Source organism: Peromyscus leucopus, chromosome 15 (genome assembly GCF_004664715.2).
Source record: "Peromyscus leucopus breed LL Stock chromosome 15, UCI_PerLeu_2.1, whole genome shotgun sequence".
NCBI classification, from domain to species: domain Eukaryota; kingdom Metazoa; phylum Chordata; class Mammalia; order Rodentia; family Cricetidae; genus Peromyscus; species Peromyscus leucopus.
The window spans coordinates 17,489,436-17,561,524 of NC_051076.1; the positions used below are offsets into that span (position 1 = coordinate 17,489,436).

General features: G+C 41.5%; 2 protein-coding genes across 3 annotated transcripts in view; one reads left to right on the plus strand and one right to left on the minus strand.

The window, feature by feature from the left end:
* Positions 1–15,672: 15,672 nt before the first annotated feature.
* On the plus strand, positions 15,673–58,342 carry Wdr26 (WD repeat domain 26). Its single transcript, XM_028861094.2, is given in 16 exon segments — positions 15,673–16,569; positions 18,348–18,447; positions 18,548–18,572; positions 18,575–18,603; positions 23,980–24,116; positions 26,342–26,439; positions 27,377–27,533; positions 33,343–33,481; positions 41,320–41,460; positions 44,190–44,309; positions 46,731–46,836; positions 46,839–46,875; positions 47,312–47,390; positions 48,732–48,861; positions 52,630–52,815; positions 56,387–58,342. Coding segments are annotated over 16 exon segments (1,872 nt in total). The 5' UTR covers positions 15,673–16,207; the 3' UTR covers positions 56,413–58,342.
* Positions 58,343–69,310: 10,968 nt separating this feature from the next.
* Positions 69,311–72,089, minus strand: part of Cnih4 (cornichon family AMPA receptor auxiliary protein 4) — a 24,528-nt gene continuing 21,749 nt past the window's right edge. For both annotated transcript variants that reach the window (XM_028861085.2, XM_028861087.2), the window contains 2 exons: positions 72,001–72,089; positions 69,311–69,946 (listed from right to left, as the gene is read on the minus strand). The exon at positions 72,001–72,089 is cut by the window's right edge and continues 52 nt beyond it. In XM_028861085.2, coding sequence (XP_028716918.1) covers positions 69,919–69,946; positions 72,001–72,089 — 117 coding nt within the window. In that variant the 3' untranslated portion in view covers positions 69,311–69,918. The remainder of the gene's footprint in view (positions 69,947–72,000) is intronic.

Genomic DNA, 72,089 nt, shown 5'->3' on the forward strand with positions numbered 1-72,089 from the left:
GCCAGAAGACTCCATCTGGCAGATACCTGCAAGGTGCCCGTGGTGGACTGGGACTGGCCCCCCAGCCTACCAGGGAGGACAGACCTTGATAAGGCAAGAGAATTGCTTCCAAAGTGTACCAAACCTTCTTCCAAGATGACTCTGAGAACAAACTCCACGGAAAGGTAGGAATCAGCATGTGAGGAAAATCCCAACAGAGGTACTAATTTGGAAAGCATGGAGCCCCAGGAGAGCTGATAAGGCTGGAGTGAGCGACAGCGGGACCACAAAAGAAAGGTGTGAGCCAACTTACAAGTCTCTGGGCATTGAACTGTGACCTTATGAATGAAGAACCATCCAAGGAGTTCCAAGTGCCATGATGGTTTTATACCTTATTACTGTGATTTTGGTAGTGGTAAAGGCAACAAATCAGACAAAAAGCACAAAGCATTTAGGATGCTGTTGTCTAATCCAGATGAGCAAAATATGTAAAGAATGCAAAATATTAACGGCAATGATGACGGAAAAGAAGAGTTGGATTTGAAAGCTGAGGAGGTAAAGCAGTGGAGATCAGTGAGAGTGAAGGAGAAGATGCAGTTACAGGGACTTCCAGTGTCTGCTTGGTGTTGGTAGAGAACTGTGATGTTTCCTTTAAAGCAAAAGGCTGCGAAGCTCTGAGTCTGTCCTGTTTGTGATGTGGTAGGATCTGTGCTCTGGCTTCCCAGATCAGGTGGACACTGGCCTAAGTGGCCAGCTGTGTGCCCAGCACAAGGCCTGTTTATCTGCTCACAGAGTAAGTTTGCCCAGCGGTCCCTCTGGCTTGCTGGTGACTTCTCTGCTGAGGACACACATGCGGTTTCAGCTCACAGCCATTCCTGGAGGAACACGCTGGTCCATCACCACAGAAGCATGACTATTGGTCTAAATATAGACATGCTTGTAGCCTCAGAGAAACAAAAGACCAGAAGTCAGGCTTCCAGTTACTTCAAGGAAATTCTAAGGTGATAGACTTGATAAATCAATGAATGTTATACTTCTCCCACCTGACAATTTGATCTGAAGATTAAGCTAGGACTACCTCAACTATGTTTCATTCCTCTCAACTTTAGTGGCTAAAGTCATTCTTAGCCCTTCCTACAGCCTCAGCCCATTGCAAGATATTCCTGGCCATCCTCATGGGACACATCACAGGTGCTAAGTACAGCAGGCTGTCTGGGCTGACACGCTGCAGGGATCCTCGAGTTTTCCTAACTCTCCTTCTGGCTTTCATCTGCAGCTACCATCTGTAAGGTCATCTAATTTGAACACCATGGGCACTGGGACCTGCCACCTTGGGTTTGCATCCTGGTGTTGCCATTTGTGAGTTATGGGATTTGAGGGCAGGTCATTAGCCTTTCTAAGATGCAGATTCTGCCCTCATCTGAAAAATGAAGACGACGAGGAGGAGGAGGAGCAGTGGTGGTGGAGGACAGATGACTCAGTGGTCAAGAGTCCTTGCTGCTTTTGCAGATCTGAGCTCAGTTCCCAGGAGCCATGCAGGCAGCTCACAGAGGCCTGTAACTTGAGCCCCAGGAAATCCAACAGCCTCTTCTGGACACCCCAACACATGTGGCATACACTCACACAGACACATACATATTTTTTAAAGAACAGTGTTAACTGGTCTATCTTATGGAGGTAACTGTGATGATTAAAAGTATTAATATTTATAAAGTAGCTAAAAAACACCTGGCACATAGCAAGCACTCAATAAACATAAGCTACTATGCCACTGCCATGGTACCTGATGGCCCTGGGATGCCTCTGGCGGGTCCTGTCATAGGTACCAAAGCTCTAGGAGTTCATCTTGGAGGAAGAGCCAATGCCCTCTTCCTTCTGTAATATGACACCAAGGGATAACAAAGCACCACAGCTTATACCCTATGTGTTCTGATTACCAATGGAACAGCTGACCTCTCACCTGTTGCACCCCCTGATCCTTCTCATGACATCTACTTCCAGAAGACCGGAGAAAGACACAAGTCCACTCACACTGGGCTAGAAGATGAGCAAGAGTGACAGGCATCGTGCAGGCCTCCCTTTCCTAGAGCTCTGCTACAGGGTCAGGTGGGTTCAGCCTGGCTCCAGCTCCATCCCTCAGGATGCACTTGGCCCCGAGGACTTCCTTCATCCTCAGCAGACTCAACCTGTCGAAGGGTGGAGTGGATGCTGAGGCTTTGAAAAGAACCAGGCTCCAGCGGCACCAAGGTTGGCGGTGGAGAACAATGACAAACTACATCCCAGACGGAAGAAGAGCACCGACGCAGGCCTTCAACGTACCCTGGATGATGAAATCTCGGTCCACACCCAGCACTAAGACGGGGGGGGGGGGGGACAGAAACGGAAAATCCAAGTGTGAAAGCACTTAACCAGTTCCTAGGAAGAACTCTAATAAGAAATGTGAGGTTCCTATATCAAAAGCTGTAAAACACTATTAAAGAAAAGAGTAGAGACAGGACGGGCTGTCGTCGAGAGGGCTCGCTTGGGAGGTGAACATGCTTGCCTTGGAACCCACGGAAAGGTGGGAGAGGAGAATCAATTCATTCAAGCTGTCCTCTGACCTCCATATGCACACCTTGGCATGCATATGGGCCTCCCCTACACAAACAATAATAAATAAAAGGTAAAGATTATGTTAAGAAAACAGATATCCATGGGGGCATACACCTGAAATCCCACCTGGGAACCTAGCTATGTAGTAATACTCAGCCGAGAAACAAGAAAAAAGAAAAACGAGAGGGAAGGAGAACTATGAAAGCAAAGAACTGCTCCATGTACTTCTGGGGGGAGGGCACTGAGACAGGGTTTCTCTGTGTGGCCCTGGCTGTCCTGGAACTGGCTCTGTAGACCAGGCTGGCCTCGAACTCAGAGATCTGCCTGCGCAAAGAAAGAAAAAAAAAGAAAAAAAAAAAAAAAAGAAAAAAGAAAGAAAGAAAGGAGACCACAGAGATGAGAGAAAGACAAGATAAGAAAAAAGAAACCTGAGAGAAAGAGAGAAAGAAAGAGAGAAAGAGAGAAAGAAAGAGAGAAAGAGAGAGAAAAAGAGAGAAAGAAAGAAAGAGAGAGAGAGAAAGAAAGAGAGAAAGAAAGAAAGAAAGAAAGAAAGAAAGAAAAAAAAAGAAAGAAAGAAAGAAAAAAAAGAAAGAAAAAAAAAAAAAAAAAAAAAAAAGAAAGAAACCTGTTTACCCCAAGTTGATCTACAGGTTTACTGCAACTGCAACAAAATCTAAGCATGTTTTTGTGATAATTAACAAAATGATTTTATATGAAACATAAAAGGCCAAGAATAGCTAAGACAATCTTAAAGGAAAACTGGGGCAAGCCCCCACTACCAGATGCAAGACAATCATAGGCACCGAGTCAGGACGGCACGGCACAGAGGCAGACTTCTGTCAGTGGCTGCAGAGCACACCCGGGAAATAAAGAAGCCTGTAGAAACCTGCTCAAGCACGTGCTGTCCTCTTGTTTATCAGAGTGACTGCATTGAAAGGCATATGGGGAAGAGATTTTTTCCCCTTTAAAAAAATATGGGCCGGGCAGTGGTGGCTCACACCTTTAATCCCAGCACTCAGGAGGCAGAGGCAGGCGGATCTCTGTGAGTTCGAGGCCGGCCTGGGCTACCAAGTGAGCTCCGGGAAAGGTGCAAAGCTACACAGAGAAACCCTGTCTCGAAAAACCAAAAAAAAAAAAAAAAAAAAAAAAAAAAAGCGGGGCATTCATATGGAAGAGCAATAGAAATGAGGTTCCTACCTTAGACCTCCCAGAAAGTTAGTCCACAAAGGCTGCAGAAACAAAAGGACCAAACATTGAACCTAGAGGATAATGTAGTAGACAATCTTCACATTCCTGAGGACATAGGATGTTTTCTAAAGTAGAACATAAAAAGCACAAACCGCCATGGCAGTGGTGGTGGATGTCTTCAATCCCAGGACTCAGGAGGCAGCAGTAGTCAGATCTCTGTGAGTTCAAGGCCAGCCTGGTCTACAGAGTGAGTTCCAGGATAGCAGGGTTCACACAGAGAAACCCTGTCTCAAAAAACCAAAAGGGGAAGGGGAAAGAATTCATCAAGGGCCCATTAAAAGTGAGAGCAAATCATGTTGTAGGAGAAGAAATCTACAAAAGGACTCAAATCCAGAATACACAAAGAATTCTATAAATCAGGGCTGAGGATGTAGTTCAGTCTCATCTAGCATGCAGTAAGTTCTGGGTTCGTCGATCCCAGCACCACACAAACTCAGAAGTGGTGACTCACACCTGTAATTCCAGCACCATACTCCTAGTATTCAAGACGCGACTGAGGCACGAGGATCAGAAATTCAGTCAGCCTCAGCTACACTGGAAATTCAAGACCAGCATGGGCTACAGAAGACCTTGCTTTAAACAAAAGTCATCACACAAACCAGGGGCTGGAGAGATAGCTCATCGGTTAAGAGCATGCACTGCTCTTCTAGATGACCTGGGTTCGATTCCCAGGACTGACATGGCAGTTGTCTATAACTTCAGTTCTAGGGGATCCAACACCTCTGCTGCCTTTTGTGGAAACCAAACACATAAGCACAAGCACTTACATTCATGAAGACAAGCATTCAAACACATAAAATAAAAATAACATTTTTAAAAATTCCATAAATGAATGAAATCAGTAAGGCAACAGTCTTCAAAGGGAAGGAGTAAGGACTGGGCATAGTGGCACTTGGAAGGCAGGGGCAGGCGGGTCTCTGTGAGTTCATGGCCTAGACTACCGACTGAGCTCCAAGCTAGCCAGGGCTACGGAGTAAGATCCTGTTTTTTAAAAAAGTAAATACAAAATAAAAATAGGAAAAGGAAAAAAAAAAAGGTGGGGGTGGGCAGTAAAAAAAGAATGTGTTAACAGCAAAACAGCATATGTGTATATGTGTATGTAGTCAATGCCAGTCCTAAGAGAAATGCCCACTAAAACTACAACTATTTACTACTAGCATCTGGATAATGTTCTATTTCACAGTCTGGGTGATAGTTGCATACATATTCACTTGAAAAAAAAGCCAAGTTGTACACTTAAGGATTTATATACTCCTCTATATATGGTACTTTAATTAAAATCATTACTAAAAAAGACAGAGACTTACTACTTTAAAGAAATGTGATGTGTGGGCCTTGTTTGGATCTTGATTCATACAAGCCAACTGTTTAAAAGAATTATGGCCATTGGGGGAATTCTGAACACTAACTGCACATTTGACGATAATTAAGGGGCTATTAACTATTTAGGTGTCATAATGGTACTATGGCAATGGTTTCTTTTTTTGTTTATGGCAGTACTGGGAATTGAAGCCACAGCTTCCAGCATTCCACAAAATCAGGCTACTCAGGAGGCTGAAGCAGAAGGATCTCAAGTTCAAGGCTTGACTGGGCTACAGACTGAATTCAAGGCCAGCCTGTGCACACTGGAGAGACCCTGTCTCAAAATAAAAAGTAAGCCGGGCGTTGGTGGCGTACGCCTTTAATCCCAGCACTTGGGAGGCAGAGCCAGGCGGATCTCTGTGAGTTCGAGGCCAGCCTGGGCTACCAAGTGAGTCCCAGGAAAGGCACAAAGCTACACAGAGAAACCCTGTCTTGAAAAACCAAAAAAAAAAAAAAATAAAAAAATAAAAAAAAAATAAAAAGTAAAGCATGCTGAGGAATAGATTTTAGTGGTAGAATAGTCCCCTGACATGTGCAAGACTCTTTAACCCCGCACTGGGGAAGCAGAAGCAGGTGTAGCTATGTGACTCTGTGAGTTTGAGGTTAGCCCGGTCTACATAACAAGCTGTAGACCAGCCAGGGCTACACAGGGTTATCCTGTCTCAAAAGGGAAAACAAACAAAACAACACCACCAAAAAACATCCCAGGTGGTGGCGCACGCCTTTAATCCCAACACTCGGGAGGCAGAGCCAGGCGGATCTCTGTGAGTTCGAGGCCACCCTGGTCTACAGAGTGAGATTCCAGGACAGCCAGGGTTACACCGAGAAACCCTGTCTTGAAAAACAGAAAAAAAGAAAGAAAAGAAAAGAAAGAGTATTTTTGGGACTGGAGAGACTGTTCAGTAGTTAAGAGCACTAGCTGTTCTTATAGAGGACCAGGATTTGGCTCCCAGCAACCACAAGGAAGCTCACAACTGTCTATAACTTCAGTTATTTGGGATCCGACACTGTCTTCTGGCCTATGTGGCACCACACACACCACACACACACACACACACACACACACACACATACATACATGCGCGCACGCGCATGCACACACATAATTTCAGGCAAACACTCATACACATAAATTAATATATATATATATATATATATATATTTTTTTTTTTTTTTTGAGACAGAGTTTTCCATGTAATAGTCCTAGCTGTCCTGGAACTGGAACTGGCTTTGTAGACCAGGCTGGCCTCGAACTCACAGAGATCCATCTGCCTGTCTCCCAAGTGCTGGGATTAAAGGCCTGTGCCACCACTACCTGGCATAAAATATTCTTTAAAGGCCTCTTTACCACCACCCATTTTCAAAATCTCTGAAAGAGAAGAAAACCTAAGCCAAGCTGCATGCTGACCTGTGCAACAGAGGGCACAGTGCCTATTCTTAGAGAGTGCATCCAGACAAGACAGAACAGCCACTTACCCTGGGCTGCTTACAATTTGTCTGTTTTTGTGAGCCCGGCACAGCTAGACAGTCGCCTGAAAACAACCTCAGTTGAGAAAATGCCCCCGTCAGACTGGACTGTAGGCAAGCTTATTCGGTGCGTTTTCTTGTTTGACGATTGATGTGAAGGGCCCAGCCTTCGATGGCAGCGCCACCCCCGGCAAGTGGTCCTGAGATATAGGAAAGCCAACTGAGCAAGCCAGGAGGGAGCAAGTCAGTCAACAGTGTTCCTCTGTGGCCTCTGCTTCAGTGCCTGCCTCCAGGTTCCTGCCTCGAGTTCCCACTCAGCCTTCCCTTAATAATGGACTGTGAGCTCTAAGAAGAAATCAATCCTCTCTTTCCCAAGTTGTTCTTGGTCATGGTCTTTATCATAGCAATAGAACACCAAACTAAGACAGCTGCCTTCTTTGGGGTATGCACCGTTCTAAGAGCTCTGAGCAGGCTGGCCGCCCTCCCTGAAGGGCAGCTCCCACAGCTTCTGGAGCTGACCTAGCCTACACATTCCCACTATACATCAAGCTTATGCCAAGTAGCTTCATCTCAGGCAAGTGTCTGTGGCCTCCTCTGCAAGCTGACCTGGCCAAAGGTGCTAACATAACAAATATGAACCAGGAGGTGGGGTTGGGGGTGGCACACACTTTAATCCCAGCACTGTGGAGGCAGAGGCAGATGGATCTCTGAGGTCAAGGCCAGACTAATCTACAGAGTTGGGCTCTAGGGCTTCTCAGACTACACTGAGAAACTCTTATCTCAAAAAAAAAAAAAAAAAAAAAAAACCAAAGAAGCAAACAAACAACAAAAAACCCAAAAGAAAGCAAAAAGGAAAAAGAAAGCAAGTATGCTGGGGGTGGGGGTTGGGGTGGCACATGCCTTTAATCCCAGCACTTGGGAGGCAGAGGCAGGTGGATCTCTGAGTTCGAGGCCAGCCTGGTCTACAGAGTGAGATCCAGGACAGGCACCAAAATGACACAGAGGAACCCTGTTTCAAAAAACAAACAAACAAAAACAAGTATGAATTCCTCAATGAATCTAGTCTGGCTCTTTGCAACTCCAAAATCCTAGGCCCAAACAACTTGGTCTAGAGACAGATGCAAACACAAAATTGACTTGGTGGGGCCTCTTGATTTAGAGTTTCTTGGGAAGACTTCAGCTGTGAGAGCTTTCCTACTTATAGGTGGGTAATTCCTTCCTGCTCTCCTTTGCCACTTTCTGGAGTAGTGTCTGGATTTGGTTGAGTCTACAGGTTACACCTGGCCTCGTGTATCATCTACCAGGCAGATTATTTGCATTCCAACTGGATTCCTTGGAGAAGTGAACTGCATCTTCAAAAAGGCATTTCAGGCATCCTGTGGCAGCTTTAGAAGTAAGGAAATCCTCGTAGTATCCCTCAGTGGTCCCTTATTTACTACTAATCAGTCTGGTGAAATGGTATGGGCATCAAAGGGCAAAGTCCAAGGCTTCACATACACAGACAACAGCCAGGCACAGACATTAATTTACAGGACTTGCTTCATGTTTTCTTTTAACCTTGAAGGGATTAAACAATGACTTCCATTCATAGTCTACCAACAGCTATCTCTGAAAAGTAGCATATTGTAAGGTTGAGTACCCAGCTCTGTCATACACAAACTGTGTGACCTCAAATTTTCTGGGCTTCAGTTTATCACCTGTAAAATGGCACCAATTGTATTTCATAAGGCTGATGGGAAAAGCAAAATAGGATGATACATGTAAGCCGTGTAGAACAATGCCTGGCCAATAGTGTTGGCTTTTAGTCTTATTTAGTGATTATGAAAGCTCTGTTATGGACATCTCTTATCATAGAAAAGAAAGGCTAAAATGGAAGCAAGGGCTGGAAGGATGGCTCAGGTGATAAAGAACTTGCTGCCAAGCCTGAGGACCTGAGTTCCATCCCCAGTACTTACATGGTACGAGAGATCCAACTCCCTGAGGTTGTCTCTGACAGCTCCATCGCATACAAAATAAACAAAATACAATACTAAAAAACAGCAGAACCAGCAGCCACCAGGAAACAAGAACAGTATTGTTCTAATTCTGCCTAAACCCTACCAACAAATTTATATCTATGCCATAGTATTTGACAATAACCTAGCATCAGGAGCAGACATTATGAGATAAGGAATCTAAGGGATATCAGGAAACTGGGCATTCTCACCTTTCAGAAATGCATATAGAAAGTCTATGTTCAGAAGAAGCAATTCCCATCACTGTTACATAGAATCTGCAAGCCCTAGTCTGACCTAGCCATGGGTTTCTTACACTAGCCTCAAGAAGTACTCAGCTATGGTTTGTTATGTTGTCAATCACTGGCATTATGGCCTCTCTCATTAAAAAAAAAAAAAAAAAGACCCAGGAAGATTAAGATAGGTTAGCACACGTAAGCCACTCAGAACTGTCTCATGTAGTGGACTCACACTCACTATGCAGCTGAGGATGACTCTGAACCTCTCATCTGCCTCCAGCTCCCAAATGCTAGGATTATAGACATATGTCACCACAAATGGCTTGATGGCCTCTCATTCAACAAACTGTTTTTTAAATTCAGGCTATTTTTTTTTTTCTTTTTCAGTTTTTCAAGACAAGGTTTCTCAGTGCAGTTTTGGTGCCTGGTGCCATCCTGGATCTTGCTCTGTAGACCAAGCTGGTCTCGAACTCGGAGAGATCTGCCTGCCTTTGCCAAACAAATGCTGGGATTAAAGGCGTGCGCCACTGCCACCCGGCAAATTTAGGCTATTCTATTTCACATTTGCCTATATGTTTAATGTTACTAAAGAGCACACTTATTATTAAAGAGCACAGTTTTAATATTTTATTTGGTGCTGGAGATTGAACTCAAGGCCTTCTACATGCTCTATCATTGACCTACAGCTCCAGCAACCATTTTACACTTTTAAAAGATTTATTTCATGTGTACGAATGCTTGGCTGCATGTATGTATGCGAATGCTTGGCTGCATGTATGTATGCCTGGTACCCTCAGAGGTCAGAGAAGGGGTCAGACCCCCAGGAAGTGTAGGTACAGATGGTTGTGAGCTATCACATGGACGCTGGAAATAGAACCAGGTTCCTTTGTAAGAAAAAGTGCTCTAAAGTGCTGAGCCATCTCCCCAGCCCCTATAACAATTTTAAAATAAGAATAATGAACTAGAAAATCCAGATATCCTTTTAATAAATTTTTTAAGGCAAGTCTCACTAGGTAGTCTTGAGTAGTCTAGAATGATGTAGACCAAGCTTGTCTCTGACTCACAGAGATTCTCCTGCCTCTGCGTCCTGACTGCTGGGATTAAAGGAATTCGCCACATACCCCATCCAATTTTTTAAAACTTTATAAATAATTACTTCTTTAAAATTTTTTTAAATATCTACTAGTCTAGTATCTCCATACAGACTGTGTATACATATTTTTAATAGCTATAATTTATTTAAGTCATAATTGTCCCATAATTATTTATGAGTTATGACAATGCCAGAGAGATGAAGAATACATTTGAACTGTGAATAAGGAAGACTGCCCAGAGGGTCTTTTATCTAAGAATCTATGCAGGGACTCCCAGGGCTCTTAATTATTTATCTACTTTTCAAAGTTAATAAATAGAAATGCCTTTCTACTCTTTATCCCCAAGACGAATTTAGCCACGTGTGATGGTGTGTGTGTGTATGTGTGTGTGTGTGTGTGTGTGTGTGTGTGTGTGTGACTGTCAAGTGCCTGTGTGATGGAGTGTGTGTCTATGACAGTGTGTATGTGGAAGACAGCAGCCTGAGAATTAGGAGAGTCAGGTTATGTAGAGGAAAGTCTTAAAAACAAATACAGAATACACACAGCACTGCTTTATCTGTCATGTTTTTATTAGGATCAACTTCTCATATTTTGATTATTTTTTAGTATTCTTTTAAAAACACTCGTTGTTGGTTTTGGGTTGTTTTTTCCAAACAGGGCTTCTCTATGTAGCCCTGGCTGTCCTGGAACGTGCTCTGTAGACCCACCTGCCTCTCTCTCCCAAAATGCTGGGAACACTAATGTTTTAAAAGCATAACATTATTACAAAAAGAGCAAATTTATCTATCATCTTCATAGCCCAAATAAACCCTGTTGACATTTCAAAATATATTGACAGTTAGCAAATTTGAACAGTAAGGAAAGTTTTACTAAGTCCTCCACAAAAAGTCACTGTCTACACAATTCTGTTCTAGCAGGAATGTAGTTATATATACTTACTCATTTCCCAAGAAGAATCCTATTATAAAGTGTTTGTAACGTTCCTTCTTTATGTAACACGGTATCTGGCTTCTGTGTTCTCACCAGCCCAGGTGATTTCCTTTTCCACAGATACTATACTTCAGTGAGTGTCCCTGCACGGGTTAGTGTCACAGTTTAAAAATGTGGTGCTACCTCAAGGCTGGTGAAGCAATTATAAAACTACTTCAAGCAATCCCTCTTAGCTGTGTGGTGGGAGAAAAGTAAGTTGCTCGTGTAGTTCACTTCCTTCAGAAAATTTCCCCAGATGCTATTATTTACACCAAATGGGTCTCTCAACAGCTGGAGACAACTACTGAGGAAAAGGCTACTTTTCTCTGGGACAAAGGTGGATGCATGCTCACCTTTGAATTCAAAGGCCTCTGTCTTCCCGGTGAGATTCACCTGGTGTCCTCACCCTGTCTACTGCCCACTGCAAGGATGGATGTTTATAGAGAGGAGGAAATAAGCAAGTGCTGCATGGGAGATCTGCATGGGAGGATGGATAAAACTGCTGAGTGACTGGGCCTCCCTCCTCTCACCGAGGCCGACAGATTGTCTGCATTTGGCTGCATACGACCAAGGCTGCATGGCAGAGTTGAGGTAGAAAAGCGGCTCAAGTCCTCAGCTCAATATTAAAGCGACTTGACATCTTTGTACTGAATGCCCTCAAATCCTTAAATGATGGAAGGTTTAAATTTATCTTGAAACACATGGAAGCTCACAACTGCCTGTAACTCTAGTTCCAGTGGATCTGACACCTTTATACAGACATACATGCAGGCAAAAACACCAATGCACGTGAAATAAAAGTCAATTTTAAAAAGTGACACCGTGTCTGAGGGACAGTGAAGTCAAATGGCTGTACAGAGTCAGGAAACTGACCAAGTCCTCTGACTCCAGGACATTCCCATATTCAGTCCTGATTCTGCCCAACTTACCTCGTTAAGTTCAGCTTACCACTGTACAACCTCAAATAAAGAAAAGGTAGTAGGAGCTGGTGTACTGGCGCATGCTTGGAATCCCTGCACTCGGGAAGGTAAGGCAGATGGACAGGAGTTCTAGGCTACACTGAGCTTCTGTATGGTAAACAATACTCTACTCCCAACTCCTAAATTTAAATCTTGACAGAAACATAATTACCAGTTTAACCAACATCTGTGAAAATTTACTTTTGTGTTTTATTATAAACACCTACATATTCAAAACATCTCCACTTCCAAAAATGTGGTATTTTTTTTAGTTTTAAGGATTAGAAATGCTGCCTTGGAATATACCAGTCACTTGTCATTACTGTTTCCTGAATTGCTTTCTAATCAATCAGGACTGATACAGATGAGTTTACTGTTGTCAATGTTTTCTTTCACAGTTTTTGGTTTTTCGAAACAGGGTTCTGGCTGTCTTGAAACTCAATCTGTAGACCAAGCTGATCTCAAACTCCCATAGATCCTCCCGTCTCTGCCTCCCAAGTGCACCACCACCCACTGGCGATTTTCAAACTCTTTAAAGAGAATTTTTTTTTTTAGGTTTACTTATTTTTCCTTTAAATGTGTTTGAATGTTTTACCTGCATGCATGTATGTACATCACGTGCATGCCTGTTGGAACCCTGGAACTAGGGTTACAGATGGTTCAGGTGCTGAGACTCCAACTTGGATCTTCTGCAAGAGCAACAAGTGTTCTGCCGTGCCAGCTCATCTCTCCAGCCCTCAAAGCCTTCTGAGAAGAGAAGAAATGCATTTACTTTATAAAACCCAGACGTGTATTTGTCATTGAAACAAAAGCCTCACAAAATAAGCACCCTATCTTCAGGTGACTTACTTGAATATTTATGCTTGTATAATTTTCTACTTTACTTTAAAAAAAAAAACACTAATTATGGCTCAGCACATTGATTTCACAAATGGGTTATGACCCATGGTTTGAAAAGCACTACATTAAGATGAGTACACACACATTCTGCCCTCGAGGCATTCATGTATTTGCTGGCAGTCTCTTATGTACACAGTCCCTAGACAACCCGAAGACTTGGAAAGGCCTTAGTGTCAATTACTTCAATAACCTCCAAGTAGCAGATTCTGCAGCATCCCCGACAGGGTGACACACCCCAAAGCCTTTGCTTTCCGGGGGCAGGGGGCAAAGCTGAGTGACAGAATACAGCTTAGCACAAATGAAGTCCTTGCTTCCCTACCACTGCCAAACAAACAGGACTGGAAGTTACCTTTCATGTGGTACCTACCATATTTACAGTCCCATACAATAGTGCAGAAGTTAATCAAGTACCTAAATACAGACACAATTTTTTCCCCGGAGACACAATTTGTACTTAATACTAGGACCCAGCTTTTGTAGGAGGAAGGAAGAAGAAAGCCAGGAGACAAGAGGTCTCAAAAAGGTCCCTTAGTGACCTCAAGGAGTGTCAGTGAATGAGATTATATGCAGTCTTCAGTATTGGGGAGAAACCAGGAAATTATACTCACAGTAAAGGCTGGCAGGCTAGAAGCCAGGAAACGCTCCCTAAGGAGGTTCAAAAGGAGCTGTGTCTTGACAGAGAAACTCCATACAATCGGACTGGCAGGGCAGAGGGGAGGTCTTCAGAAGAAACAAGCCCACCACACTCAGTGGCAGTAACAAAGGGTTCACAGATGGCAAGTGGTAAAACCTTTCCATAGACATGCACAGTGTACAATGTGTAGCACATAATTTGTGAGTTAACTAAAAATAAAATAAAAACAAGACGCTTTTGAGAAGAGAGCTAGCCAAAAAGAAAGACTGAGAGAAGACCAGATCCGCCTGTGGAAATCAAGACAATTATAGATCTTTATACCCTGTGGGTAACAGGACATTACTAAAGGTTTCTGAATGTGGAGAATAGTATTTCAAAATTATTAATGGGCAAGTGGCACTGAAACCTGTCTCTAAAAAGACCTCGAGTTCAGACAACAGGTTCCCATCCTCTGTTTTACTATAAATAATACAAATGTATACATGTATATGGACTTTAGCAATTCAAAATGTTTTAGGAGCAGCCTTGGTTGCCTGCCCCTAAGGAAGAAAAGCTGAGGTATACATACTGAGCTTGGGTGGCAATGAAATCCTATTTATTGTTCCTTCCATCCTTCTCCTTTTGTTATTGAGTGTGAGCCTGGCCTGTAGTTAAACGGTTCTTTTCTTTATAAAAGCTATAGACTTTATTCAAAGTAAGCTGCAGACCTGATTCATCCTCAAGGCTGCTGGGGACTTACCAGATGACTATAAACTATTTTGCAAAGAGTAAATTTTGCCTAAACAATAACAACCTTTATGTTAATGAGATTTCTAAAGTAGCTATACAGGGATCTGTGGAGGCATTAACTATCTAGTAATTCTGGCTCTGCTGGATATACTGTCTGTGCCCTGTAACCTCAGCTAGAACCAAGGTCTGCCTCAGGTGAATACAAGCACGGTATGTGAGTCACCTTGCAATTACAGCTGACACCTGAAAGCATGAGAAACTCCGCCCTGGTCTTTCTGTCTCTCTTCCCCGTCTCAGGATGAACAGAGATCAAGATTCTTGACAAATCATAGGATAATTTTTATTGCACTTCTAAATTGAAAAGGACTACCTCCAAAGGCCTCAAAATTACTGAGTTGTGAGTATCGTAAATTTTAGGGACATAAGATGTATTGCTTGAGGCTGGTTTTTATTTCTCCTCCCAAAGGGAAGTCACCAAGGACTTCCTAAACTTCAGAGAAAACATCTGTACATACCAGATCTACAGGCTACCAACCATACACATGTAACTGATGAGGGGGTCCTGTGGACCATTCACCACTGAGTAACATTCAGCCCAGTTCTCTGCTGCTGTTATTTCTCCATCCAAGAAAGCCGCGAAACCACACTGAGACAGTGAAACCCCGGTCACTTGAAAATGTCAAGCCAGGCTCTGCATCGACGCCTGACTCCCCCTCTGTGTGAGAGGAAGCAGGAACCAGGACCAAGGCATCTGAGCGAACACTTAAAAGGAACACAAAACAAAAACAGCCAAACTCCACAGCCAAGTGCCTCCGTTCCTCTGCCCAGACTTCTTGCCCCACCAGACAGGCAGTGACAGCCGACTTCGCCTTCTCAGGGTGGAGCACGGTCTCCTCTGCTGTCACCTCCCCTGTCCTTTGGTGACTCGGGTACGACAACTGTGGGTAGTGCTTGGCTGTGGAAGTTCAAGTGTTTCCACCCTAAAAAACGAGGCAGTGGTTAATCCCGGGTGCAGAGAGCCTCACGCCAGTGGACGGGGGCCTAGCACACCCTTGTGCCTGACGTCGCAGCTGCAAAACCAGGCCGCCGGCCGGCCACACCCTGGCCCGTGCCAGTGCGTCCGCGGGCCCCTCCACGCCAGCTGGTCGCTGCTTTCTGGGTCACTCCGGGTGCACGGCGAGGACGCGAACTCGACCTCCCACCCCGCGGGGCCCCGGAGGCTTGGCAGCGAACTTCCTGCGGGGCCGAGCTCGCTCGCCAGGCCCCGGGCACCGGGGCGGCCCTCGCACAGCCGGGCCAGGTCGTGCTGGGTCACACCCGACCCGGGGCCGGACCCCCCGCCCCCGGCACGCCCTCGCCGGCACCCCACACGGCCTTACCCGGGCTGCCGGACGCACACGTGCTGGGTGACAGCCCCCTATAGGTTCCATACCTGCTGCCGGAAGTGAGCGAGGAGGGCAGTATAGGCATTTCCTGTGACGCCAGCGCCCGGACTCCATTAGGCAGCAGCTGGGGGAAGAATCAACACACCAGGGAGCGGAGCGGTGCGGACCGAGCACCGAGGCGGCCGCTGCCTCCGCCGCCGCCGCCTCCGCCGCCGCCGCCGGGCCTCCCGCTTCGAGCCCGCGCCCCCGCCAGTGCCCGCGAGCCCCGGGCCGCGCCGCGAGCGCCTCCGGAGGGGGGGGGAAGGGCCCGGTCCTCCTTCTCCCCCTCCTCCCGCCCCACCGACCCCCGCCGCGCCCCGCCGGCCTCCCACCACGGCCTCTCTCGGCGAGGAAACTCTGGCCTCCGCTTCCTCCTCCTCCGACTCGGACGCCGGCGGAGCCTCCCCGCCCCCGCGGAAGAAGCCCCGAGCCTCGGCGGCGGAGGGAGCAGGAGAGCCCGGGGCCTCGGCCGGCCGAGCAGGCCTCCCCCCCCCGCCCTCGCCTCGCCCTCGCCGGCCGCCGCCTCCTCCTCCGTGGTGGTGGTGGTGGGACTGCCTCCGGCCGCCCCCGCCGCCCCCCAGCGGAGCAGCGGCCACAGCCTGGTCAGCGGCGGCAGCATGCAGGCCAACGGGGCGGGAGGAGGCGGCGGCGGGGGCGGCGGGGGCCAGGGCCAGACCCCGGAGCTCGCCTGCCTGTCGGCGCAGAACGGGGAGTCGTCCCCCTCGGCGGCGTCCGCGGGGGACCTGGCCCACGCCAACGGGCTCCTGCCTGCCGCCCCCTCCGCCGCTGGCAACAATAGCAACAGCCTGAGTGTCAATAACGGGGTTCCCGGCGGGGCCGCCGCGGCCTCCGCCACCGCCGCCGCCGCCCTGGCCACCCCCGAGCTGGGCAGCAGCCTCAAGAAGAAGAAGCGGCTCTCGCAGTCGGATGAGGATGTCATTAGGCTCATAGGACAGCACCTCAATGGCCTGGGGCTCAAGTAAGTGTCCGTCCTCTCCAACTGGGGAGGGCCAGGCCGGGGCCGAGCCGCCGGGAGGGTTGTGGGGGGACCCCCGGGGCCCCGTGCGCAGGAGGCCGCGGACCGACAGCCCCGGGAGGAGCGGAAGGGAGCTCGAGGGGAACGGATCGGCCTGGTGTCGTGAAAGCAGCCGAACCGTCTGGGCTGGGGAGGGGTAGTGGAAGCCCAGAGTGACCCCTCCCCACGCACCTCCAGAGCGGGATTGTCAGTCGGAGAAGGCGGCCACCGAGGGTGTTGATGCTGGGGGAGGGGAGGGGTGGATCAGAGCGGTGGAAATAATGAACCTTGGAGGATTTGTTTTTCAAGTGTGTCTCAGAGGCATCTTTGTGGGACACCTCCCCACCCCCACCCCTGACCGACAACAGCCCAGGCAAACCACCAATCAGGAAGGACAGTCGCCTACAAGTGTTTATGGGAACTAAGGGGCTGGGATGATTTGGAAAGAGGCTGTCGAGTAAAGCTGGTGGGAATAATGAAGAAAAAGACAGGGAGTTGAAGTCCGGCAGAGGCTGTGTGTGTACTGAAGGCCTAGCACTAGTGAAATCCCCACTTCAAAGCCAAGAAGGCTGCCTCTGAAAAAGTGATACCTGGTCTGGTGAATCTTTCTTTTTCAAATACAGGTTCAGTGGCCTTTAACTTAGGGTGAAGGTAGACAGAGGGATTAATCAAAACTCACTGTTTTGTACCCACACAAAAGAAGAACTAAGGGAGTTGAAGTAGGGTTGGTGGGAGTGCCCTGGAGAGCCAGAAGGAGCTGATGGGAGTCAACACGCCACAGTTTCCTAGCTTCAGAGGGAAATTTCAAATAAACTCTCAGGCTGAAGTGTCGGGGTGTTGTTGTTGTTGTTGTTGTTGTTGGTGGTGGTGGTGGTGGTGGTGGTGGGTGTGCGTGCACTCGCATGTACTTGTTGGGAATTGGGGAGAACAGCCTTTAGTCAGAGTGACAGAAGTATTTTGATTCTCAAGCTGAGCATTGCAGTGTTGAGCTGGAAAATGAGGAGCACTAAAGAAACACAGAGTAAAGCCATCAGCACAAATAGATGACTGCTGAATGAAGGCTTGGATAACAGTCTCTGGTAAATGAAACCACATTCGATGAGTTAAGCACCCAAAGAAAACTCTAGAAAGATTTCACTTTATTCCCTAAAGGAAAAGGGTAAGCGTGAAAATAAATTGTGTGAATGCTAAGAGGACGCATTATTGAGGGAAGCGGCAAGCTGACAGCAGCGTGCGGAAGTAGCTCGTGCCTGTTTGGAATCTACACCGTAGTAAATTGGCTATTTTTAGTATGAAGAGAAAGGAAGTGGGTTTTGATGCTGGATTTGTTTTAATTTTAAAGATTGACCTAGCAGAATTTCCATATAAGCAAAATATCTGGAAGGAAAGCTCTACCTAACACAGTCCATCTGTCATCTTGTAGTTTAGTTTATCTTTGAAAATGCTGGGCCATAGATAGTTTCTAGATCCTAGTTTTGTTTGACCGTTTGGTTAGAGCACATTTTAGAAATTGTATACACTCCTTTAAACTACTGAAACATTAAATGGCAGAAGTAGGAAGAACTGAATTAATGGTTTCAAGAAAGATTTTTAACTTTAAATGTAGGTGACATTTTAAATCGTTTATTTAACCAAGTGCTCTAAAGGTTTTTTTCCCTCACGAAGTTGTAGACACTAGTTCATTAGGAAGAGCCCATCCCTAAAGTTGGTCAGGTCTTTTTTACATTGTGTCTCTCCTGCAGCCAGACTGTTGACCTCCTCATGCAAGAGTCAGGATGTCGTTTAGAACATCCTTCTGCTACCAAATTCCGAAATCATGTCATGGAAGGAGACTGGGATAAGGTAAAGTAGGGCATACAGAGCTGTATGACTGCTACTAAAATTATGTATGTGATGGACATTTTGTGACATTTTTGTTTTTCTTTTATATCAATTTTTGCAGGCAGAAAATGACCTGAATGAACTAAAGCTTTAGTGCATTCTCCTCATGCTATTGTGGTAAGAGGCGCACTTGAAATCTCTCAAACGTTGTTGGGAATAATTGTGGTAAATACACTTTTGTTCTTAGTTTCACATTTATGCTTATTTTAGGTTATTGATAACTATAGCATCTGATCTTAAGAGGCTTAAAAGTAAATTTTATGTAATTTATAAATAAGGATGAGTTGTTTATGGTTGTAAGCTATGAACTTTAAGTTTTTTTATGTCATACTTAGTAAGTGTGTCATTTGAAACTAATTTAATCTCTATAAAAATGTAAACATCTTCCTGCTTTTAGTGCTGTTAATAGGAGCCTTGTATTGTTAGGGTCAAGGATAAATTATACTTTTATATTATTCAAAATACTGAATGTGTTTGTTGAAGAGAAAATGTTTGGGTATGTGTATAATGTTTAGCCTGAAGAAGCTGGTACATTATTTTTTTGATCATTTTAATTACATAGTCAAGCCAAATTATTAGTTGGTGTGCCTACCATTTTCTTTCATTCAAGTTATAAAAGTGTCAAAGTTTGTATGTGTCACTTTGAGGGGTTTAGGTGCAGATTTGACCATTGGACCCTGCTTACTATTTTTATTTTCTTGTCAAAATCTGTTTAGTAGTTCACCCTGTTAACCTCCTTCATTAACCTTGATGGGTTTTGTTTTGTTTTTTTTATGCGGATGGGTTTTAATTCTTTAGGAAGTGATACATTGTTTTGTTTTGAGCACTAGTGATTAGAAAGCATGAAGAATCGGCTGCTGGCTTATAGACTTCCAGCTGATTCATTTATTGTCAAAGGCAGTTTCCTGTCGTTGGGGGAGGGAAAGAAGGAGACTAGGAAGTGGAATAGGGAAGCCAGCTGTTTGTTAAATATTAGTAAGTGACCATTAGCATTTTGGTGTGTTTATTTTTTTTTTAAATTGGGTCAAACATTAACCTTTTTTACCTTTGTCTGTAAACTTAATAGAGCCATGTTTTTTTTTTTTCTTTTAAAAAACCTTACTACAAAATCGTTTCAAAATTCTCTACAAAAATATAATCTTAGAAAGTAGGCTTCAGGAAATTAAAAGTCTAAAGAAGTATGACAAACTGTGTAGTTAAATTCATGGTTCTGTTCTTTCAATAAATACCCAAAGCATTAAAAAATTTAAATGAGTACAAAGTCAAATGATTTAACTTAAGAAACAAACAATTCCATAGAATAATTTAAAATAAAAATGAGCTAAAGTAAGCATCCATATTTGAAGGGATTAAATTTTTTTTCAGGAAATAGAAAGTGTCCTCAATTGGTATGTCTGGGGTTTAAAACCTAAGTGTATTTTAATTGAGCAGTTACACATTTTTGGCTCAGTCTGAATGAGCTAAAAGAGAATAAAATGGCCAAAATAAGAATTGGGGTTTATTGGTGGCTATGAAGAAACTTATTTGTGGAGTATTCTGATGTAATTTCTTAGAGTATGTTTTCATTTTTTTAAGTTTATCCAAATTATATGTATACTCTAATAGCCAAAAATTTAATGGATTCACTTCTTTTAAAATTTTATTCGTAATAATTTTGAGACTTCTGCTTGGATTTAGATTGACTCATTAGAAACTTCAGTAGAAGCAACATGTAAATTGAAGAAAGATAGTTCTAGATAATAAGGAGGAATCCTTTCTTTTTACAGCCTGTTGAGTCTGTAGAACATTCTAGGATCTAATAAAAGATGAAGATTAGATCTCTGGCTGAGCCTCACACCATCAAACTGTTTAGGTATTTATACAAAGAAAGGGGTTCCACTTCTGTCTCCATAAGCATTGATGAATCAGTTACTTTAAAAGATTGAGTTCAGCAGTTTTTCAAGCCACTCTTCACCTTTCTAATATCATTTATTCCTTCCCAACTTCCTAGCTAGAAGTTGAAATTTGTAATAATGTCTTAGAAGACAACTGTATGGGTTTTTAGCATAATTACTTCCTTTCCACCCAGACACTTGATGACAGTACAGTCTCAAACTGCACCTGATTTCCATTGGCGGGAATGAAAGCCAGGGCCTTCTCCGGCTTAGCTAGTGCTCTGCCACTGAGCTGCATCACTAGCCTTGAGACTGGACTTTATTTTTAAAATCTGAATGTTTTAATTGATCTAGTTTACTTCCCTCACTTTCTCCCTGTCCCCCACGCTTTAAAATGGTTTCCAGTCTAATGATACTCAGAATAGCAGATGTTGTGGGCTTTTTGGATGCTGAAGTCATGAATCAACATTTTTCAGTTTGAGTTGATAATGCCATGTCTGAGAATCTGGATGGACATTTGAGACCAAGAACAGAAAATTGCTATATGATTACAAAGTCTCATTGTTTTTGTTTTTTAATGTAATAGAAATAATTTTAACAAAAAGGGCAAATATGAACTTGACATAAAAATTAACTCATAAAGTCAAATAAAAACTTTGAGATCCTTAGATTAAATATAATTTATTTCTCCTGTCCTTGGAATCAGGATTTAATTGGCAAAATTTGCTTATTTTAGAGCTAAAGCCATCACAAAATTAGGAGATTGCCCTCAATAACTAGGCTCCATGGATACTATTATTTCTGAGTTTTTCTTCAATGTTAAAATTCAGTCTGATAATGTGGGGAAAAGATAAGATGAGGGGGGGTGTCCAAGAAGAAATTTCAATTTCAGGTTTTGATTAGATTTTAAAAGAGAAGAAAATACTGCTGGGCCTGAGTCACTGAAAGTCACCAGAGAGCTGAAGTGTCTGATAGAGGTCTAATTGGAAAAACTCAAGGAGGGTGTTATTTCCACATCCCTTTTCTTGCCCTCTGGCTCTTTCAGAAGTTTCTGATCTTGAAAAGAGAGGAAAGAAGATCCTTGTCTAAGCATTCTCAGCATTGCCTAATTTTTAACTTTCTCAAGAATGAACATCATTTGTGCAGTAAAAGGTCTTTATTTTCTTGAGATTATATTAATTTTGAGCTTTGAATTTAGGAAGGTAAAATACATTTTCCTTGTTACTGTACAGTGTCGGACACTTCGCTGAGCTTCAGATGGCTAAACATTTTCTTCCTCTAACTCTAGCTGTGTTCGTCTAGTAGCATGTTAGCTGCAGTACACTAGGCCAAGCTTTGATACCCATTTGAGGGTGTTCCCTGTCTTCTTCATTTGGGTAAAATGACTCATAAAAATGTCCTTGTGTTGATTTTACAGCATTCCCGTATATATAGAAATATGTGTTTGTGTTGGCTTTGCTCAGAGCGCTAGTCTGCTTCCTTTTTTATTCCTGCCTCATCTTTACCCATAGAACACAATAACATGTTCTGCCAGGGCCTTGGTGAGAGAGTAAGGGAGAAATAGCATTGGGCACTGTCCTCTGCACACAGGGTCTAGGGAGGGGGAGGGTAGAGGGCCTTATGATTAATAGTAAATGAGCAAAGACTTGCCTGGAATTAAAAGGAAAAAAATGTTTTCCAAATACCCAATTGCTGAGAAAATTTAGTGAGGAAATGAAATCCATACTGACTAGTTGCATGTGGCATTGCTTAAGTTTGATTTAAAAATACACTAAATTATGAAACCAACAGAGTGTTGATAACACAGGAGCTTTATTTTGTAAAATTAAACATTTTTTCAGAAGATGGTAACAGTAGCCTAATAACTTCCCATATACGACCCCCCCCCTTTTAAGACTTTCAAATTTAATTGGGAATTTTGTCACCTGGTGAACTTCCAAGTATTTTTTACTTGAATATAAAAATAAACTTAAGTACACATATACACCAAACATGCTTTTCAAAGCATCTTGCTAATTAGTCTGTTTCTGAAACTGATTACATTAGTCTAACCTTATGTGTAAAATTGGTAAGTGCAATTTTCCTAGCTACAGGAATATGTCTCAGTTTCAAAGGTTTTTTTTGTTTTTGTTTTTTTGTCTTACCTAAAGTTTTAAGATTAGATTACCAAACAGAAGTAACAGGTCTCACAACAGCGAAGTTTAAATAGTTGTCTTGTTTATATAAGAGGGTTTAAATAAACTTGTAGTTGACACACAGTAGAATAATAATAATAGTATAATAATATAATTATATATAATACTATAATATCTTATAGACACTACTTAATATAAAATCTTACAAAGCAGTTCGTTACGCTCTTTAATTCTGTTGTTACATGGCAACATTTGGTGCACCATTTTTTTAACAACTCTTTTTTTAAGTGGACTTAGCTCGTCCACATTCCATGGAACTTCTAAATGTAATGAACATTTTCTGTCATTATGGTTGCTGAAGCACAAGGAACAAGTTTGAGAGGGTCCTCCGAACAGTGGTCATCAGTTACGCTTCAGGTTGAGAAGACACTCTAGATAGATAACAGATACTGCTCTTGTCTAGTGGAGAAACTGGTAGGGTTGGGATCATCATTTTCAAGTTTAGAATAAGACGATAATGTAACATTAAAAATGTTAAAACCAGACATTTCCTGTAGGAATAAATGGGAAAGTGTCTCATAACTGAAAAGTGCTTTATCCTTGTGGGCAAATAATAAATAATAGTTATCTGTGCTTCGTTGCTAACACATTAATGAGCAGATGATTAGAAATAGACAGACATAGTAGACTAAACCTTCCCAAGGCCATTAAACCCAACCTTCTCATGTGAGCGTCTCTTTACAACTGCAGAGAGCGCCAGTGAGCGTGTGCTCCCCACTTCAGTCACAGGATCCCCACACTCGTGCACACCAACCTGCAGTGTGCATCTGTTGGAAAGCACTTTCCTACTTGGCCGAGTGACTTTAGTTCTGCCTTCTAGTCACCTTAGTTTTCTGTCACATTGTGGCTTTTTTGTTTTGTTTGGGGTTTTTGTTGTTTTTTGTTTGCTTGTTTTTGCGGTACAGAATGAAATCCAGATCTCTACACACTACACAAGCCCTGTACAACTGAGCTGTACCCCCACTACTTCATGGCTTTCAGATAACTCTTTCATTAACTGGGATTTTTTTTTGCCAGTGTTTTCAAAGCTTGCTGCATAAGACCTCTTTTTGTCCTATTAAGATAGTCAGAAATTTTAAAAAGCAGATTTGGAATTCTTGGAATAGTTTTAAATGTTGATACATAGAAATCTAAGGAAATGTAAGAGCAGAATTCATTTGTGTTTTTTTTCTTATGTTCATAATGCCTCAGTCACTAATGGTCCTGACTGGAGAGTTTTCAGGAGTTTTATTAATGTGTAGACTTGAGCAGTCATTTAACCTACTATGACTCGTAAAACAAAATATCTTGAGTCATCTTGCAGCTTTATAAAATTATTTTCAAGAGGCATAGTAGAATGGTTTCTACTGTTCTGTTTAGGCACAAACATTTTCTGAAACTTCCATCAACTTTTTTCCCCTGACTGCTGCTTTCTGTCATGTCAGAGGATGAAGTTTTTGCTGCTGCAGCAGAAGTACCTGGAATACCTGGAGGATGGCAAGGTCCTGGAGGCACTTCAGGTTCTCCGCTGTGAACTGACGCCACTGAAATACAATACAGAGCGCATTCATGTTCTTAGTGGGTAAGGAAGTGGGGTTCTTGGACTCCAGATTCATGAAGGGGCTGTTATTTTTATAGAAGTTTACTGTTGGTCAAAGTTAAAGTACCTGGATATTGCTAAATTCGTAGTTCTGGATCAATTCACTTATGTGTGCACAAGCTTTTTAGCTATCTATATTAAGATCGGACAGCTGGGCAGTGGTGGTACATTCCTTTAATCCCAGCACTCGGAGTTAGATGCAGGAAGATCTCTTGAGTTTGAGGCCAACTTGGTCTACAGAGCGAGCTCCAGGACAGCCAGAAAACCTGTCTAGAAAAAACACAAGCAAAAAAACAAAAGGCCAGACGGTGGTGGTGCACACCTTTAATCCCAGCACTTGGGAGCTAGAGCCAAGCGGATCTCTGTGAGTTTTAGGCCAGTCTGGTCTACAGAGCGAGATCCAGGACAGGAACCAAAAAATTATACAGAGAAACCCTGTCTTGAAAAATCAAAAAAAAAAAAAAAAAAAAAGATTTGAGATACTTAATAGGTGAAAGGGAGAAGACATCCATATAGCCAATGAGATATTACTTCAAAATCTACTCACACACAAGAGAGAGAGAGGGAGGGAGGAAGGAAGGAAGGAAGGAAGAAAAGAACGAATGAACTTGATGGCTTTGGGTCACAGCAAGCACTGAAGGGCGTACAGGTGTTCTGCATACAGAGTTATCAGCTGCTTAACTGTTAGCTGCTCTTTATTCTTCTGTTGCAGTGATCTGTATGTCTATCTATTTAGAAGCATGGCCTCATTACATATCCTTGGCTAGCCTGGAACTTGCTGTGTAGACCAGGATGGCCTAAAATTTGTAAGAAATGTATAACTGGGTGGTGGTGGCACATGCCTTTAATCCCAGCATTCAGGAGGTAGAGAGGCAGGCTTATATTAAAAGAGCTTTGTCCCACAGAGCCCTCTTACTGGTTCCCCAAAATTATTTTAGAGACAAAGTGTTCCTAATACCCAGTTTTTTCGGAGACTTGTTAAATATAATTACACTTTCTAAAAAGTTTTTTTCATTAACCAAATGCTACATCCATACTACATAGTAAGAAGGCAAGGTGGCTGGGCTGTGGTGGTGCATGCCTTTAATCCCAGCACTCAGGAGGCAGAGGCAGGTGGATCTCTGTGAGTTCGAGGCCAGCCTGGTCTACAGAGTGAGTTCCAGGAAAGGCACAAAGCTACACAGAGAAACCCTGTCTCGTAAAACCAAAAAAAAAAAAAGAAGGCAAGGTACTCCGCTGTTTACTTAGACTCTGTGATCCTTTTTTCAGTTGAGGAAGGGAAGGGCACTGACTGGTATTTGAGAGGTGTCGGTGCCTTACCTGTGCAGCAGGGAGCAGAGGGAGTACTTCGTTTTGCCTACTTGTCTTTTATATAAGTGACAAGAAAGGTATATTTGGCAGCGCTCCCAGGAGAGTTACCTGCCAGATCTCACCTCCAAGTTGAATAGGGCCGGTACTTGTTTCGTTCAACTCTGTTCCCTGAGAAAAGCCAGGTTGGAGGTATGCTCCCTGCAGGAGGTTGTCATGTATTCCCCAGAGTTGAGGGACTTCAGCAGTTACGCCACGGTCTGTACCTGGTGAGCAGGAATGCTGGGGCTCCAGGCGTGTGTAGCCCTGCCTGCCTGTTTGCGTGGTTGCTGGGTACTTAACTCAGGTCCTCATGCCAAGCAAGCATTGTTATCCACTGAAACATTTTCTCAGCCCCCAACTTGTTTTGACTTTTGGTTTTAGTACTTACGTCACTAGAGAAGCTGTGACGTCAGCTCAGTTGTGAAGAACAGGTGTGCAGCTAGAATGCCTGTGTTTCTGTGTCTCTGTATTGCTTGCCTTCTCTCAGAACTACTTCCTAAGCTTTCTGTCTCCAGTTTTTGCTTTATGTAATAGAATAATAGTAGTTGCTTTATACGGGGTAGTTATGGGCATTCAATGAAGCATGTGCTGAGGATTTGGAACATAACTTGGCACAAAGTAAGCTACATATAACAGTAGAAGGGAGTAATCTTATAATTGCAATGATAATATTGTGTATTTAGGTAATATTCTATTTTGCCTTTTAATAATTTTATGAAGACACCAGATTAGATTCACTATAAAAATGTTTTTCTTGATTTGTGTAAGCAAGAACTTGATTGTGAAAATGCAATTAATTGTTTTTCAATTATATTCTAAAGAAAAAGGTTTGAGATTTGTTGCTTACTTTATCGTAGGTATCTAATGTGTAGCCATGCGGAAGACCTACGGGCAAAAGCTGAATGGGAAGGCAAGGGAACAGCTTCCCGCTCCAAACTACTGGACAAGCTTCAGAGTAAGAGTCCTTTTTGATGTGTATTTCCTCTTGGATTGGAAGTAGGTAATATAGAGCAAATAGGAAGCCCATACCTAGATACACTTTCCCTGGGTTTTTGTGGAAGGAGTTCATTAAAGAGCCCTTACACCAAAGATTCTCATACTCACTAGATGTGATCTGGAGTCAGTGTGGAGGTGCTGGACTCGGCATTCTCTGTACATTTGTATTCTTTAGTGATGCTCTAAAGATTTTCTTTGGATGAAAAGGTCCATGACTAGAGAAACAAATGAACCCCAGCTTCAAATCATGCATTTTACAGTTTCCGCTCGACTGGATTTCTTTAGGTAGATTGTTTTATGCTTCTCCTAGCTGTGTTAGATCATTTTCAAGTTGTGTTGGGGGGGATGTGATTTCATTTTTACCATATCTTTATATAAATACCTCCTTTCTATTCAAATGATGCTGTTACATCATGTTGCAGCAGGAGTGGGAATCTCATGCCTGGAAGAAATGTAAAGCATAAGAGGGTTGGAATAAGTTTTTACTGATGTCTAGTTTCTGAGTTTCCTCAGTAGCTGTGGCATTAGTAGCCTCAGGGTTTTTGTTAAGTGAAGATTTATCTTATACTGATCATCTACTGATACATAATCATCATTGGATTCTGTATCATCTTCCTTTTACTTTTGTAGTGTGTAGTTTCTATAGGTGGTGTTAGTCCCCCAGAAACTCCACCTGCAGGATACAGCCAGTGTATTCCTTCCTAGTGGAGGTATCACTGGAGCCTTTGAAAATCCTCCTAAGACTTGCTCATGTCATTTCCCTAGAGCTTGTCTATGCGAAGGGAACAGTAGTGCTGAGGTGAGAGGGACAGGAGAAGAGGAGTGCAATGTCTTCAATGAACGTTCACAGTTTGCTGTCATCTTTATTTCTCTTTTTAAAATGTCTTCCATTAAAGCCTATTTACCACCATCAGTGATGCTTCCCCCACGGCGTTTACAGACTCTCCTGCGGCAGGCGGTGGAGCTGCAGAGGGACCGGTGCCTCTACCACAACACCAAACTTGACAGTAACCTAGATTCTGTGTCTCTGCTGATAGATCATGTTTGTAGTAGGTAAGAGACCGTTTCCTACATTTCCAACATCTTAGATCGTACAGAAGGAATTAGGAACTGTACCGGCACATTTCCCGTGGTTTCTTGGTGTAGCTATGTAACAGTTCATATCTGATACACTGTTTATTCACAGTAAAACCCAGGACTACTAAAAGGGAAACGTAGTAGAAAAAAACAGAAAATTGGTTTCTACTATATGGGCCTGTGCTTATGTAGTAAGCCACAGTTGGGAGCTGAAACCTAAAAGCCAATTTTTCATTTTCTTATCTGTGGATTTGGTTAGTTATTTTCTATGTCCAACAGTTGAACTATGTACCAAGTTATTCTATGCATATAAAATCATTGAAATACTTTTTGCTTAGTGAAAGTTCTAGTTTTGTAAAAGAACGGCTTCAGGGGCCTGGAGAGATGGCTTAGAGGTTAAGAGCACCGACTGCTCTTCCAGAGGTCCTGAGTTCAATTCCCAGCTCCCACATGGTGGCTCACAACCATCTGTAATGAGATCTGGTGCCCGCTTCTGTATATACATAATAAATAAATAAATCTTTAAAAAAAAAAAAAAAAAAGAACAGCTTCAAAAATGGTTAGAATAATAGGCATTAACTATGTTTATTTTTTACAAAACCATGCAAATAATTGAAGTGGACGAATGAATTCAAGCTTGTCTTTTGGTGTTGGGTAATTTTTAGTAAAAATTTCCCTTCTATTTTAATGATGCTCTCTAAAATTAAATCATAACCTTAAATTTAAAATACCAAGATAGAAATTGTGAGCTCTTCCAAACTCCGGGGAAGAAATGACTTGGTTCTGACCAGCCAAACACTAAGAGCAGGCTGCTGTAGTGCGCATGCCCCGTTCCTTCTGCTGTCATTCGCTGAAGAATTAATGAAAGTAATGAATTTCAGAAATGAAAGACAGACGTGAATGTGTTAGTCAATAAGGAACTTTTGAGTAACCATAAATACTATGCACATAGCAAGATACTGGTTTAAAATAATACTTAAGGATTATTTATTTATTTTTAAAATTTTAAAAATTGTATTTTGTATATGAGTGCTCTGCAGGCCAGAAGAGGGCGCCAGATCTCATTACAGATAGTTGTGAGCCACCATGTGGGTGCTGGGAATTGAACTCAGGACCTCCGGAAGAGCAGCCAGTGCTCTTATCTGCCAAGCCATCTCTCCAGCCGTTGAGGTGTGTTTAAACCAGGTGTTTTACTTTGTTTTTTATTTTGCCAGTGCTAGAAATAGCACATAGGTCCTTCAAATGCTAGTCAGAAGTTGTGCCACCGAGCTAGCCCCCAGCCCTAGAATCTGCCTGTGTAGTAGTTAGGTCCTCACTCACTGCACTTGTAAGAAGAAAGGTCTGTCTGAGCTGCTGGCCTGTGCAGCGATGCTCACTCATCTTGAAGTATTGGCTACTGACTTGGTGTGAGTTACCGCTCTGCTAGGGTGTGGTTAGTGATCCCTTCTCCTCGGCACCATTCACTCCTTGGCACTGCTCTTTGTCTTGTTGGGAGAAGTTTTAAAGCTTTTTGTCTAAATGTGTGTGTGTGTGGGGGGGGGGGATAATAGATTAAAAGGGCTATATTGTCAGTCCCTTGTTTCATAGCTCCTTTAGGAGGTTGTTAAAATTAAGGCCCTTGTAGACCAATGTCTCTTCGTGGCTCATAAATTCATTTCTGTTGGGGACATTGAAAGGTACAGTGCCAGAAGTGTCAGAAAGTAAGAACCTTTCCTTCCTGTGGAAACAAAAACCTATTACAAAGAGGATTTTTTTTTCCCTGTATACTCTTTAATTCCCGATATCACTATCTGTGGAACTAATATATAACAAAGACATAGTCTAGCCTTTCCATTCTTCACCTCGGGTGGGGTGCTCACTAGCCATGTAGAAAGCGCTCTGACATGTTGCTAGAACTGAAAGACTCTTGCTCTTTAAAAGTGATTGTTCCTTCTTAATGATTAAAAAAATGCACACACGGTACACAGACATACTTGCAGGCAAAACACCCATCCATATAAAAATCTATTAGAAAACAGCATTGTGCCTCCTGTTTACCACCTCCCTCCATCAAAGGTAGCTTCTCAAGTCCTTCCCTGATGTGTGAGTCTTTGTCTGTGGCCTTATTTTTCTTCACCAGATTCCTATACTGTCACTGCTGATGTTGGTGAGGAACAGTCTTTTTGTCTGTTTAAGTTAGCAGCTGCTCTCCAGTTTATCTTGAGCTCTCTATAGTATTATAGTATGATAGCTTTCTCTAACTATTTCAGACTCTAGACTGATGGTCTGACTCCTCCCAGGGCTCCTCTTCTCCATCTGTCCTTTAATAGTATGTTCCAGATTCCTTCTTTCCTCATTCTTCCATAGGTTAGACTTCCACGAATCTAATGCTTCCTGGAAATAGGCCAGAGCCTCAGTCTTTCTCTCCTGAGCCTTAAACCTGAGTACAGTGTGCCTCTTGCTCTAGTTAAACATAACAGATCCAGATAGATTTTCTCTACCTCTTACTCAGGCCTGCTAAATCTGGTTAGTTTGTTTGTTTGTTTTACACTTGAGTTCTGTTTTATTACTTTTTCTTTTTCACATGTATGATATTTGTGCTTGAGTGTATGTTTTCACATGTACTTGTGGTACTTCTGAGTGGAGGCCCAAGGTTGATACTGGAAGTCTTCCTTAGTTGTTCTTCCACTTTATTCTTTCAAGACAGGGTCTCTAGATGAACCTGGAGCTCATCAGTCCCAGCCAGTCTCTAGCCAGTTTGCTCCAGGGATCCCGTCTCCACCTTTAGAGGCTGGAATTGCAGCGCGTTACCATGTCCACCTGCCATTTCCATGGGGTTCGGGCATCTGAACTTTGCATCTTCTTGCTTGCTTGCAGGAACTTAAGCTGCTGAGTCCTCCTCCCACCCCTGCATTTCCTATTGGAAACCAGGAGCCGTCCTCGATGTTCATTCTGAGAGAGTAACACCAGGCATTTACTCAGGAAACTGTCCCTTCTTTGCCACACTGGAAGATAGAGCCTGGATTTAATTCCTTAAGTTTTATCTAGAGGTCTTTAAAAAAAAAAAAAGTTATCATTTTTAACCATCTGCTTTAGTTTCTTCTAGAAACTAGATTTTAGCATTGGAGCTAGAAAGATATTTTCTGAAATTAAATGTAAGCATACTATCCATTCTTTCCTCTTTGGAAAGTGGAGAACTGATTATGAATAACTGAGTTATGAATTTGAAAAACCCATATAAACACTGAAGAGTTTTTATTAGATTGTACACAATTTCTTATCAGCTAGTGTGCACATATTTTTGTTAAATGTGACCAGTAAAGGACAATTTTTTTTTTCAAGAGAATTTTCTGGACTTTTTTACACTGATAACCAATGGAAGTATGTTTTCATATGCTGCTTTTATAAGTACTAATTTTTTAGTACAGGATTTTTATAAAATATTTGTAGACGCAATTTAAAGATTGAGTTTGGTTAAATGCTACATTTACTGTTTTCTTTCACACAGTACTGGTTTTTAATACCATCTTAAGTTTTAAAATCATTTTAAAACAAAGACATCAACCATCACCTATGTATCTGAAAAAAGCTGTTAATACTGTAGTCTTCATTTTTAATTTTTTTTTAGATTTTATGTGTATGAATGTTGTGCCTTCGTGCCCTGTCTGCATGCCTGTTGTCCACAGAGCCCAGAAGAGGGCACTGTCCTTCTAGAGCTGGTGTTGTAGACGGTGGTGAGCTGCTGAAGGACGCGTCTCTAGAGCAGAGCAGCAAGTGCTCTCCAGCACTGAGCCATCTCGCCAGCCCCACCTTAGTCTTAGTAAAGGATGAAATGATAGTTTTAAAGTGACTGATAGCTGTGAATAGACTAAATGCTTTATGCCCTGTAATTTTGAATCAGTCCTCACTTAAAGGTTATTTGTTAATCTAAATCAATCTTTCTACTGTGATCAGCTTTAGGCATATGAAGTTTTCATTGAAATTTTATTAGCCTTTGAAAAATATTATTTAAAGTTGACATTTGGAAAGATAATTCAGTCAGTTTTTGGTTCAAATTTTAGTTCAGTTACTTACCAGTTTTCTGAAAATCTGGTAAGATACTGGCTTTTGAGCCTTGTTAAAATGAGGTTGCTAAATTTCTCTTGTCAAATGAGTTTCAAGAATCAGTGTTCTGGAGGCTGGAGCAGTGGCAGCAGTTAAGAGTAGTCGTTCTGGAGGAGGACCCAGATTTGGTTCCCAGCACCCCCACGGCTGACAGGTATCTGTCTCTGCAGTTCCAGGGCTCCAGCTCCCTCTTGTGGCCATGTGAACACACTGCAACACAAGTGGTGTACAGACAAACTACAAGCCAAATGCCCATGTACATAAGAAAAACAGAATGTAAAACACCATCCAGTGGAAAGTGCTTAAAAAAACAGTTATGCATTATTTTGGTTCACAGTAAAATAACAGTTTAATATTAAAGCAGTTCTTAGTTAAGTCATCTAAAAGTTTAAAACTGCCGACTATTCCTACTAAGGTAATTGCAGCCTGTTAGGCTGAGGAGTTGACAGTATACTCCTTTCCTCTGTGCATGCTGGTGCAAACTTTTTTGTGGGGGGTGGGATGAGGCCTTGCTTTGTTGCCCATGCTGGTTTCAAGCTCTTGGGCTCAATTGGTGTTCCTTCGAGAACTCCACAGGTGCCGAGACTATGGGCTCACTCCAGTGTGCTGGGCTCTTATTACTTATCGGTTGGGAAAAAATAGAGAAGACTATTGAGGTCTTTTGAAGATAAATTTTTAAAGTGTGATTAGGCAAGATCGTGCCTGCCTGCCTATTAACCCAGTACTTGGAAGACTCAGCCTGGGCTGCAGTAGTAAGAACCAGTCTCCAACAGGGCAGAGGGCTGAGAGATGGCCCAGCGGTTAAGAGAGCACTTGGTATTTTTGCAGAGGACCTGAGTTTGGTTCCCAACACTCAACGTGGCAGCCCACAGCTGTCTGTAACTCTGGATCCAGGGAATCTAATGCCCTCTCTTGGCCTTCACATGGTACAGAGGCACACATACGGTGCACATACATGTATGTAGGCAAAGCACTCAGAGCACATTATTTGCAGGGGTAGGTTTACCCCTTCCGTCATGTTTGTCCCAGGAATTGAACTTGGGTCGTCAAGCTTGACAGCAGGCACTGTTCCCAGGGAGCCGCCATCTTGCTAGTTCTCATCGTTTACTAAGGAGTGTGTGCTTGTGTGTCACAGCACATGTGGGTCACCACGCATGTGTGGAGGCAGAGGCAACTTGACAAGTCAGTGCTCTCCGCTGTTGGAGGGATGGATGGTCAGCTGATCCGCAAGCACTTGGACCCTTTGGGCCATCTCACTGGCTCCCCGTTTTTGTCGGACCAAAGCTTTTAGTAATAGCTTAACTGACTTTATATGCTTGGAGATACTGCATTATTTCTTATTCCTTGTGGAACAGCCATTCATTTATAAAGTGGGTAGACATAATTCCTGAATAATAATTATTTATATGAATTGCCTTAATCAGACCAGATAGCCTTCAGAAGGCAGCAAAAAAGGAAGAAAACTTGAGGTTGAAGTAGATTTTATATTACAGATTTTCACTAAAGTTGACTTGAACAAAAAGTACATGATGTCATAATGTTTTAATTTTCAACATATCAAAATAAATTTGATTCTTGAGAATTGTAAATTCATTCATATTTATACTTGAGAACTCCAAAAGGAGTTCTGCCAGTTGTTAAATGCCCTTTATTGCTAATAATGCTTTGAAAGAGTACTTATGTGTGGATTTGTTTGTTTTAGGAGACAGTTCCCCTGTTACACTCAGCAGATACTTACGGAGCATTGTAATGAAGTGTGGTTCTGTAAATTCTCTAATGATGGCACTAAGCTAGCAACAGGATCAAAGGACACCACAGTTATCATATGGCAAGTTGATCCCGTAAGTATTCCTGGTTGTGTCCTTAGATTACAGAAGGGTCTATTTTTTTTTTTTTTTTAAGATTTATTTACTTAATGTGTGTTGTAACATGAATCTTAAAAGGTCTTATTAATTAAAAAAATCTGGAGCCAGGTATTGGGTTGAATGCTGAAAGGTCAGAGAAGCAGAACAAGCCACAGCCACCTCACCTTGCCAGTTCCTCAGCTGATCCTGTTTCCTCAGACTGGAAGCCTCTGAGTCCTCATCCAAACGGATCTCAGCTGAACTGTTGCTCAAAACCTAAAAACTTAACCAGCTCTAGTTCCTGGTTTTCACACCTTATATATATCTTTCTGACATCACTTCCTGGGATTAAAGGCGTGAGTCACCATGCCTGGCTGTTCCCACTGTGGCTTTTAACTCACAAAGATCCAAACGGATCTCTGCCTCTGGAATGCTAGGATTAAAGGCGTGTGTGCCACCATTTTCTGGCCTCTGTCTATCTAGTGGCTGCTCTGTTCTCTGACCCCAGATAAGTTTATTAGGGTACATGATGTATTTGGAGAACACAATATCACCAGTGTGTGTTGCCGGCATATGTGTGTGTGTGCACATTTTGTGTGCGCCTCTCCTGCACAGGACTGAGGAGTGCATCTGATTCAGAGTGATAGATGGTTTGAGCCATGATATAGGAGCTAGCAGTCAAACCTAGTCCTCTTATTTTTGAATCTAGTTACTTTTTTGGTTTTTCAGGACAGGGCTTCTCTGTGTAGCCCTACCTGTCCTGGAACTCATTCTGTAGACCAGGCTAATTTTATACTCCAAGATCTGCCTCCCGGGTGCTGGGATTAAAGGCGTGCACCACCACTACCCATCTGCTTACCTATTCTTAGTATATATATGTATAACTAGTTGTCTTCTGCAAATGCCTTTTTGGTCATGTCTGTCACTTGATTTTTATTTATTTATTCATTCATTCATTTATTTATTTATTTTTGAGACAGGTTCTTACTCCATTTCCCTGGCTGGTCTGGAACTCAAATCTCTCCTGGTCAGCCAGCCTTCCTGGGCACATAGAGATGTATCATCATATCTGACTATGCTGATCACTTTTTTCTATGCATTTTTCCTCTGTGTTTTTTATGTTTGTAGCTAAGTGTTATCCTAGTTGTTTGGTGTTTGTGCCAGAGATTTATGCTAAGTCCTTGTGCATTCTTTAATCCTCTGAATGATTGAGGTGCTCAAATGTTGAGATGTTGATACTGGGCTGGAAGTGTTCAGTGCCAAGTATAATTTGTGGATCTCATGTACAGTCTGCCTGTTTTTCCCCAGTGATAATATTTGAAAATTATTGCATATGGATTTTAAGTGCTAAGTCTTCTCTAATCAGAATTGTTTTTATCACTAGCTAACCTACATATATGTAGAACTAAGCATGTTCATTTCTTTTAACCAGTTGAACATTTGTACTAGTCAAAAAGAGCATGACTCCAAATAGATTAAGGAACTACACTTGTTTTAGGAGCCGTTCACCTAAGATCTAAAGTAAGTAAAACTTGGTTTAGAGCTAAAATACGGCTTTGGCCTCTGGATACATATACTGCCCAAAGTAGAGCAACAAGTTAGTCTTAGGAGCCAATGTGATGGTTCAGGGGGTGAAGAAGGCATGTGATTGGCCAACCTGGAGACCTGATTCTGTTCTCGGGGTCCTACATAAAGGGGGAAGTAATGACTCCACAAGGTTATCCTGACGTGTGAGCCAGGGCACGTGAGCCCACACACAAGTATCATGCCCATACAACATACATAACAAGTAATTTAAAGGCACCATAGAAGGAAAAGTACAAATTTGAGACAGGTACTTCTTGAATACCTTTCTGTGATACGCTGTAATTGGTGGTAGGAAAGCACAGCATTCCTCACTCCAAAGAAGAAGCTCTTGGGAGCTGGAGCGGTGGCTTAGCAGTTAAGAGCACTGGGGTTCAGTTGTCAGCACCCACATGGCAGCTCACAGCTGTCTGTAACTCCAGGATCCAGCACCGTCATGTAGACACACATGCAGGCAAAACACCAATGCACACAAAATAAAAATAAATAAATAAATTTTTAATAAAGGGGGGGAGCTCTTACCTTTTTTGTATCATAATACCTAGTTAGCAGTCTGACAAACATACTGGTCTTCTTAAACTAATACTGCTAAATACACAAACCAAAACACATAACCTTGTGTGTGTGTGTGTGGGTGTGGGTGTGGGTGTGTGTACATGTATATACACATATATAATACCATGTATCTGATATACTTATAAATAACACATTAATTAAGGAACCTAATTATATTGAGATGTGGGCTCTCAACCTAGAAGGAAAAGGCATAATATATGATACTCCTTTATTAACCCTAAATAATTTTAGTAGCAGATAATGGCTGCCAGCATTCTAAATTAGTAAACTTAAATAATATTGTAAGATGTGCAGCATTTCCAATATGAAATGAAAGTATTTGAAATTTCTCTATTGTTAAGACATAATACTGAATTTACTGTTACCTAATGTACTACCTAATATTTCTACATACATTGCATCAGTTTAAATGCATTAGTGATAGATTAAGTCACAAATAATTCATTGGCATCTGTGTTAGTCAGGACTTCTATTGCTGTGAGGAGACACCATGACCACAGCAACTCTTATAAAGGAAAACAACATTTAATTTGTTTAATAATTAAAATAGCATCTAATCTATGTCTTGGTGGGCAGGCAGCAGCAGGTTTCTGTATCCACACTTGAGTGAGCACAGGAGACCTCAAAGCCTGCCCCTTAGTGACACACCTCCTCCAACAGGGCACACCTCTCCTTTCAAACCATCACCACAGAATCCATGAAGGAAAAAAAAATAAGAAGCGCATCTCCTTGGAGTAATTTAGCCAACAATGAGCCCAGATTTGAATTCTCTGCTTGTCTTTCCCCTGTGTTTCTGTCATTCTCTCTGTGTTGTATGAGTCTGAATCTGCTTGCTTTAATGCCGCTTTGTGAATGTGTCCCTAACAGAGGCATCAACAGTTTTACACAAGGAATGAAGCCACTGGCTCCAACTGACTTAGCTAACAAACAAAGGCTATCAAGTAATCATATCTGTATGTTGTAATCAACATTTATGGTAGATATTTATTTTATGAGGCCATTTGGATCCTATTTTCAGCAAATGATTGTCATAGCATACATGCATGCCTTACTTTGGGTCTGGGAATGGAAGAGTACATAACTTAAAACACTAGCTTAGATTGTGAAGGTTGACTCCATGGGAAATCCAAGGCAGGTAAGTTTGGTTGTTTACATTGCTGTCTTTTGAGACAGGTCTCTCTGTGTAGCCCTGGCTGGCATCACACTCAGATCCACCTGCCTGTGCCTCAGGAGTGCTGGGATTAAAAGGCTTATGCACTATGCCTGGTTACATTGTTCTCTTAAAAGTAGGTTAAACAAACAGGCTGAGTACACAGTAGAATAGCAATCTTAAGTCATAAGTGACCTTAAGGTGTATTATTAACTTGGCTGTGAGGGCCAGTAGAATTCTAGTCCTTTAGAATGTAAGAGATAGTTTTATAATAATTCGTTGCCACAGTATGCTAATAAACTAAGTGCTATTTTATTTCTTGCCTACATTCAGGATGGAAGGAATCCAGGTGTTAGTGCACACCTTTAATCCCAGCACTCGGGAGGCAGAGGCAGGCGGATCTCTCTGAGTTTGAGGTCAGCCAAGGCTACACAGAGAAACCTTGTCTCAAGAAAACAAAAAATAAAAGATGGAAGGAAATACTGAATTTCAGACAGTGGTTTATTAGAAGTGTACCTTTAATCTTTTGTGTTCCATAGACCTTTTCTTGTAGATGTCAGAGTAAAAACTCCCATCAAAGGATAGTATAGGTTAGAAAGGACAATACAATGCAATTAAATAACATGATTATGTTTATATTGAATAAGTATTATGAGGACATCAAAGAACCTTGCAAGTGGGAGTATTGTATTAGAGCTTTATGATGTAGCATACATGGAGGTAAGAAAGGGACATTCTGGTAGAAAAGGAGTATGTCTTGACTGCTTCATTCAAACACAAACAGGTTTACTTTTAGTGATGGCAAGGAGTCACAAATGACACTCAAGCGTTTGGGATGAACATGGCCTTTGAGTTCTAAGGGGTTTGTCACGTTGCTTTTACTAGCAGCTGTGTGGGAGATACCCACTTTATTTAGCCAGTATAAAATGCCAATTGTGTGTTAATTTTTTTTTAATCCAAGCAACTAAGCATATAAAAAACCCTGATGATTCTGTAAGCTAAGGAAAGTAAGAAAAGATTTTAGGTGAAAGCTGAAAGAACTGTTTAGGCGAAACTGATTAGGAATGGCCTCGGTTCATTTGGGAGAGGAGTGGAAGACCAGTAGGGAACCAATGAAGCAAAGCAGGAGTTTGTGTCTTGCTGTGGGGTTGGACCCCACATGCCAGTGTTTCCCAGGATGCATTTTCTTGAAAATTAGGTGTGCAGAATGTAATTGGTGTTCATTGTAAAGGATTTTTTTCTTGGCCATATTCACTTAGGAATGCAGGATTAATATTTAGATTCCAGTCTGAAATGTGAAGGATGATTTTCTAATGGCTGTACTACAGAGAATCCCCTGAGCCTGGTGAACTCTTGGCATGGTGGTAGTTTCGTTATGTCAAATACCATTTAGAAAAGTTGACTGCTCTTGTCTATTTTCTTTTTTTGTTTTGGTTGGTTGGTTGGTTGGTTTTTTTTGGGGGAGGGGGTGTTTCAAGACAGAGTTTCTCTGTGTAGTTTTGGAGCCTGTCCTGGACTAGCTCTATAAACCAGGCTGGCCTCGAACTCACAGAGATCCGCCTGCCTCTGCCTCTCGAGTGCTGGGATTACAGGTGTGCGCCCCTGCCCCCGCATGTTTTTTGTTTTTTTGATACAAGGTTTCTCTAACAACCTTAGCTGTCCTGGAGTTCACTCTGTAGCCCAGGCTGGCCTCGAACTCACAGAGATCTGCCTGCTTCTGCCTCCCGAGCACTGGGATTAATGCACCACCATACCCCACTGATTATGCTCTTTCTTGCATATGTGTTTTTTTTATACCTTTAATTTGTTATTTGTTTTGTTGAAACTAGATTTCAGGTTGCCTTAGAATTCATGATCCTTCTGCTCTGCTTCTATAATGCTGGGATTAATGTCTAGAAAAAAAGAATTTAAGGTTTTGCTTTTGTTGTTAATGTTTATGAGTGTTTTGCCAGCATGTGTATGTCTGTGCACCTGGTACCTGTGGAGGCTAGAAGAAGGTGTTTGTTGGATCCCATGGTACTGGAGTTAGATGGTTGTGAACTGCCACGTTGGTACTGGGAATCAAATGTGGTCCTGTGGAAGAGCAGTATTTTTATGATTTATGGAGTTATTTTTTATTACGGTATATAAAACAATTGGTTTCTTTTCTTTTTTTCCCTCTTTTGTCTCTCTCTTCCCCCTCTCTTCCTTCCTTCCTCCCTCCTGGAGTTTTTTGAGACAGGATCTCGTTGTGTAGCCCAGCCTGGCCTCAAACTTACAGTCTTCTACGTCTAACCTCCCAAGTACTGAAAGAGCAGGCATATTCAAACATGCTGGAATGAAACATTCAGTTTTCTGGATAAGCATTTCTAAAGGAATTTATTGTCAATTTAGAAGAAAATCTTTGCGTTCATCTGGAGTACCGTTTTGTCTAGTCAAAAAAGACTTAAAATTATGCTAGCCACTTTGACCTTTTATTGATCTGATACAGGTGCTCGATGCCTCTTAGCTCCTCAAAGAGGAATCAACAGTTACATTGTTAATTGTTTCATTTTTCTCAAGATCATAGATTGGACTGTACTGTTGTGAAAGATGAGTTTAGTCCTATGAATAAATAGTGTAGGAAACAGTCCACAGTTAGGTTTCTGCAGCCAGGAGGCTTCAATTTTATCAGACTAGTTTGAGACCTGTTTATAGTTGCTTATAAGTCATAACTAGTGGACTCTCTCCCTCCTGAGCTTTAAGTTAGTCTCAAGGGCCTGGAGAGATAGCTCAGTGATTAAGAGCACTTCCTGTTCTTGGAGGGCACCAGTTCTGTTCCCAGCACTAGTATCAGGCCATTCAGGCAACTCCAAGCTGCATGTAATTCAGTTCCAGGGGATCCACCCTCTTCTGGCCTCTATAGGCACACACCCCAAACTCCCCCGCCTCTCACATACAAACACATAAATAAAAATATTTTTTTTTTTAGTTAGGTTCAGTAAATCTCCAGTCCAATATCTAAAACATATTACTAGATTTTTTTTTTTTTTTTTTTTTTTTTAATTTTCTCTACTCCTTTTCCCTTAAGTCAGAACTCTGGAGTTTGCCCTCTACCTCACCCCTAAGTGCTGGGGATTGGACCTAGGCTAGCTGGAGTTTTAACTTCCTTCTTGCCTTTTCATCTCTAAAGTGTCTTCATCTCCTCTCTTTGGTTCTGACAGGTGGGCTTTTTAACTGCGAGGTTAGCTTGTTCCATGTTTCTTGAGTCTTTTCCTTCTGATTCATCTTCAACATTATTGTTTCTACATATTAGCTGCTCCCTAGACTGGCATGCCTTCCCCTCTGGATGGAATCGGATCGTTACTGGGAAGTGAACATGGCAGGCAGCTCTTGAGTCCTGTCAGTTAGACTTTGCACTGGAGAGTTCGTCCTTCAGAGCATAGGCTTCAAGTCAGGAAGCCCACTTGAAAATCCTTCCCGCTGTTAGAGACAGAGTTTTAATCTTCCTAAAACTGCGTTTGCTTCCCTGGATGGGAGTATATTAATGATACTGTGTTGATATAACATTATTAACAATAAAAGACTTAATGAGGATTCAATGAATATTCATAAGTAGTATTGATGTTGGTTTGTTAGTGGAAATATAATATGGTGCAGTCACTTGGAAAAGCTGGGCCGTTTTTTAAAATATTAGACAGCAAATGACCCAGGAATTCTTCTGTGTATATATTTTGAAGAGAAAAAAACATGTCTGCAGAAAAGCACATACATGTTCTTAGTCATTTGGTATTCTTAATATTCAAAAAAGTAGAAACCAAGTAGACAAAATGTTTGTAAAGTAGAATATTACTCAGTAAAATTAGATACTCTATGGCATGAATGAAGCATAGAGACATTGGAATGAATGAAATAAGTCAACTACAAGAGACTGTATCATGTTCAGTTGCATTTATGTGAAATATGCAGAATATACAAATCAATAAAAACAAAGTAGTGGTTTCTGGAAACTTCGGGAGAGACATCATTACTAATAGATGCAGAATTTCTTCGGAGGATTGATAAAAAAATTACAAAATTAGATAATTTTATAACCTTTCACAATTTTATAACATCTCACAGGTTGTTTTACAAGTCTGTGAATATACTTAAACTGTTGAACTGTATACCCTAAGAGGATTTATTTTGTGCTGTTATGTGTCAGTGAAGTTATTCAAATCTTTAAAATAAAAAGAGGTAACTTTTGGTGTGCACATCTACTTTCAGTTCCTTTCAAGTTTCCTAAGAGCAAGTCCTGTGACAGTTTCATGTTTCTATCTAGTGTATAATAACCTGTGTATAGTAGGTATAGCATGAATCTTAAAAGTTCATTTTTAATTTTAAAAATTAGTAAGTGTGGCAAATCTCTATGAAGCAAACTGCCTGAGCTTCATTAAGCTGGATTGTCACAGAAACTTCACAGAATAAATGAGACCATCAATGTACATCTTTATATTTAAGTTCTTGTGCTAGAAAACGGTAGCTTTTAGGAATGGAAGTTAACCAAGCTGTCTGTTTTGTCTTTTAGGATACACACCTGCTCAAGCTGCTTAAAACCTTAGAAGGACATGCGTATGGTGTTTCTTACATTGCATGGAGTCCAGATGACAACTATCTTGTTGCTTGTGGCCCAGATGACTGCTCTGAGCTTTGGCTTTGGAATGTACAAGTGAGCGCGTTCTGTCCTGGCTTAAGTCCAGCATAATCTTAACACACACACTTGTTAAAACTTTATTCTTAGGCAGTCGGTGGTGGCACACCCCATTAATCTCAGCACTTGGGAGGCAGAGGCAGGTGGATCTCTGAGATCGAGGCCAGCCTGGTCTACAGAGCAAATTCCAGATCAGCCAGGGCTACACAGAGAGACTCTTATTCAGAAAGGGGGAAAAAAAAAGAGAGAGAACAATGTTATTTTTAGTTTATACAACAGAACCATTTAACCTAAGTGAGTGCTTGCTTCAAATGTTTAGAACCCAGATGTTAAAATTTATAAATTTAATTTATCCTGGATAGTAAAGTTTATTAAAAAGATGGTCAGTATGTTTTGCCTTGTTCAATGGAATTTATACTGTTTAGCCTGAAAAAATTTTCAGTTGTGTTTTTATCATTGTGCGTGAAGCTTAACCTTTCAAGTGGTAAAATATCAGTGTTAAATAAAATTTCACATCATGATGGCAAATATACTATTTCTTAACTTGCATTTAGTAGTCTGAGCTAGGTTAGTGCAATTAAAGAGTGCTCTCAGAACATACTTTTATTTATATTACTGTTTCTAACTGAAAACTTAAGCTTTATGATCCTCTTAGACAAACTTGGTATTAGGTTCACTCCATTTTACAGGTTTTTGAATTCCCATATTTAAAATTTAGACTCTCAGTAAAGGAATGATAATCTATGGTTTGAGTATAAAAGTAAACCTTCATAGGATGGGACTTTGAATCCAGTAACTGTTAATAGAAGAGTAAAAATAATATTGCACCAGGTGGCGGTGGCGCACGCCTTTAATCCCAGCACTCGGGAGGCAGAGCCAGGCTTCTAATCTAATGACCTTGTATACTCACTGTTGTGTGCAGAACAGAAGGAAAACATTGCTGCCTCAGAACTTTTGTGTTAATGTCTTTGTTAAAGTAAACACCCGAGATTTGGTGGCTTTTTGTGTTTGCATTTAATCTTAGCTGTTCAGGTCTAGTAACCAAAGTAGTAATTAAATAGCTGAGAATAGTGAAGAGTTTGGGGAAGGATTTATGTTGCACAAATCCTAATTGGTCTTATAATAAAAATCCACAGCCAGGTATCAGGGTGAAAGCTGAAAGGTCAGAAAAGCAGAGCAAGCCACAGCCATCACATCACCTCTTACCTCACCATCTCCTCAGCCTGAAACATCTTGTTCCTGTCTCCTCCTGCCTTTTATTCCTTTCTCTGCTCAGCCAATCACTTCCTGTCTCAACCTTCCTAGTGCTGGGATTAAAGGTGTGTGATCCCAAGTACTGGAATTAAAGGTGTGTGCCACCACTGCCTGGCTCTGTTTCTCTTGTAGACTATTTCTCATGTAGCCCAGTGTGGCCTTGAACTCACAGAAATCCAGAAGGATCTCTGCTTCTACCTGCCAGGTGCTAGGATTAAAGGTGTGTGCCACCACTGCCTGGCCTCTATGTTTAATCTAGTGGCTTATTCTGTCGTCTGGCAAATTTTATTTGTTCAAATATTACCACAGATTTAGATGTTGAATTGGGTTTTTGTTTGTTCCTCTCATGTAAGGGAGACATCTAGTTTTCTTTTTTGTGCCTCTTGTGCCTTTATTACTTGGCCCCAGGTTCCTAATCATACTCTTTTATTCTTACTTTTAAGTACCCATTTCTTTTTTTTTTCTTTCTTTCTTTTTTTTTTTTTTTTTTTTTTTTTTTTTGGATTTTTCGAGACAGGGTTTCTCTGTGTAGCTTTGCGCCTTTCCTGGGACTCACTTGGTAGCCCAGGCTGGCCTTGAACTCATAGAGATCCGCCTGCCTCTGCCTCCCGAGTGCTGGGATTAAAGGCGTGCGCCACCACCGCCCGGCTTAAGTACCCATTTCTCACAGGAAAATTATGCCCACATTATGCCCACATGTCTTTATACCAAGGGCAGCTATTACCTCTCAGATCCTGTTCCTAATTCCTGAACAAAATTGAACAAGACTAGATTAAATGGTGTATGTAATGTCTCGTAAGGTGAATAACCTAGAACATGTAAAAAGAGGATGTCTGAGCCTTAAGCACTAAACAAGCTTGATTAGTTGGAAGCACTGTAGAACGTTATGCTAAATATTACAGAGATTCTTTGTTCGGCTTTTAATTGAAATAGTTATGTATTAGAAAAAGTAGTCTTTTTTCCATCCTCCCTGCTATATTATGAACATTTGAATATGATATTTAGTGTAATTAAAATTGCCCTTAGCGGGTTTTAAGGACATAGTTTTACTAGCTACTAATCATGTTCTTAAGGAATTGCTAATTGCATTAACTAGTTTTAGGATAAAATTGATAAAAAAAAATTTTGGACTGAGATGGAGGCTCAGAAGGATTTAAGTTTGTAGCTTTGGGCTTTTCATTGTCTTGATGGTGAAAAATTACATTTTAATTTTTTTAAGATGAGAAATTTATTAAAATATATTAAAGCTTATTATATGTGAACTTTCAATTTTTCTTTGAGTGCTGTAGTCTTGGTTCTGGTGAGGCCAGTTGAAATCACCGTTTCTCTGATTAGCAGTGGTGCACCAGTAAGGTACCCCAGGCACGTTCCATTCTTCTGGCTGCCTTCTACCTTCCTCCTCCTCCTCTTCTCCCTCCCTTTCCAGTCTGTCTGTCTTTACATAGACCCTTAGGAATCTCCAACGTCTTATCCACAGTTTTATTTCCTTATAGACGGGAGAACTAAGAACAAAAATGAGCCAGTCTCATGAAGACAGTTTGACCAGTGTAGCCTGGAATCCAGATGGGAAACGCTTCGTGACTGGAGGTCAGCGTGGGCAGTTCTATCAGTGTGTAAGTACTGAGTGCCTATTGGAAAGGAAATTAAGTTGTTTAATTCGTTTTAGAATTTACAGTTGCTAGGCATGATGGGACACACTTTAAATCACAGCACTTGACCAGTAGAGGCAGGCAGATCTTTGTAAGTTCTACAGGCCAGCCGGGGCTACCCATCTCAAATCAACTTGACACATAATATATGAAAAACTATTTACCATCCTCTTAAATGAGTATTTAATATAATTTTTTTGTTACTTCTTTTGTATTTTTTTTTAAATATTTATTTATTTCTATGTATACAGTATTCTGCCTGCATGTATGCCTGCAGGCCAGAAGAGGGCACCAGGTCTCATTATAGATCATTGGTAAGCTACCATGTGGTTCCTGGGAATTGAACTCAGGACCTCTGGAAGAGCAGTCAATACTCTTAACCTCTGAGCTATCTCTCCAACCCCTTCTTTTGTATTTTTAAAAACCACTTTAGGCATTCCTGAAAAGTATAAAATTAGCTGGGCATGGTGGCTATTATCCCAGCATCTAGGAGGCAGAGGCAGGTGGATCTCTGAGTTCTAGGCCAGCCAGGAAAACATAGACCCTGTCTCAAAAACAAAGGTACTAATTTATAGGACTGAAAATGTCAGCGTTTTCTTTTGAGTGGGTTTAGGCCTTTTTAAGAAAAATAGTGCTAGCCAGGCATGGTGGCCCATGCATATACTCCATGCACTTGGGAGATTGAGATGGAAAACTTGCCAAGAGTTAAAAAGTAGCCTGGACTGTAGTGAGTTAGATACAGCCTAGACTATAGATTGAGACCCCTGTCTCCAGAAGCAGTGTTGTAGAGCTGAGGATGTAGCTCAGCGTGAATAAGGCCTGATGGCACACACTGTAATTCTAGCACTTGGGAGTTTAGGAACTAACTATAGGATCCTAAGTTCAAGGTCCTCCTTGGCTACATGGTCAGCTTGGGGTATAGGAGATCCTGTGTGAAAAGATAGCAAACCCACAAGAATACTGAATTTCATGAATGGACAGAGTGGAAATGTTTGAGAACTGAAAGTAAGAAATGCTGGGGCTGAAGGGATGGCGCAGCAGTTGAGCATACTGTGCTCTTACAAGGCCCCAAGTTGGGTGGTTCACAACCACTTCTCACTGCTGTCAGAGGATCTGAGGCCCTCTTCTGGCTTCTGTGGGTAACTACACACATGTGCACATACCCTCGCACATACCAATATAGTTTCAAAAATCCTTTTAAAAAAGTGATGGGTGCTGCCAGAATTTTTCAGTCGTTTCAAGGATCTTATGGTCACCAGCTGCTGTGTTGATTGAGATTTGGATGTTGTTGTTTCTGAGTCAGGGTCACCATGTAGTACTGGCTACCCTAGCACTCCCTGTATAGAGCAGACGAACCCCAGGTGTAGCTAGAGTTTTCCTGCCTTGCCCACAGTCAGGACAAATCTTTGTCACCCACCACTCCCACAGCTGCTCAGACCCAACCAAGTAAACACAGAGACTTATATTGCTTACAAACTGTATGGCCGTGGCAGGCTTCTTGCTAACTGTTCTTATAGCTTAAATTAATCCATTTCCATAAATCTATACCTTGCCTTGTGGCTCGTGGCTTACCGTATCTTCACATGCTGCTTGTCCTGGCGGCAGCTGGCAGTGACTGCTTTTGCCTTCCTGTTCTTTCTTTTCTCCTCTCTGTTAGTCCCGCCTATACTTCCTGCCTAGCCACTGGCCAATCAGTGTTTTATTTATTGACCAATCAGAGCAACACATTTGCCATACAGAACATTCCACAGCACCCAGGCTCACAAAGATCCTCCTGCATGTGCCTGCAGAGTGCTGGGATTAAAGGCGTGTGCCACCACACCTGGCAATTATAACTCATTTGATTCAACCAAGGTAAACTGTCCTGTAACAAACAAATGCAATGTCCTTATGTTTTGTCTAGGTTCCACATGTCACACGTACCACTGTCTCATGTGGTTTTAGTAGGTGTTTTCAGATTCAGTTAGGTGTTTGTTTAGATAAACTGTCTTGTAGTTGACCTTTGTGGAATAAAACAGATCTTAATAGGCTATACCACAGGCTTCATTTCTTCTGGGTAGGTCATTTAACATACTTCCAGGGCAGCTCACTGGCAATCCAATATTTCCCTGGGTAGCTATTGCAGGTTGCCACTTTCTAGTAAAATGAAGCTTCTAGAATTCACAGTTTATTCTAGCAGAGTATTAGCTATTAATTCCTAGTTCTCTTCTTTTTGTATCACAGCTTTGCATGTCAGAGTGCAGTGTTTACAGACCTGTGGTGAACTCTCCTAAGTTAAAATACTTGTAGAGTAGTTTGGCTAGGAAAAAAACACAGCTACTTTCATGAGGCATTGGCAAGCATTTACATCAGGCTTGTTTGTTTTTGTTTTGTTTCCCTGCTTAGGACCTGGATGGAAATCTTTTGGACTCCTGGGAGGGGGTGCGAGTGCAATGCCTATGGTGCTTGAGTGATGGGAAGACTGTGCTGGCGTCTGACACACACCAGAGGATCCGGGCTACAACTTTGAGGACCTTACAGATAGGAACATGTAACTATTATTTTGTTTCCAGTAGAAATGGTCTAATTTAGCATGGTGCAGTGTCACAGGTCTTTAATCCCAGCACATGGGAGGCAGAGGCTAGCCAATCTGAGTTCAAGGCCAGCCTGGTCTACAAAAAGAGTTCCAGTACAGCCAAGGCTACACAGAGAAACTCTGTCTTGAACCCCCCCCCCCAAAAAAAAAAAGGAAATGGTCTAATTTATACCAAAATATGTATACAGTTGGGCTTTTCCAGAAAAGCAGTTTTGTTTGTTTTTTTGTTTTGATTGGTGATTTGAATTGGTGTTCAAGGGGTGTTTGTTAACTCATTCTGATTGACATATATAAGGTAAAAATGCCATTTAAGCTATAATAGTTTATAGTCTCTCATAATTTGAAGTTCTTGACTCATTTGCTGTTCCTGACAAATTATTTCTGATTACAGAGTACAAGAAGATCATCCTATTATGTCATTTACTATTTCAAAAAATGGCCGATTAGCTTTGTTAAATGTAGCAACTCAGGTATGTTTTTTGTTTGTTTGTTTGTTTGTTTTACAGCTTTCAGAAAAATTCAGCTTAGTGAAAATTGTTAAATCTAGCTATTAAATATCTGTTTAGTGCTTAAATGTGTAGGAATCAGCTATAGGTTTATTGAAGTACTGGCATTTTGCACAAATAGAAAATAAGAATGCTCCAGTGGACAAAGGAATATTCACAACTTACTGTTAAAGATTCTTTTGAGACTGGGTGTGGCAGCCCACACTTTTAATCCCAGCACTCAGGAGGTGTAAATGGGCAATCTCTGTGAATTTAAGAGCAGTTCCAAGCTGCTGTGGGATGTTCTGTATGGCAAATGTGTTGCTCTGATTGGTCAATAAATAAAACACTGATTGGCCAGTGGCTAGGCAGGAAGTATAGGCGGGACTAACAGAGAGGAGAAAAGAAAGAACAGGAAGGCAGAAAGAGACACTGCCGGCTGCCACCATGACAAGCTGCATGTGAAGATGCGGTAAGCCACAAGCCACATGGCAAGGTATAGATTTATAGAAATGGATTAATTTAAGCTATAAGAACAGTTAGCAAGAAGCCTGCCACGGCCATACAGTTTGTAAGCAATATAAGTCTCTGTGTTTACTTGGTTGGGTCTGAGCAGCTGTGGGAGTGGTGGGTGACAAAGATTTGTTCTGACTGTGGGCCAGGCAGGAAAACTCTAGCTACACCAAGCCATTGGGCTAGATCAGCAGGTCTCAACCTGTGGATCAAGACAGTTTTGGAGTTGAACAATCTTTCACACGGTTGGCTTAGTAGATATCCTGCATATCAGATTTTACATTACAATTCATAACAGTTGCAAAATTACAGTTATGAAGTAGCAACAAAAATAATTTTATGGTTGGGGGTCACTACAACATGAGGAACTGTATTAAAAGGTCACAGCATAAGGAAGGTGGGCTAGATTGTCTGTCTTTTAAAAAAATAAAACAAAAAACCTACTAAGCTTATTGATGTCATACATGCCTATAACTCTAAAAAAATTTGGGAGGGTAGGGCATAATGCCAAACACTTTTAATTCCAGCACTCAGGAGCAGAGGCAGGTGGATCTCTGAATTTGAGGCCAGCCTGGTCTACAAAGTAAGTTCTAGAACAGCCAGCGAGGGCTACACAAAAAAAAGAAGAAGAAGAAAGAAAGAAAGAAAAGAAAAGGGACTTGTGAGGATCTATCAGTTCCAAGCTAGCCTGGAGTATACAGAGAGATTGTCTTTTTTTTTTTTTTTTTTTTAAGGTCATAGAGGGGAAAGCCGTATCTTAAAAAAAAAAAAAACAAAAAACAAAAATTTCTTTTTCTTTCTTTTTGCCTGCAGGGAGTTCATTTATGGGACTTGCAAGACAGAGTTTTAGTAAGGAAATATCAAGGTGTCACACAAGGGTTTTATACAATTCATTCATGTTTTGGAGGCCATAATGAAGACTTCATCGCTAGTGGCAGTGAAGGTAAGATGTCTGTCACTGCTGGTTCACCCAGATAGGTTAAAGTGTCACTGCTAGCTAGTTCACCCAGATAGGTTAATTTAAAGTGTCTGTCACTGCTGGTTCACCTGGACAGGTTAATTTAAAGGGCTATAATACTCTTTATCAGGGTAGCTTATTTTTCTGGAAGCATAAGATAGGAGATTAATTTTTTTTTTTTTTTTTTGGTGGGTTGTCGTCTGATTGTTCTTTATTTTATATCTAGAGTCCACTTATGAGTGAGTACATACCATGATTGTCCTTCTGGGTTTGGGTTACCTCACTCAGGATGATTTTTTTTTCTAGTTCCATCCATTTGCCTGCAAATTTCATGTTTTTCTCTGCTGAGTAGTACTCCATTGTGTATATGTTCCACATTTTCTTTACCCATTCTTCAGTTGACGTGCATCTAGGTTGTTTCCAGGTTCTGGCTATTACAATTAGTGCTGCTGTGAACATAGTTGAGCATGTATCTGAGCATGTATCTTTATGGTATGAATCAGCATTCCTTGGGTATATGCCCAAGAGTGGGATGGCTGGTTCTTGAGGTAATTTGATTCCTAATTTTCTGAGAAACCATCATACTAATTTCCACAGTGGTTGTACAAGCTTGCATTCCCACCAATAGTGGAGGAGTGTTCCCTTTGCTCCACATCCTTTACAACATTGACTGTCATAGTGTTTTTGATCGTAGCCATTCTGACAGGTGTAAGGTGGTAGGTATCTCAGAGTCGTTTTGATTTGCATTTCTCTGATGATTAAGGATGTTGAGCATTTCTTTAAATGTCTTTCAGCCATTTGTGATTCTTGTTTTATGAATTCTCTGTTTAGCTCTTTAGCCCATTTTTTAATTGGATTGTTCAGTATTTTGATGTCTAATTTCTTGAGTTCTTTATCTACTGTGGAGATCAATCCTCTGTCAGATGTGGGGTTGGTGAAGATCTTTTCCCATTCTGTTTGTTGTGTTCTTGTCTTATTGACCGTGTCTTTCGCCCTGCAAAAGCTTCTCAATTTCGAGAGGTCCCAATTATTAATTGTTGTGCTCAGGGTCTGTGCTGTTGGTGTTTTATTTAGGAAATGGTCTCCGGTGCCAATGCATTCAAGAGTGCTTCCTACTTTCTTTTCTATTAAGTTTAATGTAACTGGATTTATGTTGAGGTCTTTGATCCACTTGGACTTGAGTTTTGTGCATGGTGACAGATATGGATCTATTTGTAATCTTTTACATATTGACATCCAGTTATGCCAGCACCATTTATTGAAGATACTTTCTTTGTTCCATTGTATAGTTTTGGCTTCTTTGTCAAAAACCAGGTGTTCATATGTGTATGGATTAATGTCAGGGTCTTCAATTCGATTCCATTGGTCCGTATGTCGATTTTTATACCAGTACCAAGCTGTTTTATTACTATGGCTCTATAGTAGAGTTTGAAGTCAGGGATGGTGAGAGATTAAATTTTTTAGTAGTTTATCCCGTATATTCTTAATGTTACCTTTGGGGAATAGCTTGAATCCTTGGTGTTTGGTTTTGGTTTTGATTGCTTGTTCCTTTTCCTTTGTGGTGGTGGGGATGGACTCCAGGGTCTCAAGCCGCTAGTGTTCTGTGCTTGAGCCCTTCTTACTGTTTGGAATCAGTGCAGCCTGTCCTAACCATGTGTTAGAAGTATGTGTGATGTTTGGATCAAATCAAAATTCACTGAAGTCATTATACCTTTATAGGACTTGTTTTTCACGGGACTGATAGTTTTTAAAGGTTGGTAAAAGTCAGGCTTGCTGGTCATAGTGGCACATGCCTTTAATCCTAGCACTGGGAGGTGGACCAGAGACAAGTGGATTTCTGTGAATTCGAGGCCAGCCTGGTCTACATAGTTCCTCCAGGACAACCAGGACTGTGTAGAAAGAACCTGTCTCCAAAACCAAAAGTTGGGATTATTATGATTTATCTGTTTTTTAACACAGTCATTATTTCTACTAAGACTATGGGAAAAGTTGAGTTTGATTATTTTCTTAAGATAGTGAGTATGTATAAGTTACCACTTTTATGCCTGGTAGTTGTTAATGGTTTCAGAAAAGCTCAAATTAACACAACTGTCCCTTCTACTAAACTTGGTGTGTAGATGAAAAAACATCTGTATTTAAACATGTGCCTGAACAGTAGAGAAATTATTTTTCATTATTTTAAGTTATATAGAAAGGTTCTAAAAATGTTTTGAACTCCAGCTAAATACAGAAATTTCCCAAGATGGCCACAGTAATTATTCTACTATTAATTTTTAAGTACTATATTTCAGAAGCCCACTAAATACCCTAAAATATATAGGCAAACTAGGGATTTGGGATTGTGGTAGCTCACTTGGTATTATGCTTGTCAGCACACACCTAGTCCTGGGTTCAGTCCTTCACACATAAACCATACATGGTGGCTCACACCTGTAATCACAGCACTGGGTACAGGTAGGGGCTCAGAAGTTCAGGATCATCCTTTGCTACATAGTAAGTCTGAGACTGCTTGGGCTACAGACTGTCTTTACATAGGCCATTGATTTGCCAGACTGATACAGCACATAGAACATAGTCAGCATAAACCATATCATTTTGACTTTGATGGCTGCAGATCCTAGTTTTGCTACCTTAGCAGCAAATACCTCCTTGAACATGTGTAGACATGAACCAGAGTTCACAGAAATCTGCCCACTCCCCCAAGTTGTGGAATCAGAGGTGTGTATCATCTTCCCACTTTGCAGACCTGTGCTCTTTGACTGAGATACAACTCATCACCAGGTGGGTGGTCCATGCCCTTAGTTCTACCATTTGAAACGTGCAGGCAGCACACCCACTCAGATTTCCACATTGACCTATTACTTAACCAATAGATCGTCATAATAAAGAGCTGGTTTATCCTGGGGTTCTGTTGTCATTTTAGAAGTATCATCTACTAATTAGCTTATTCCCAAGCTGTAGTGGATTTGATTTTTTTATGGTCACTTATGATCATCTTCTAGAAGCTCTACAGAAGGTTCTTAATATGAGGTGGTTGTCTGCAGTAATCCCTGAGCAGAGCTACAGTCAAGAGGTCTCCCTGCATTGTAGACCTTAGAGGGCCTTAGCCTCTCTGTACTTCAGCTCCCGTCTCTACAGTGTAGGGGGAGCCTAGTACCCACTCCATCAGTTACACACAGAGTACTTTGTAAGCTCCCCATAAAGGTTTTACTCTGTTGTGGTTTTTCAGTTTGGATACTTTGTTTCTCTTTCTACAGAATGCATCAGCATCTCTGTACTGGACTAGTTTATGGTCAAATACCTTCATTGTAATTGGAGTTTTTCTGTTAAATGTCTTATGTGTATGTCTGTGTGCACACATGCATGTGAATGCAGAGTTCAGAAGAGGGTGCCCACGGTTCTGAGCCCCTTACATGGGTGCTCGGGAACTGAACTCTGGTCCCCTACAAGAGCAATAAGCACTCTTAACTGCCGAGCCACCTTGCCACAGATTCACTAGTCGCATATGGACAGACTATTGCAAGGAGTTGTTTTTGTGCCTTCAGAGCTATTTACTTTGAACAGAGGAAAAAATTTATAGTGTATTAACATGGCTTTTCACAAAATTAACTTATTAAGCTATTTTTTATTTTTTCTCCCTTCAAGTTATAATATTGAAGAATCATGTTGGGTGTGTAGTAAATGGTAATTTAGGGTCAGTGATTTTGTTAATAACACAACTTTCTAGCATTTCTCTGAATTGCTCTAATTTAGATCACAAGGTTTACATCTGGCACAAACGAAGTGAACTGCCGATTGCGGAGCTGACAGGGCACACGCGCACAGTAAATTGTGTTAGCTGGAACCCACAGATGCCATCTATGATGGCCAGTGCCTCAGATGATGGCACTGTGAGAATATGGGGACCAGCACCTTTTATAGACCACCAGAATATTGAAGGTAAGTCATGCACAGCCCTTGTTTTCTCCAGATGAAACATTGCTCTGAGTTAGAATACTTTTAAATAGCAATTTAAATGTGGAATATGACTTTTTTATTTCACCTATTTCACTTTATGGAAAGAATTAAAAAATCTAAGGTTAGGTTTTATTTGTTGTTTTTGGAGAGGCAATGAAGAAGTAAGCTAGAATGTGCTACCTCATTTCCATCAAGTTAACAACAGTACTTTAAAAGTTGGAGTTCAGAGATGAGTGTGAGGTAAGTGCTTGTCCATAGCGAGAGGACTTGAGTTTGGATCCCAGAACCCATGTGATGCTGGTGTAGACGATGTGAGTCTGTAATCTCTCTGCCCTTACGGAACATGAGAGGTGGACACGTGGGAGAGTTCCCAGAAGCTGTCAGGCCAGCTAGGCAGACGTGTGCCGCAGAGAACAGGAGAGATTTTTCCAACTCAGTGGAAGACAGAGAGGACACCCAGGCTGCCCCCGACCCCCACACCTCTTGCACTTTGCAGGCATGTACTTGCCTGCACATACACACAAATTTTATTAAAATGATGTTTTCTCATGCTGTGTAAATGTGATATTACACGAAACATTTTATATACATGAGAACTAACCAATGTATAAAAATTGAGAAACTTTCATTTTAATGAGCGTCATTTTGGGGTTTTCCTAATATGTTAGCACTGTATAGCATACTAACATTAACTATGATGAGGGAAAGAGGAAGAAACTAAAATTTCCTATGCTGCCTATGTGCCAATAGCATGCTCAGAGTATATTTGCTCTCACATGTGTTCATGGTCTTGTAAGAGAAACATTTTTATTTTCATTTTATAGGGAAGGAACCAAAATATGGCAGACCCCCGTTAACTTGTTGAATGCTGCCATTTCGGCAAGTCTAGGTCTGGAAAGTTTTCCCACCACCTTGATACTTGAAGATGAAGAAAGTCATAAAGCTAACAGATGAGGACAAATTCTTGATTAAATATAATAGTACTAGAGAGAAGTAATAAGAACTTTTATGTAAATATCATTTTTTTTTCCTCAAAGAGAACAAGTAAAAATGTCTCGTTTAGAAGGAAATAACTTACTTACAGGTTGTTTTGTTCAGTATGTCCCACTGAAGTGGCTGGTGTTTTTGTTTTGTTTTTCTCGTGTGTGCCTGTGTGCCCATGCTACCCGCTGTGCATGCTGGGAACAGAGTGACAATCCTCTGCAAGAGCTGCAAGTGCTTTTAACTGCTAAAGCCGTCTGTCCGACTTCCCACCTAAATGATTTAGTAAGAAACACGTGGAACAGTTTCAATTAATGATTTCCCTGGGAGGGAAGTTAGCTATTTTTTTAAAAAAAAAACAAAAACACAAGGATGAGGCCAGGCAGTGGTGGCGCCTGCCTTTAATCCCTGGACTCAGGAGGCAGAGGCAGACAGATCTCTGAGTTCGAGGCCAGCCTGGTCGACAGAGTGAATTCCAGGACTACACAAAAAAAACCCTGTCTCGAAAAACAAAACAAAACAGCAAAACACAGAGATGAGAATTAAAAACTGTTAGAACTACTGCATCAATTTGCATGGGACCTTGGAGGCCTTTTCTGTTGGTTTTTACTGTCTGATACTCCTGGGAAATCAAGCAAGACTTTTAGTTGTCCTAAGTTTCAAGGCCCAGTTTCTAAGATATGGTCTTTGGAGATCTGCATCTGTAATTATCTGTACTTTTATACTTTATTAGTCATTCACAATGTGATTGGAAGAAGTAGGAAAGGACTGGTCCTACGTAGCAGCTTCATCTCATAAGGGGTACTGTCTTGCAGCACAATGGCCACGAGTTGCACTTTGCACTTTGTGCCTTTGGTTAATGTGAGTCACTTCAGTGGGTGTGCTGCATATTGGCTCACTTGCGAGATGAGGCCCAATTCAGCAATGTCCAATTACGTACACCAACATAAGGCTGACCCCACAAATACAGCCATTCTCATTCAAATGAAAGAACTCCTTTTTGAGGATATCCTGTGGAGTCTTCCCACACAGACAATGAAAACATGATTTTTAAATAAATTATACCTGCGTAGAATAGGAATTTGAACATATAAGTGGATTAAAGATAACATTCAAAGACTGTAGCATGAAGTTACATATGTCATTTAAATGCTTAATTCAAAACTTTATACATATAAAAAGGTTTTTTTATGTACATTTATTGTATACAGGAGGGTGGTGGATACACGTGCTCTGTTGAAGTCAGTGGACAGCTTGCTGGAGTTGGTCTCTTTCCCTCATGTGGGTTCTGTTGATTGAACTTAGGTCTTCAAGCCTAGCAGCAAGTCTTTTGCCCCATGGTGCCATCTTATTTGCCCAACAAATGTATCTTTATGTGTTACCGGTGTTTTGCCTGAATATAAATCTGTACCACATGTGTGGTGCCCACAGAGACCAGAAGAGACCATCTGATTCCCTGGGACTGGAGTTAGAAGCTGCTTTAAAAACCCACCGTGTGTGTTCTGGGAATCGAACTAGGGTCCTCTGCAAGGACAGCCATTGTCTTGTAACTGCTGAGCCATCTCTCTAGCTCCTGGCTTAACAATTTATTTTAAAGAGAAGTTGCTGATCTTTTGTAACGAGTTGCAAGATTGATTGCCTTAGTAACTTTCTGGGTTTTGTGTGGTGGGGGTTATAAAATGGGATAGAATGAAGTATTTATACATGCTATATAAGGTGCATGAACCTTGAAAACAGTATGCTAAATGAAATATATCAGAAACAAAACATACAGACCCACCATATGCTGTGATTACATTTTATATTGAATTGGTCTAAAAATAGGCCAGTCCACAGAGACCAGAGGAGTCGTTTTTATGAGGGTATATGTGATGGCTGAGATGGTGAAGTTGGCCTAAGATTGGGTACTGATTGATGTTGTACAAGCTGTCAGTATGCTAAAACTAGTAAGTGTTTTAAATGAGTGTGCATTTATGGTATGTGAACTCTCTCTCACTAAAGCTCATATATACACCTCTCCCAAACGGAGCTGGTGAGGCTGTAGACCTCAAGCTTCGGCAGCTGAATGGATTAAATACATAGTTGAGTGTGCAGCTCTGGCTTGTACTACCAGAGTGTTCTTTCGTCTTTCTTATTGTAAACTAACAAAGATTTTCTTAGTCTAGTTGTCTATTTCAAGGTTAATTTTAAAAATAAGGAGTTCTGTCAGTCATGGTTATGCACGTCTTTAATCCCAGCACTCTGGAGGCAGAGGCAGGTAGATCTCTGAGTTCATGGCCAGCCAGAGCTACACACTGAGACCCTGTCTCGCTGCTGCCCCGCCCCCCAAGGAACATAAAATTAGGAAATTCTAACGTAATTATTCACTTCTTTTCCTACATTATTCAAAATAATAATGAGGTTATATTATAAAAATATAACCTAAAAAGTTAAGAACTACGAAAATATCAAGAATTTGTTTATTGTTACTTATTCTGCTGTTATGTCCTAATGCAGATTTTGAAACTTTCTAACTGGTATCTTTTCTTTTTTTCTTTTTTTCTCTGCATATTTTCGTCTTGGCGACATTCAGAGGAATGCAGTAGCATGGATAGTTGATGGCGAATTGGAGCAGACGACTTCTGTTTAACTTAAAATTAGTCGTATTTTAATGGCTTGGGATTTGGTGCAAACAAACATGATTGATAGCTGGACAGACATGCTCGTCATGAAAAAAGAACCATTTCTGAAGCCCGATTGGGGCCAAACCTTTACACCTTGCTTCATAGTAACCAGTTGATGAAGCACGTCGTTAGAACGTTGTTGGACACCATGTTGAATATTCCCCATCGGTTGTGAAGAACTGTACTGCATCCAGGCTTACCCATTGAACTCAGTATATATATTTTTTCCCTCCTGCCTTTTGTCTGGTGGGATACCATACTTGTTGCTCTTCTGTGTAATGAAGTTCAAATGCTTGTTTGGAAACTTTATTTAACAGTTTAGAAGGCGTGATAGGAAGAGTTCCTTAGTCTGAAGAGTATACATTGGACAGGAAAGAATTTTCCTTTTGTTTCTCCAAATCTTTCCGCCTTATTTAGCTTGAGATCTTTGCAGCTTGGTTCATGGATCCTAGCCTTGCCCGTTGCGCAGTATATACTGATCAGATGACAAACCAGTGAACTATGTCAAAAGCACTCTCAATATTACATTTGACAAAAAGTTTTGTACTTTTCACATAGCTTGTTGCCCCGTAAAGGGTTAACAGCACAATTTTTTAAAAATAAATTAAGAAGTATTTATAGGATTAAAGTGACTTCATTTGTATACATTTGGAATCTAAACCAGCTTAAAAAACAGTTTCCTCTGTGACTCAGATATGCAGTGTAACTGATGCTCTTCTGGGGTACCACCTGAGACATGGCATGGTCAGAAACAGTGCTCAGAAGGACATGGCACAGGAAAGCCAGAGAGATACTCTGAAGTTCCCCCTTCTTATTTTATTCCCGAAGGGACATCAGTATCGATGTTGAAGAAATTCAAGATTCAAAAGGAGAATTTTATAAATACACCAACATGAAAAATCAGCTCTCAATCTAGGTTTTCACAAAAGCTTGTTCCAAGTTCTTCTGGACTTGGTGTGATCTAGTAAAGTAGAGATCAGAAGATAGACCCACTTGGGGAATTTATAGTGTCGTTGAGACTTAGAATTCAGCAGGTTACAAACATACGTCAACTGGGATTCAAACCTCAGTCATTTCTCCTAATTGCCCTTAATGCCCAACATATAGGGACACTGGAATTTAACAAAGATTCCTTCTCAACTTCTCAGATGTTGCCATACTGAACCTCATTCAAACTGGTGCTGTGGATAGTCTTTCCCTCTCCTCCCCCTTTTAGTTTATGGGATGGTTTCCTTTATGGAAAAAGGCTCTCATTTTGAAGACTCTACATCTAATGTCTGATGTTCACGGTGTTTTTAAACCCCACAGCTGCTGGGTCTAACAGTCTCTCTTGAAATTCCCTGTTTTTCAGTAGAGGATGATCAGGGTGACCACAGCTATTGGAAAGAGAAGTGGAATTACTCCCAAAGTAAGATCCTGGGGAAGAAAAAAAATCTGGTATCAAGTTGCCCTTGAGGCCAAGCCACATCCCCAGCATGCTCACCACGATCAATCACACCCCTCATGGCTCCGAGAGAGGAGCGAGGCCTGGAGTGTAGGGCGCAGAAGGAGGGATAGCAGCAGGGAGGGGAAGCCAGGAGAAGGAAGAAAAAGAAGACACATTTGGCCTTAAAGTAGAGTTCATTCTCCCAAAGCTCCTAGTGAGGAAATGAGAGGTTGTAGTCAGCAATGATTTTATCAAATTGGTGTGTAAAAAGATTACATCAAGCTTCATTTTGCAGAGACCACCACTTTAGAAAACCAGAGAAATCCTGTTTTGATACTTCTAAGTTAAAATAATATGTTACCGTTTATCTGGTACTTCATTTCTTTACTAAATTACTTTTCACTTTAAGCTTGAATAAAAATTTTCATTTGTAACTGTATATAATTAAGTGACAACTCCTCTTTACCTCAGTGCAGTTCACACCGTATTTTGATTGATATACCCTGAAGCCATTAACACATACACCCAGTCTCTACAGTAACAGTCACTAACAAAATATGGGTATAGAACTCCACAGCTGTTTACAGATGTGGATACATTGTACTGTTTGGTACATATGTAATGTTCCTGAGATTTGTGCCCACTGGGCACAAATTCTACCAGTATACCAAGCCACACCTAGATCTGAGTTTTCACAGTGCTTGTGAAGTACAGTTAAAAACACTGAGAAGTAAAAACGTGGACTAAAAGTGAGGCACACTTTCAAGTGGAGTTACAACTATGCAAAGGTGTTCATAGCAGCTAGGTGAGTAGTTTCCAGGTCTCTCCTAACTGGCAGTTTCCTCTAGATACTGTACTTCACTGTGCCAATTGGCCGGAAGCATCTGTTTCATAGATTTACCATGAAGTGAGTGTGTTAGAAAGGTGGGAAGGAGGGTGAAGAAACCTGGCTTTTATGATGGAAGAGCCTGGTGGCAGGATTTTTCTAACCCATAGCTATTAACTGAAAATTTCGGACAATGTGATAAACATAAAAGCTTAAGAGGGAAAATTCTGTCGAGCCAGCCACAAGATACTAACCAGTGTATAAACTGAAAAGTACCAATACTTTTTGCACATAGATCAAAATAGTGGAGAATTTTGGCTCCAAAAATCAGGTTAGTAGGCTCAATTCCGTGTGCTTAAAAATGTTGTTGTTGTTGTTAATGCATCGATTAAGGGCTAGAGCAAGAATGAAATTAAATGTCTTTTTCCTCTAAATAACTGGTTATTAGTGGTGAAGTGTTGGACTGGGGGTCACTGAGGTTGGTGTGTGGGTGGTGAGAAGAGGAGTTAGAGTGGAGTTAGTGGGGATGGCAAGGCTTCAGGTGTGCGTTTGTATCTTATTAGCATTCGTGCCAGCAGTAGTTTGTTGCTCTTGCTGGCCAGACAAATGTATTCTAGTAATCCAGGTAAGTCGTTGAAAACAGGAAATTTTATTTGCTAATATCCCCATGTATTTGGCCCATTTTCTTGGGTGTGAGAACAAGAAAGGAATTCTCTGACTATAAGTAATGAAAACAACCTGCTAGACAACCAAGAGCAGTCTCCATAGTCTGAGAAGACAAGCAGGAATTGAGCAAGATTAGTGGTTAGGAGTGTTCTGCCTTGCCTGGCATTCTATGGCATTAATAGAAAATTCTTCTTCCCACCCCTCCCCGCCTTGAAATCTTTTTTAGGACGTTGGTTCCTGCAAACAAGAACTGACCCTCTGCCTCCAGTGGGTAAATGTGTCGCACATCTCTTGAAAGGGAACATATCCATGTCATTTACTTTACAGCAGAAGAATGGGAGGAAAGAAGATAATTTGTCTTAATATCCTTTGTGTCCCATTTTTTTAAAATATATTTTTACCTAGTAATTTTACTTCAATGTCTCAGCCTTCGGCAACTCTCCCTTTGTTTGCTGGCCAAAGCATTACCTCCATTTCCAAACCCATACCTGATTTCACTTCAACTGCTAACTTTTAAAAGAGGTGAATTTGCATTTACACTTAGACACTTTGTAAAAACAGGGTGAACTTAATCTAATTTTGCAGTGTTGAGCTATTGTTACAGTAGCTGCCCTAGAATTGCAGAAACAAGCTGTAAAAACCCATCCCTATCTACTTGATCCAGATATCTTGGATTTCATGAAGTTAGTCGTATAAAATTTTGTGTGCTTGAGAAAGGAAGAACTTGATTCATACAATATCCTAGAAACAACTTCTAGGTTGTCATTTTTACTGAAAGTCTTGTGCACATGTAAAGTGCCCTCTCTTGAGTTTAAGACTTGGTTAATACTTGTCTATTTTTATAAGAATGAAATTAATTGTGTCCCATCTTTGACTTAGACATTTAAATTATCAGGATCAATATGGTAGAATTAAATCATAACATTTTTAGGCTCAGAGGGGGGGTGTTATTGGCCTCTTGATAGTAAGAGAGTGAGTGAGAGAGGGTGTGTGTGTGTGTGTGTGTGTGTGTGTGTTTTGAGGGGAGTAGATTGCAAAAGCATGTATGTGCTTACAAACCAAGCTGTAGAGATCACAAAGAATTTGGGTGTTGCTCTGGAGATTTCTGAGCTATGGAGAGTGATACAGCCTTGTGCGATGTAGCTCACACAGCTGTTGGTGTGGAGTAATAGTTAACGATGAACTGATAGATGTTTCCAGAGGATTGTGTTCTTAAACTTTGGGGTTTGCTTTTTTAACTGCCTCTCAGATTATATTTAGTAGTTTAAATTTCTTTGTTTTATTATTTCATTAAAGTATAAAAACTTCAGGTCTCATATTTATTTTCACTTGTTCTACTAATTATTTACAAGACACCTTTTGGTTGACATTTATTTTATAAATGTGTGGTATATTGAATGTCTTTAAATTTTTTTGTTTGGTTGAAATTACAGTAACTTTGATTTGCTTTACTTGGATTTTTAAATTTTATTTTAATTACACCTTTTCCATGTCAGTGCACAGCACTTGCCCAGTCCTTTGTATTCCCTTCTCAATTCAATAAACAGAATGAGTAATTAATTCTTGTTGTATTATATCTCAAATGACTAGTTTGCTGAACTGGTGGCCATATCTTGACCTGGAGTTTGTGAATGGAGCCTAAGGAAACAATTCTTCATGTCCATGAAGGAGGCTATTGTGCAGCCAGTCATGGATAAGGGTAGATTCCAGAACCTGTACTTAAATAGAAGTGTGTGAGACTCAACCTGGGGAAGCATGGGTTGATATCCAAACCAATTTTCAGATTTCTCATTAGAGGGAAAAACCATCGAGATAGTGGTTGTTGCCAAGCCTAATGACCCAAGTTTGAGGAATAGGACTGTTACATGAACAGAGAACCAACTCCTACAACAACCTTCCCCGCTCCCCAGAAATAAATAATTTAAAGGAGAAAATTTGTGTGTGTGTGCATGCATGTGCATCCTCACCCTCTGAAGCTAGAGAGGGTATAGGATCCCTGGAGGTGGAGCTACAGGAATGTGAAGCATCAGAACCTGATGGTGGGACTCAGCAGGTGCTTTTAACTGCTGAGCCATCTTTCCAGTCCCAGAGAATTTTTTGTTAATATCTCATAATTACATGGTATCAACCTGCCACCTATCCAGTGATTGGTGTTTGACCAACACAAGACCAAGCTGTATTACTCCCCGGTGATGACAGCACAACTTAGAATCAGGACCAGAGAGTTTGAGGGACTGACCACTTACCTACTTATGTGTATCTACTTGGTTACTGAGTGGTACTGATACACTGGAATACACTCAGTGCTTTGTGTATTCCAGCCCCTAGAATAAGCCACTTGATGTAATTAGATAAGTACAATAGGTTTATATGGCAGATGGTAATTCCCAGCTTATAGATGAGGGAGAGCGGGTATGAAGCTGAGAGTCAAACCAAACCTCGAAGCTAATGTTTGCAGTCATACCATAGTCTTCCCTTAGTCTGTAGGTGTCTACTTTGGAAAAAAAAATCAAAATTTGTTAAGTGTCATTAAAATTAAATGACACTTGAGATTTCAGGAGGTATCCATATAATTAAACATTCAAGTTTTCTAGAGTCTTCAGGCAAGTTACTTAATATGTGAAAGCCAGGCCACTCATCTGTGAAAGTATCCTACTGGACATTGAACTGAAAGAAAATTAAAATGTTTCTGAAGAACAGTTTAAAATTTAACGAAGGGGAAGAAGCAGACTTCAAGGCCATCCTAGTCCTTTTTTTTTTTTTTTTTTTTTTTTTTTTTTGGTTTTTCGAGACAGGGTTTCTCTGTGTAGCTTTGCGCCTTTTCCTGGAACTCACTTGGTAGCCCAGGCTGGCCTCGAACTCACAGAGATCCGCCTGCCTCTGCCTCCCAAGTGCTGGGATTAAAGGCGTGCGCCACCACCGCCCGGCGCCATCCTAGTCTTATACCAAGTTCCAGGCTGGAGAGAGGACTCAGCGGTTAAGAGAACAATGGCTGCACTTCCAGAGGACCCAGGTTCAATTCTCAGCACCCACATGGCAGCTCACGACCATCTCTAACTCCAATCCCTCTTCTGACTTCTGCAGTGAAATAAAAACTTTATAGATATTGTCCAAATGTGTAGAGCTTGTTTAGATTGCTACGTTAACAAACCAACTGCAGAACTTTTGAGTCCTGGGGAGATTTGAGCCCTCATGGATTATTTAATACAAAGATGTGGTAAATAGTCTTAACTAGTTACTACTCAGGAGGGAGAAGTAGGAGGTTTGTGGATTTGAACCTGCCTGAGCTACATAGCAAGATACCCCCCCCCAAAAAAAAAGTGATAGTTTATAGAATGTTGGCATTATATTCGTATATGCTTTAAGATTCTAAACTTTAACATACGTGATGTTGAATTGCTTCAAAGCGTGGTAGGCAAGGAAGGAGGTAGGTTATCAGTACAATGTGTTGACTATTACAAATGATAGAAAATACCAACTAAGAACATGGGTTATCTATAGAGGCTGGAGATGGAGCTGGGTGACGTAAGCACTCGCCTAGCATTTGTGAAGCTCAGTTCCCAGCACTGAAAAACACTCGAAGGGGCAATGGCTCGGCAGATAAAAGCACTTCCTTTTAAGTCTGAGTTCAATCCCCAGAACTCACATAGGAAGCTGGGTATGGTGATGTAGATCTGTGATCTTAGCAAGATTGGGAAGCAGAGACAATGACCTGGAAGGTAGCAGGTCAGCTCTCCTGGAGTACACTGGGCAGTGGCAGAAATGAGACACTCCACCTCAACAAGATGGAAGGTGAGGACTGACTCCACAAAGTTGTCCACTGAGATCTATATCTCCTTGCCCCAGAAAAGAGATTAATTTAGAAAACCTATACAGATTTGCTACAGAGGACTTGGCTTGTCCCACAGATCTCTGTCGTCAGCAATCATAGCAGCAAATGTGTTGTCTTCGATTAAATAAGCTTCAATTCTGTTCAGTCTGTGGAATAAGCAGGCCCTGGTAGTTGAGTTCTAGAGATGTCAAGGTCGACAAGGAAGCTTCCCACAGTTCGATCATCTTCTCTCCCTTTGAGAATGATCAGTTTGAAGCAAGCTTTGGGAATGGACACACCACCTTTGCTCAAGTGCCAGCCAGGAGTCAATAGTTCAGGGGATAGTGGATGTAAGTTGACATCATAGATCCTGGGGAGTGAGCTGTGAGGAAGAGATGTCAGGAGAGCCATGGAATAGTAACTCAATCTTACACCAGGGCTGGGGTGTATAGCTGTGGTAGAATACTTACCTAATGCACAGGGCCCTGGGTTCATTTCCTACAACTGCAAAAACCAAAACTTAACCATGACCTTCCAACCTGACAGAGAGGTTCTTTTAGAAAACAGGAACTTAGCATATTTGAGGTTTTTATGTTCTCAGTTTGGGATATCTGAGATATGGCTCAAGCAGGCCTTGAAGCAGCAGTGCCTCAGCCTCTAGAGTGCTGAGGTTACAGGTGTCCCCCTCCACCACTGGCTTTTCAACCAGCACACATTTTGACCAGGTTCTAATGTGTAGTGGAAACTGATACATAAACGGGACCCAAGATACAAAAATGGCATTTTAACGGATGTGGCAGAGCAGACTGACAACAGAGGAAGCCACAGTCAAACCTCCGGGCTTCAGCAAGTTGATTGTGATCCCTCACCTATCACACCCTCTTCCCCACCCAGCCCAATGGGGAGCAGCTGAAAAACTGTCTTTCTAAAGAGCAACATGAGAGGAGTACCAAGTTAGTGCTGTGGCTTACTGTGGTAACGACAGTTGAGGCCTTTTGTTTTTTATTTTATTTTATTTTATTTTATTTTATATGTACACCGCTGAGCTATCTCTCTAGCCCCCAGCTGAGGCTTTGAACAACCGGAGTCATTAGCAGAAACTAGCCTTCTGCCTTTTAAGACATTTGAGAAAAGTGGCCTAAACCCAAAGGCTTCACTGAAAATTGGCACAGCCGTATCTGAATGGAATGGCAGAAGTCATAGAGACAGCAGAGCTGCTTGACAAAGATCCAGCAGAGCTGAAGCCACATGATGGCTGCCATGCCACCTTTGGTTTTCATCTCTACCTGTTATATATTTGGGGGACTTTTGATATTTGTACAATTTAGGAATATTAGATTGACAGAAAAAATTTTATGAATCATTTATGCCTTCTCCCAGGAATGCTGCTTTTAAGCTCCCCCAGGACAGTCCTGAATATACTACCCCGACACACACTTTGAGGGAGATATCCTTATCTATTTGAAGGTTTTCCTTATGCCTTGGAGGTTGTGACACATAAAGAAGCCAGAGGTCTCTTTATGAGGCTATGAGACATTCTTGAAACATCTGTCTCTCTACTTACACAGGAACAAGATATTCAAAACAAAATTAAAAAGGCCAACAAGATTCGGTGGACTAGAGGAATTGGCCACAGTTCAGATTACAAGCCTCTTTCCGCTGTACACTCAGACAATTACATGGCATACAACTCTGCCCTACACAGAGACATACTGATGAGCAAAATATGGAGTGGAAAGATGATAAAAGTATGAGATGTTGGGACCTCCCTCTGTTAGAAGTTAGCCACTATAATGTCATATGACCAAGGAACAACAGAATGTCAAGATTAGACATATAGACAAATTCTATAGATATAAAGTGAACATTGATTGTATTATGCCAGAATTTTTTTAAAATTGTTTTTGTTTAATTTTTTTTTATTTTTTCATTCTTTATGTGCAGTGGTGTTTTGCCACAGAACTGGAGTTACAGACAGTCATGAGCTGCCATGTGGGTGCTGGGAATTGAACTCAGGTCCTCTGGAAGAGCATTCAGTGGTCTTAACCACTGAGTCATCTCTCCAGCCCTATACCAGAATTTGAATAATAACTGCAGCAGCTTTAGCCTGGGGAATTTTTCCTGGGCACTCTGACCACTAAAAGTTAATACACTGCTTGAGACATGGCAAAATGCCCAGGGTGGTTGAAGATTTTGTTTTGGTCTAGTGTCCTGGAAGCAACCAAAGCAAACAGCCTGAGCACAGGCTGTCATATGCCTCTAGATTCTTAAAAATTGGTTTATAGGGTTAATGAGTAATAATGATAACTCTGTTTATTAATGATGTCAGAACTTGAGGGAAAATGATTGGAAATAACTCTGTTCTGTCATAGTTTATTAATGATGACAAAAAGATGAGCAAAAGAAAGTGAAGCACATGTCCAAAACCAAAAATCTATGTGTTGGAACATCATGAATGTATCCCTGCTAACTAAATTCTGTATAAGAAATACTCTGGGGCTGGAGAGATGGCTCAGAGGTTAAGAGCACTGACTGCTCTTCCAGAGGTCCTGAGTTCAATTCCCGGCACCCACATGGTGGCTCACAACCATCTGTAACGAGATCTGATGCCCTCTTCTGGCGTGCACTCATACATGCTGTATACATGATAAATAAATAAATCTTAAAAAAAAAAAAAAAAAGAAAGAAATACTCTGGCTGCTAGTCAGTCAGGCTACAAGATTCTCCCAACCACCATGGCCTGGCTCATTTCCTTCTCCCACTGACTCCTTACATCCTTTGCAGGATCCATCCACCGCCGGGGATGGCTCCTGGCAGAAAATCCTCAAGAAGAGCTATTTTTTGAACAGCCTTGCTAACTAATTTTACATCAAAAATATTTCAATCGATTATAGTACACGACATGTTTGGTTGAAATGACAAAACTTAGGATGTAGCTTGGTTGATACTAAGTTCTAGACCAGCCCAGGACAGAGATCTTGTCTTTAAAAATAAATAAGCAGGCTAGGGAGATGTCTCTGCAGTTAAGAGCACTGGCTGTTCTTCCAGAGGACAAGTTCAATTTTCAGTACTTGCTTGGTAACTCACAGCCGTCTGTAACTCCAGTTCCAGGGGATCTGATGCCCTCTTCTGACTTATAGGGGCACTGCACACTTGTGGTACACAGATATGCAAGCAGGCCAAACACCTATACATATAAAAAACTTAATGCTGAGCCTAGATGGCAAACACACAATTTCAAATTCTCCCCCTCTGTGGTACTGGAGATGCAACCCACAGTCTTGCTTGTGCCAGAAAGTTACACTAACACCGAGCCACACCCTCAGTCTCTTTTTTTTTTTTTTTTTTTTTTTTTTTTTTTGGTTTTTCGAGACAGGGTTTCTCTGTGTAGCTTTGCGCCTTTCCTGGAGCTCACTTGGTAGCCCAGGTTGGCCTCGAACTCACAGAGATCCACCTGGCTCTGCCTCCCGAGTGCTGGGATTAAAGGCGTGCGCCACCAACGCCCGGCCTCTTTCTATGTCATCACAATCATCATCATCATCATCATCATCATCATCATTTTATTTATTGTTTTTTCAAGGCCAGGTTTCTCTGTGTGTAGCCCTGTCTGTCCTGGAACTCACTCTGAAGACCAGGCTGGTCTCGAACTCAGAGATCACCTGCCTCTGCCTCCAGAATGCTAGGATTAAAGGCGCACACCACTACTGTCTGGCTACTTCTGCATTATTAAAACAAGTTTATCTAGATATTAGAGAGAGACAATTACACATAGTATATGATAATCTTTAACTTCTGATAAAATGTTACTTGTAAGCAAAATTAATTTCAGCAGTCTGAAGTAAACCTAATACAACAGTTTCCCTTTTAAGCTCAGAAGATCTTACAATACTTCTAGTGTGCACTACATTATTGGGCTGGTGACATGACTTAGTGGTTAAGAGCTGGCTGCTCTTCGAGAGAATCCAGGTTCAATTCCCAGCACCCATATGGCAGCTCACAACTTAACTCCAGTTCCAGGGGATCTGACACCTTCACACATACATACATACAAGCAAAACAATACATTTAAAATAAAGATGTCATTTAAAAAACACTTCTAAAGTTAACTACCTTGAAGAAAAAGATAGTGGTGGACTTTGATTCTGTTGTTCCATTACTGCTTCTCTGAGTTAAAGGACATCAGTCAGACTTCTCCATGAAAGAGCAATAGAACAACACAATCTGATCAGCTTGTTATTCAACAGCCATTTATTGTTTCTGTGTGCAAGGCACTGTATTAGGCGCCAGGAGAGAAAGGAAGACAACACAAACATGAGCAGAGTGGACTCTGCTCTCCAGGAGCTCACAATCTAGGAAGAGAGACCAACTGCATCCAAGTGACAGCATTCCCACAGGAGACAGTTCAGAGGTTGAAAGACAGACTGTGTCAGAGGGAAGCCTCTGAGTTCTTGCTACATCCTCCTCTTGTGTAGCAGACATGAAGAGGGACCTGCTAGATGTGACACGTGGGCTGCATCTTGGGTCTTACTCCCTCAGCTCTAGAGAGCTAACGGTCATCTGCTATTGTTAGAAGTCTAGAAGCAAAGAGGGACGTGACCCAGCATAGGAGCACCCAATGGCAGTCTGTACTGGCCAGGCCCTCAACATTAGAGCCTTTACAGAGGGCACAGGAGGACACTGAACTAGACTTCAGGTGTTCACACTCTGGAGACCTCTGATAATCCCTAGGCCTGTCTGAATCTTGGAGATGAAAGTGCTGGAACAGATAGCCTCGGAGGTCCCTGCAATGCTCTGAGCACTGCACAGCAGCACTGTCAGCCCGACCACGGCCACTGAGGGCCAGTGCTTGCTCCCGCCTTTTCAGCACTTCTAGAAGCATCCCCCTCCCTCCAAAAAGTCCAGAGGAACAACTTTCCCAGTCCCTGTCCTGGCTCTGATATACACAAGCAGTAGGAGAAAGAAAGGGGTTGTTGGTAACTAGTTAGCGTTTCAGATGAAGTTCGCTTGTTAAAGACCCGGCAGCTTTCTCAGTCGCCAGCCTTAGCAGCTTACACCTGACAGACAGTGATAGCCCAGAGGTGCTTGGCCCCATTGCTTTCAGTTTGCGTTAAGAATACTTGGAGAAGATGAAACGTTTGAGGCCCAAATCCTCCATTCCCTCGGAGCCACGTTAAGTATGATAGCTTGTCTCAGTTCTATGACTCCTTCAACAGGTCTGTCTGAAAAGCTTGAGCGACACCACCGAGAGGAAGAGGAAGGTAGGGTGGGGTGTTAAGCAGGTGTCCCAGAGAGAAAAGGTATGAAAAAGATGGAAACAAAGTAACTCCTGTGTTACAGCTTCTTAGCCCTTTCCCAGGCAGAAACACAAGATTACTGTTGGGAATTTCTGGGATTTCAGAGTCCAGTGAACTAAGTTTCCTTTGCAAGTAGTCCCGAATCCTTTCCTCCTGTGTGGACGGAGCACTGCTCCCATTCTGACAGGGAATCTAGCTTCCTGGCTCTCTTGCTCCTACCAATTCTCTCTCAATAAGATATGCAGCATTTAAACATTTAATCTTCTAGGAAACCACACACTGTTTTGCCACCAAAGTCTATCACGCCAAAGCGAACAGTCATGTTTTCTTAAATATCAGTGCTTAGGACACCAACGTTAAAGTTCAAATAGGACCGAGGAAGAATTGCCAGATTCATGCTACACTGCAAGATACGATAAACAAAGACTAGGAGGTGAACTGCTCTCATCCAGGGCCAGAGTTAGAGTGCTTAGTTACTGCCATGTGCATGCAATGGCTTGTACTGGGTTTCCCAATCCAGAGTGATCAGCACAAAGGGAAAGGAGGTGCAATTAATTCTGCACCAAGTGAGGACTCACGGCTGTTTCACTAACAGTGACTGACTGAGTTCCTCATTCTGAGAGGCTAGCAAGTCACCTCTCCAAATCCATTAAAACACACTACTAAAGAGATGAAATTCAAAAGGGACAATCATGCTGCAAAAATAAAGCCTGGCAAGAGCCAAGGTGATTGTGTGTGTGTGCGGGGGTGGGAAGGTGAGGGGGTATGGAATTATAGAGATACAAGCTTTAAAATAAAAGCTCTTGATAAGAATCTTGATTTTATAGTTTATTTTTCCTTTCTGTAAGCAGGAATTACATTGTACCTGGGCACATGCCTTCAAATACTGCAAAGAAATAATTATATTTTAAAATGTCATTTTCTGTTGAAAGACTTAGCTGAAAAGTCCCCAAAATTCTTAAGCCACATTAACATGAAGTTGCCACAATATAGACAAGAGGGGTAACTAACTTCTTCTTTTGTCCAGATTAGCTGTATTGCTCTCTGCTCCAGCTTTTCAGACTTCAAGACGGCCCAGCTTATCTAGTAAGGGCTCTTTTGGGTGTGTCCTCATTTCCTTGGCCTGCAAAGCGGGCACACATTCCTACCTCTACCAAACAGCCACAGAGAACACAAAACACTTTCACGTGTTGAGGGTGAGAATCAGAAATCTACAAAAACTCAATTCATTTTTTTTTCTTTTTTTGTAAATACTTTATGTGGTAAAAATACAGCAAAAATAGGTTTTTTGGTTTTTTTTTGTTCAAAGACCAAAATATATACTGCTATGGTCACGGTTTTAAGGGTGGTTTAAGTAGTCTCTGGCTCCTCAATTGTGCAGTGTAGTGTAGCTGGCTTCAACCCCGGCTTCTCCAGCTTCAGTCATTTATCAAAGCTAGAATCATACTGTGGAAAGAAGAAACTGGAATTACTAATGTTTCCTTAGGATTCTCCTGGAATCTGGTCCATTCAGACCTGCACCCCCAGGTTCATCAAGAAATATTCACTGCAGTCACTTAAACCTGACAGAAATACTCAGATAAAAGCCTCTAATGTTTCCACTAAAACAATAAACAAATGGAGATGATAGAGAGAGAGTTAAATCTAAAACCAATTTGGTACTGTCACTAAAAAATAAGTAGGGGCTAGCGAGATGGCTCAGCAGTTAAGAACACTCATTGCTCTTCTAGAGGACCCAGGTCAGGTGGTTCACAACAGCTACTTGTCACTCAAGTTCCAGGGGACCCAATGCCTCTGCCCTCCAAGGGCACCTGCACTCACCTGCACATATCCACATTCGTGAGCACTCACACACACTAAAAATAACAATAAACTCTTTAAAAATAAAATATGGCTGGGCACACGCCTTTAATCCCAGCACTTGAGAGGCAGAGCCAGGCGGATCTCTGTGAGTTCGAGGCCAGCCTGGTCTACAGAGTGAGTTCCAGGACAGGCACCAAAGCTACACAGAGAAACCCTGTCTCAAAAAAACAAAACAAAAAAAACCAAAAAAAACCCAAAACAAAAAAACTACCCCTTAAATGCTACTCCCACTTGTTTTATTTGTTTGTTTTGGGTTTTTTTGTTTGCTTTTCTTTTCAATACAGGGTTTCTCTGTGTAGCCCTGGCTGTCCTGTACTCACTGTGTAGCCCAGGCTGGCCTCGAACTCATAGAGATCCATCTTCCTCTGCCTCCTGAGTGCTGGGATTAAAAGCATGTGCCACCACTGCCCAGCTCTTATTTTCTTGTTTTTGAGATAGGATCTTGCTTTAACTTTGGGAACCATGGAACTTACTAAATAGTCCTGGATGGTCTTGAATTTGTGATTCTCCTGTCTCTGCCTCTCAAGTGCTGGAATTACAGATGTGCAACACTATTCTTGGCTAAAATAATGATTTTTAAAAACTAGTATCTTGGGGTTGGAGACATAGCTCAGTGCTTAAGAACTCTTCTTGCTCTTGCAGAGAACCCAGTTTCAGTTCCCAACACCTATATGGCAGCGTGTAACTATAACTCAAGTTCTAGGGGACCTGAAGCCTTCTGGACTCCAGAGGCACCAGGCACAAATGTGCTACTCAAGCATAAATGCAGGCAAAACACCACACACATAAAACTATCATAACTGAAAACCAAAACCAAACCATAATCCTTCCAGGAGTGGTGGTTCATACCTAGAATACCAGCATTAGGGAGACTGAAACAAGAGAACTGTCATAAGTTCTAGGCCTGACTGGACTATATAGTGAGTTCCAGGATAGCCAGCGTTACAAACAAAAAAAACCTACAAATACTTTAAAATTTTTACTTAGGAGTCTTCTTGTATGCATCTATGTCTGTGCATCATGCGCATGCCTGGTACCCAGAGAGGCGAGAAGAGGGCATCAGATCCCCTGGAACTGAAGCTAGAGATGGCTATGAGCCACTATGAGGGTACGAGAACTTGAACCTGGGTCCTCTGGAAGACCAGTGATCTTAACCACTGAGCCATCTCTCCAACTCCCTTTTTATTTTATTTCTTCTTTTCCTTTTTTTTTTCAGATAGGGTCTTATCATATTGTCCTGGCTGGCCTGAAATCACTATGTAGGCCAACTTAAGAGATCTGCCTGCCTTTGCCTTCTGAGTGCTGAAATTAAAAGCATATACCACTATGCCTGGCAGAATAAGAGTTTCTAATCATTAAGATTTTGAAATGGGACAGTGAAAACTCTCAGGTAGAGTCTAAGACAGAAAACAAATAGCAGTAGCCGCTTTAGAGCACGTTAATAGCCTCAACAGCTGAGGAATAACTTAGGTATTAAAGAAAACTTAATACATAAAAAAATCTGCACAGATACAATAAATTCACATAATTCCCTGAAGTTTTACAATGCCAATACAAAATGCTACAGTACTATAATCCTTCATGAATCAAAAGCAGGCATGGCATCCGGTATGCTGTAAAGAGGACTCTAAACTTACCTATAGAGATACATGAAGAAACAGAGCAGGTAGAAACCAAGCTTGATCATGGCTTCTTTCATGTGTGACTTTAACTGCCCCCGATTGTG